At 44.2% G+C, this 68,400-nt stretch overlaps 1 long non-coding RNA gene across 1 annotated transcript; it reads left to right on the top strand.

The window, feature by feature from the left end:
* The first annotated feature begins 21,650 nt into the window (after window positions 1-21,650).
* Window positions 21,651-50,802, top strand: LOC141265590 (uncharacterized). Its single transcript, XR_012320123.1, has 2 exons — window positions 21,651-24,018; window positions 47,350-50,802. It is a non-coding gene; the product is annotated as an uncharacterized lncRNA (long non-coding RNA).
* The last annotated feature ends 17,598 nt before the right edge of the window (window positions 50,803-68,400 follow it).

Genomic DNA, 68,400 nt, shown 5'->3' with positions numbered 1-68,400 from the left:
TCTTGCCACCAAAAGGGTAAGAGGAAAGACCTTTTTTCTAGTAGATTGGAAGGGGTTTGGTCCTGAGGCGAGAACGTGGGAGCCCCGGGAGAACATCCATGCCCCTCTTATCCTTGCTAAATTTCTGTCTGGCCTAAAAAAGGGGGGGCCTAAAGGGGGGGGTACTGTAGCGCCGGCGTCCCTGCCCTCTGCTAGGCAGGGACGCTGTTCCCCTCACCTCTCTGCTCCGAGCCCGGCGTCCTCCTCCCGCTCTGCTGGCAGCGCGCGCTCCTTCCCGGCCACTGTGCTTAGGGCGCGCGCGCTCCCTCCCTCTTAAAGGGGCCGCGCGCGCCGTCCTAAGGAGTCCCCGGCCAATGGCCGGAGGACTTCACCATATATAAGGCACCTCCTCCAAAATGGAGGTGCCTGATCAATGTTGTTGCACTGTTCACTACTCTGCTTCAGCCCTCAGGTCCCGTTGCCAGTTACCTGCCAGATTCCTGCCAGCTTGCTGTCTTATTCCTGCCTGATATTCTGCTACCTGCCTGCTAGCCTGAGGTCCGACGGTCTGCCTTCCAACTCCTGTCAGTCTGTCTAAGGACCAGCTTGCCCGCTCACCTGGGAGCGCACATCTGCTACCTGCCTGCTTGCCTGAGGTCCGACGGTCTGCCTTCCAACTCCTGTCAGTCTGTCTATGGACCAGCTTGCCCGCTCACCTGGGAGCGCACATCTGCTACCTGCCTGCTAGCCTACCTGGAGGCTCCGCCGTCACGTGCTGTGACCACCCGCCTGTCCAGAGACTCCTGCCCGCTCACCTGGGAGCGCTCATCTGCTGCCTGTCTTTTGGTCTTCCTGGAGGCTCCGCCGTCACATGCTGTGACCACCCGTTTATCCAGAGACTCTCGCCTGCTCACCTGGGAGCTCACGTCTACCATCAGCCGCCACAGGTCGTACCAACCCTTTACCCAGAGACTGCCCCGGTCACTTGCCGTGACCTCCTGCCCGTTCATCCAGAGACTGTCCCAGTCACCTGCTGTGACTGCCTGCCTGGTCGCCACCCGCTCCCTTACAAGGACCGCCCCCTTGTATAGTAGCTCAGAGGTTCCGCTTCCCAGACCCGTTACAGAAGAGACATGGAGGTCACAGTGGAATAAAAAGACAATATCAATGTCCCTTGGAAGAGTGGTGGAGGTTGCAGTAGCTTAACAAGACGGTTTTAATGCCCCTTGGAAGAGTGATGGAGGTCGCAGTAGCTTAACAAGACGGTTTTAATGTCCCTTGGAAGAGACGTGGAGGTCACAGTGGAATAAAAAGACAATATCAATGCCCCTTGGAAGAGTGGTGGAGGTCACAGTAGCTTAACAAGACGGTTTTAATGCCCATTGGAAGAGTGGTGGAGGTCGCAGTAGCTTAACAAGACGGTTTTAATGCCCCTTGGAAGAGTGGTGGAGGTCGCAGTAGCTTAACAAGGCGGTTTTAATGCCCCTTGGAAGAGTGGTGGAGGTCGCAGTAGCTTAACAAGACATTTTTAATGCCCCTTGGAAGAGTGGTGGAGGTCGCAGTAGCTTATCAAGACTGTTTTAATGCCCCTTGGAAGAGACGTGGAGGTCACAGTGGAATAAAAAGACAATATCAATGCCCCTTGGAAGAGTGGTGGAGGTCGCAGTAGCTTAACAAGACGGTTTTAATGCCCCTTGGAAGAGACGTGGAGGTCACAGTGGAATAAAAAGACAATATCAATGCCCCTTGGAAGAGTGGTGGAGGTCGCAGTAGCTTAACAAGACTATTTTAATGCCCCTTACAAGAGCCATTCAGTACAGCATATTCAAAACATTATTCCCATTATTGGGGAGTGCATCTCCCATAGTCTTTGCCTATGCCTTCCAAGCAAAAGATGCCAAAAATTAGGATGGAGGAACTTGCAATGCTGGCAAACAAGAGCCATGCAGTACAGCATATTCAAAACATTATTCCCTTTATTGGGGAGTGGGTCTCCCATAGTCTTTGCCTATGCCTTCCATCAAAACCTGCCAAAAATTAGGACGGAGGAACTTGCAATGCTGGCAAACAAGAGCCATGCAGTACAGCATATTCAAAACATTATTCCCATTATTGGGGAGTGGGTCTCCCATAGTCTTTGCCTATGCCTTCCAAGCAAAAGCTGCCAAAAATTGGGACGGAGGAACTTGCATTGCTGGCAAACAAGAGCCATGCAGTACAGCATATTTAAAACATTATTCCCATTATTGGGGAGTGGGTCTCCCATAGTCTTTGCCTATGCCTTCCAAGCAAAAGCTGCCAAAAATTAGGATGGAGTAACTTGCAAGGCTGGCAACACTTACAATGGTCACCCTGGTGGTATAGTGGTGGTGGAGGCTGAGGATAAGGAGAAGAGCAAAATACAGCCGAAATGAGGAAGCGTATACCCATGTGTGGGTGTGAAGCGGTGCATGGGAATACACCTCCCGAAATAACACATTGGATTTGACTTTATGTTACTCTGCTGTCATTTGGTGGTGATGAGAAGTCTGGCCCAATCCAGCCCTTGTTCATTTTGATAAGGGTCAGCTTGTCAGCATTGTCAGTTGACAGGCGAGTGCGCTTATCAGTTATAATTCCCCCAGCGGCACTAAAAACACGCTCCGATAACACGCTAGCGGCAGGGCAGGCCAGGACCTCCAAGGCGTACAGAGCGACTTAATTCCAAGTGTCCAGCTTGGATACCCAATAATTAAAAGGCACAGAGGAATCACGGAGGATGTTGGTACGGTCGGCAAGGTACTCCCTCACCATCTTTTGAAACTTTCCACTCCTTGTGAGAGTACCCCATGCCTCAGGGCCTGTAAGCTGGGCGGGTCTCAGAAAACTGTCCCCGAATGTTGACAGTGTTCCCCTGCCTCTGCTGGATTGGAGTTGCGTCTCTCTCGCCTGTACGCCTTGGTTGGTCAATGAACTGTGACCTCTGCCGCTAGCGTGTTCAGATGGGAATTTTTTTAACAGTTCTGCAGCAAGGGCCTTCTGGTACTGCCACATTTTTGTAGACCTCTCCACCTCAGGAATAAGAGAGTGAAAGTTCTCCTTGTAGCGGGGGTCTAAAAGTGTCACCAACCAGTAATGACTGTCACCCCATATTTTGACAATGCGAGGGTTACGGTTAAGGCAGCGTAACATAAAGTCAGCCATGTGTGCCAGACTGGTAACGGGCAAGACTTCTGTGTCCTCACCAAGATGACGACTGACCATGCTCTCCTCCTCCTCCCCCCTGTCCTCAGGCCACCCACGCTGAATCGACGGTATGACAGTTGTACAGGTACTACCATCTACAGCGCATGATACCAGCTCCTGTTCTTCCTCATCCTCCTCCTCCCCCTCTCCCTCATTGTCCCCCAATGCACGTTGGGATGAGATGAGGCTGGGCTGTGTGTAATCGCCCGCTACGGCTTCTTGATCCATCTCATCATACTCTGGCTGCAATGCCTCCTCTTTAATTCTCTGCAGAGAGCGTTGCAAAAGACAGACAAGTGGGATGCTGACGCTAGTGATGGCGTCATCGCCACTCACCATCTTGGTGGACTCCTCAAAGTTTGTCAGGATGGTACATATGTCAGACATCCAGGTCCACTCCTGAGGTCTTATGTGTGGAGTCTGACCTGAATATCGACGGCCTTGTTGCAGCTGGTACTCCACAACTGCTCTCTTCTGCTCACAAATCTTTTGCAACATGTGGAGGGTAGAGTTCCAACGTGTGGGGACATCACACACCAGTCACTTTGCCGGAAGCTGCAAACGCTGCTGCAACACAGCAAGGGCGGCGGAAGCTGTAGCCGACTTGCAAAAATGAGCTGACAGGCGGCGTACTTTGACGAGCAGATCTGGCAACTCGGGGTACGATTTAAAAAACCGCTGAACCACGAGGTTAAGCACATGAGCCAGGCATGGTACGTGTGTGATCTCGCTTCAGAGCTGCCACCAGGTTACGGCCATTGTCACACACGACCATGCCTGGATGTAGGATCAGCGGTCTCAGCCACATATCTGCCTGCTCTTTCACAGCTGTCCACAACTCACAAGCAGTGTGAGGTTTATCACCTAAGCTTATGAGTTTCAGCACAGCCTGCTGCTGCTTGGCTGAGGCAGTACTGCAGTGCTTCCAGCTTGTAACTGATGTGGTGATATCAGAGATAGAGGCTGAACATGAGGAGGAGGATGATGCGCAGGAGCTGTACACTGTTGGGGCAACTCTGACTGACATAGGGCCCGCAATCCTCGGTGTGGGGAGGATGTGTTCCATCCCAAGGTCCGACTGGGTCCCGACTTCCACTATGTTTACCCAGTGTGCCGTCAGGGAGATGTACCGTCCCTGGCCACAAGCACTTGTCCACGTGTCCGTTGTCAGGTGGACTCTCCCAGTAACTGCATTGTAGAGGGCACGGCAGATGTTTTGGGACACGTGCTTGTGTAGTGTGGGGATGGCACACCGGGCAAAATAGTGTTGGCTGGGGACCGATTACCGAGGGATGGCCACTGCCATAAGGTTGCGGAAGGATTCCGTCTCCACCAGCCTAAAAGGCAGCATTTCCAACGCAAGCAGTCGTGAAATGTGCGAATTTAGGACTGTGGCCTGTGGGGCGTTGGCTGCGAATTTGCGCTTTCGTTCAAAGGTCTGGGGTATGGACAATTGAATGCTGCGGTGGGACGTGGACGTGGACGTTGATGCTGTTTCTTGAGAAACTGCCATAACAAGTGAAAAGCATGCAGTATGGGCAGGGGATTGCCTTGCACGCACAACAGGGGGTTCTCTTACATGCACAACAACGGAAGAAGCAGTGGTGATACCCGCTGACACTGTCGGGTGCTTTGCTGCCATTTACCTGATTATGCTGGTGTTGGTCAGGCTTGTAGTTTTGTCACCCCTGCCGATGCTGGCGTGGCAGGTGGTACAAATGGCCTTTTTGGGGTTATCAGCAGAGTCTTTAAAAAAATTCCAGACTCTGGAAGACCTACCAGTTGTACTGGCAACGTCCCTCGTGTTGGTGTTACGGGGAACTGTTGCCCGCCTTCTGTGTGCGGCAACCACACTGCTTCTTCCTGCCTGTTGGGGTACTCTGCCTTCCTCCCCCTGTGTGCTGCTGGCCTCGCTCTGCGTGTCCTCCTGCCACGTTGGGTCAGTTACTAGATCATCCACCACTTCCTCCTCTTCCACTTGTGCACCACGATCCTCCTCCTCACTTCGTGGCAATTGTGTCTCGTCATCGTCCACCTTTTGTGACAAATTGCCAGCGGCGCCTTCCTGTGGCCGAGGCTGTTCAAATATTTGGGCATCGCTACATGGGATCTCCTCTTCCACCACTTCAAGCGGAGCAGGCGAGGGGCACAAATATGGAAATGGACCAGTGAAAAGCTCTTTAGAGTGTCCAACTGTGGGATCAGTTGCTGTCTGACGACACTCGGCATGGTGGGAGGAAGGAACATCATGGTGAGGAGGAGTATGCGGTTGAGACTCATGGCTACTAAATCTTGACCGTGTGGAAGACAGACCGGAGGTGGTGGTGCCCAGGTAACTGGAAATATTATCTGCTATCCAATTAATAACCTGTTCACACTGATCAGTTCGCAATACTGGTGTTGTAGTGTGCTTACCTAGTAATTCGGTCAAGAAGTGGGAGCGAGAAGACGTGGCTGTTGGTTGTGGCACATTTTCACCTTGGCCACAGCCCCGTCATCTACACGCACCATCACCAGAACGTCCAGTTCCACGTCCCTTGCTACGCGCCTTGCCCATTGTAAATGAAGTAAAATAGCTTACACTCGCACTATCAATGGAAAAAGGGTAATAAAAAGGAGATTAGAACCGTGGAAGAGGAAAACCACAGTTCTATTTCTCTGGCCTACACCAGAATCTTTTAAACAGATATATTTGTGTCTGAACAGTCAGGGAGACACTATTACTGTTTATTTTATGCAGAAAAGGCCAAAAGCTGGATAATACAGAGATTTGAACCGTGGAACTGCAAAACCAAACTTCTAGCTATCTGGCCTACACCAGAATATTTTAAACAGATATATTTGTGTCTGAACAGTCAGGGAGACACTATTACTGTTTTTTCATGTAAAAAAGGCCAAAATCTGGATAATTCTGAGATTTGAACTGTGGAACTGCAAAACCAAACTTCTAGTTATCTGGCCTACACTAGAATATTTTAAACAGATATATTTGTGTCTGAACAGTCAGGGAGACACCATTACTGTTTTTTTTATGTAAAAAAGGCCAAAAGCTGGATAATACTGAGATTTGAACCGTGGAACTGCAAAACCAAACTTCTAGTTATCTGGCCTACACCAGAATATTTTAAACAGATGTATTTGTGTCTGAACAGTCAGGAAGACACTATTACTGTTTTTTTATGTAAAAAGGCCAAAAGCTGGATAATACAGAGATTTGAACCGTGGAACTGCAAAACCAAACTTCTAGTTATCTGGCCTACACCAGAATATTTTAAACAGATATATTTGTGTCTGAACAGTCAGGGAGACACTATTTCTATTTTCTTTTATGTAAAAAAGGCCAAAAGCTGGATAATACTGAAATTTGAACCGTGGAACTGCAAAACCAAACTTCTAGTTATCTGGCCTACACCAGAACATTTTAAATAGATATATTTGTGTCTGAACAGTCAGGGAGACACTATTAGTGTTTTTTTTATGTAAAAAAAGGCCAAAAGCTGGATAATACAGAGGTTTGAACTGTGGAACTGCAAAACCAAACTTCTAGTTATCTGGCCTACACCAGAATATTTTACACAGATATATTTGTGTCTGAACAGTCAGGGAGACACTATTACTGTGTTTTTTGATGTAAAAAAGGCCAAAAGCTGGATAATACAGAGATTTGAACCATGGAACTGCAAAACCAAACTTCTAGTTATCTGGCCTATACCAGAATATTTTAAACAGATATATTTGTGTCTGAACAGTCAGGTGTTATGATCTGCTACAAGCACTAAGGAAAGAAAGGAGATCTGTCCCTACAATAGAACTAAGCTAAATCCCTACGATGTAACGGGGAACCTGATCCTGCGATCAGACCCGCTAAAGTCCTCGGCTAGTCTGTACAAAGACCTATAGATGCAAGGGAGGGATCCCTACAAGAACTAGGGACTGGGATAAAGTTGGACACCTCCTAGCAGAAATTGTAGCAGAAAAAGACAAACACAAAACATAGAACATAAAGGTCCGAAGACCTAGCTAAACTGACAGAGAAAGGTAACTAAGCACCAGGCTAGCTAAAGAGTAGAAATTACAATGAAGTCCAGCAAGGCCAGGAGGGCGGAGCAGGATTAAATAGGCAAAAAAGGTCATGTGACCAGCAAGATAGAAAAAACCTAACAGGAGAGTTCTAACATCAGGGAGACACTATTACTGATTTTTTTATGTAAAAAAGGCCAAAAGCTGGATAATACAGAGATTTGAACCGTGAAATAGCAAAACCAAACTTCTAGTTATCTGGCCTACACCAGAATATTTTAAACAGATATATTTGTGTCTGAACAGTCAGGGAGACACTATTACTGTTTTTTTTTATGTAAAAAAGGCCAAAAGCTGGATAATACAGAGATTTGAACCGTGGAACTGCAAAACCAAACTTCTAGTTATCTGGCCTACACTAGAATATTTTAAACAGATATATTTGTGTCTGAACAGTCAGCGAGACACTATTACTGTTTTTTTTTACGGAAAAAAGGCCAAAAGCTGGATAATACTGAGATTTGAACAGTGGGACTGCAAAACCACAGTTATAGTTATGTGGCCTACACCAGAATATTTAAAACAGATATATTGGTGTCTGAACAGTCACAGACACACTCAATTTATTTTTTTTTCTTGGGGGGGGGGGGATACCAAAAGGTTAATAAGACGCGAATTTGTACAGTCTGACTGAGGAAAAAAAAATACAGATTTAGATGAAAAAAAAATGGATTTTTCCTGGCCCCTGAGACCGGGGGATACGTCTAACAATTTGACCAGCAGGAGCACACAGGACTGTAATGCACTGTTTGTTGGTATAACCACTGCGTCTCCTATACAGCCTGCCTACCTGCCTGATATCTGAGATGGATATTAGTCCTGAGAAGGACTGTTTGTTTGATTTGGCAGCCTTTAGAGACCCTACACTAATTATTTTGCACTATATATCTCTCCTTAACTCAGCAGCACTCTCCCTACACTGTCTGATCCCGGGCGACTGTGTCCAAGATGGCGGTGCCCGGTTTTAAATACTCGAGGTGACGCTGTGCGGCCAGCCAATCACTGTAATGCCCACAAACAACATGGCTGCTGCATTACAGTGACTGGCTGGCAATCCCTGCATGTTCATTGGTTCTGTAAAGAGCGGCAAACGTGCAAGGCAGAGTCCCGAGCTCCCGCCTTAGTAACCCGGAAATGCTCGGTGCTCGCCGAACATCCCGAGTAGCGAGATGCTCTGGTGAGTACCGAGCAGTGTCAAGCATGCTCGCTCAACACTAATAGTAAATTAGAGAGGGAAAATAACATGGTATGATTTTTAAATAAATTGCCTTTTATTGCATGAAATAAGTACTTGATCACTTACCAACAAGCAAGAATTCTGTCTCTCACAGACCTGTTAGTTTTTCTTTAAGAAGCCCTCCTACTCTGCACTCATTACCTGTATTAATTGCACCTGTTTGAACTCGTTACCTGTATAAAAAGACACCTGTCCAGACAATCAATCACACTCCAACCTCTCCATCATGGCCAAGACCAAAGAGCTGTCTAAGGACACCAGGAACAAATTTTGTAGACCTGCAAAGCTGGGATGGGCAACAGAACAATAGGCAAGCAGCTTGTTGAGAAGGCAACAACTGTTGGCACAATTATTAGAAAATGGAAGAAACACAAGATGACCGTCAATCTTCCTCGGTCTGGTACTCCATGCAAGATCTCGCCTCATGTGGTAAGCATGATTCTGAGAAAGGTCAGGAATCGACCCAGTACTACATGGGAGGACCTGGTCAATGACTTAACAGAGCTGGTCCCACAATGTCAAACATTACAGTTAGTAACATACTACACCGTTAGTAACACACTACGCCATCATGGATTAAAATGGTCCCCCAGCTCATACCAGCACTTGTCCAGGCCCATTTGAAGTTCGGCAGTGACCATCTGGATGATCCAGAGGAGGCATGGGAAAAGGTCATGTCGTCAGATGAGACCAAAATAGAACTTTTTGGTATCAGCTCCACTCACCATGTTTGGAGGAAGAAGGAAGAGTATAACCCCAAGAACACCATCCCAACTGTGAAGCATGGTGGGGAAAACATCATACTTTGGGGATGCTTTTCTGCAGTGGGGAAAGAACGACTGCACCGTATTGAAGGGAGGATGGATGAGGTCAAATATCACAATATTTTTGCCAACAACGTCCTTCCCTCAGTAAGAGCATTGAAAAGGATCTTCTAGCATGACAATGACCCAGAAACACACAGCCAGGTCAACTAAAGAGTGGATATGTAAGAAGCATTTCAAGGTATTGGAGTGAACTAGCCAGTCTCCAGACCTGAACTCAATGGAAAATCTTTGGAGGGAGCTGAAACTCAATGTTGATCCAGCGACAGCCCTGAAATCTGAAAGATCTGGAGATCTTTTGGAGGAGTGGGCCAAAAGCCCTGCTGCAGTGTGTGCAAACTTGTTCAAAAACTACAGGAAACGTCTGATGTCCGTTATTGCAAACAAAGGTTTATGTACCAAATATTAAGTTCTGCATTTCTATTGTATCAAATACTTATTTCATGCAATAAAATGCTAATTAATTATGTAAAAATCATACAATGTGATTTTCTGGATTTTTTTTCTAGATTCTGTCTCTCACAGTTGAAGTGTACCTATGATAAAAATTACAGACCCCTCTATTCCCAAATATTTGATCAGCCACGGTCATACGAAGGCGACTGTGGGAAAGTGTCACAAGAGGTGGACGATGATGAGACACAATTGCCAGAAAGTCAGGAGGAGGTCCAGGGTGCGGAAGTGGAAGACGATGTGGTGGATGATATAGTAACTAACCCAACCTGGCAGGAGGACATGCAGAGGGGGAGGACAGCAGTACACAGGGGGAGGGAAGCAGAGTACTCCAAAAGGCAGGAGGAAGCAGTGTGGTGGCCGCAGACAGAAAGCGGGCAACTGTTCCCCGTAACAACAACACTACGGAAGTTGCCAGTACAAATGTTAGGTCTTCCCGAGTCTAGTTGTTTTTTAAAGACTCTGCCGATAACCCCAAAAAGACCATTTGCACCACCTACCAGGCCAGCATCAGCAGGGGTAGCAAAACTACCAGCCCGACCACCACCAGCATGATGAGGCACATGGCAGCAAAGCACCCGAATTTGTGGGCTGAACCCCAGGGTCCAGGAACAGTGTCTACAGGTGACACCACTGCTTCTTCTGCTGTTGTGCGTGCAAGTCAATCCCCTGTTCATAGTGCATGTAAAGATGCCTCCTGTCCTGCACCTGTCGTTGCACACTCTCAACTAGCACCATCACCAAGCATGTACTTGTCCCAGTGCAGCGTTCAGTTGTCCATACCCCAGTCCTTGGAACGCAAACGCAAATATGCAGCCAACACCCCACAGGCCACATTATTAAATTCCCACATTTCGCGACTGCTTGCGCTCGAAATGTTGCTTTTTAGGCTCGTGGAGACGGAAGCTTTCCACAACTTGATGGCGGCAGCCGTTCCTTGGTACTCGGTCCCCAGCTGCCACTATTTCTCCCAGTGGGCTGTCCCTGCACTACACAAGCACGTGTCCCACAACATTAGCCGTGCCCTCAACAATGCAGTTACTGGGAAAGTCCACCTAACCACAGACACATGAACAAGTGCTTGTGAGCAGGGACGGTACATCTCGCTGATGGCACACTGGGTTAACATAGTGGAAGCCGGGACCCAGTCGGACCTTGGGACAGAACATATCCTCCTGACACCGAGGATTGCGGGCCCTAGGTCAATCAGGGTTGCCCCCACGGTCTACAGCTCCTGCACCTCATCTTCCTCAGCCTCCTCCTCCTCTTCAGCCTCCATCTTCGAAATGACCACATCAGTCACAAGCTTGAAGCACTGCAGCACTGCCTCAGCCAAGTGGCAAGAGGTTGTGCTGAAGCTAATATGCTTAGGCGACAAACCGCACAATACTGAAGAGTTGTGGACAGCTCTGAAAGAGCAGGCAGATCTGTGGCTGACACCGCTGAACCTACAGCCAGGCACGGTCGTGTGTGACAATGGCCGGAACCTGGTGGCAGCTCTGAGGCAAGGTGAGCTCAGACATGTACCATGTCTGGCCCATGTGCTTAACCTCGTGGTTCAGTGGTTTCTCAAAACCTACCTGGAGCTGCCGGATCTGCTTGTCAAAATACGCTGCCTGTGTGCCCATTTTAGAAAGTCAGCTACAGCTTGCACCACCCTTGCCGTGCTTCAGCAGAGTTTGCAGCTTCTGGCTCACCGACTGGTGTGTGATGTCCCCACGCATTGGAACTCTACACTGCAGATGTTGGGAAGGGTTTGTGAGCAGAAGAGGGCAGTTGTTGACTACCAGCATAAACAAGGCCGTTGGTATTCAGTTCAGACTCCACACATAAGACCTCAGGAGTGGACATGGATGTCAGACATCTGTACCATCCTCCAAAACTTTGAGGACTCCACCAAGATGGTGAGTGACGTTGACGCTATAATTAGCATCACCATCTCGCTTCTCTGTCTTTTGAAACGCTCTCTGCTCACAATCAAAGAGGATGCATTGCAGTTGGAGCACGATGAGATGGAGCAAGGAACAATACAGGCTGATTCCACACAGCCCAGCCTCATCTCATCCTAATGTGGATTGGGTGACAATGAGGAAGAACAGGAGCTAGTTTCATGCGCTATAGATGATACTGCCTGCACAACTGTCATGCCGTCTGTTCAGCGTGGATGGTCTGAGGACAGGGAGGAGGAGGAGAGCATGGTCAGTCGTCCTCTTGGTGAGGACACGGAAGTCTTGCCTGTTAGCAGTCTGGCACGCATGGCTGAGTTTATGTTATGCTGCCTTTCCCGTGACTCTCACGTTCTCAAAATTTTGGATGACAGTCATTACTGGTTGGTGACACTTCTAGACCAATGCTACAAGGATAACTTTCTATCTCTTATTCCTGAGGCGGACAGGTCTACATAAATGGGGCAGTAGCCTATAGTGTGACACATAAGCAGAAGGTATAAAAAATCTAATTTTTATTGTATTAATATTTTAAAACAGTATAGAATACATAAAATGAGGGGAAGGGAACGACAAAGAAAAGGTCACCTGGGTAGACAGCTATAGTACATAATAAAGTCTCCACCAAAAATTGAATCATATGATACACAGGTGTAGGGGAACTATACCACAATTAATCATCTAAATATAACTTAAAGTGCAAAGTGCTAATATGTAAACAAGATAAGAGAATGATTACAAAATGGTGAAATCTATGGATATAGTATCACAAAAGTACAGAGTAGATATAGTATCACAAGAATACAGGGTGGATAGAGGATAATGAAGCTGTACTAACCCAAGAGACCTGAATCCAACGCGCGTTTCGCCTGGGCTTTGACGAGGTTATATATATATATATATATGTCACACTATAGGTTGCTATTAATTATGCAGACACATGGGCATACTTTTCTGCTATGTGATTTAGGTTTTTGATTTGTATAAATGGGGCAGTACCAGAAGGCCCTTGTTGCCAAACTATTAAAAAAATTCCCATCTGAAAACGCTGGAGGGAGTCCGCCTCCATATGCCTAAAAGGCCCAATTTCAAGTGCAAGCAAGCAGTATGGTATTGCAGCCTGGGGGTGGGTGGGTGGCAGGCTGCATACTTGCGCTTGCATTGCAAGAAATGGGGAGGTACAATTGAACACTGCCCTGGGACAAGGACTTGCACTGGGATAGTTGCAAGTCTGCATCTTCTGATGCGGCAAGGATCACTTCTGATGGGCACACTTTTAGGCAGTGACCTGGGTGTCAGAGATGCTTCCAGGGGTCTTCCCCATGCTGTTCCCATGTCTTTTCAGCACTGTATGCATGTGTCACACAGCACATGGCCAGATAAGGTTGTAAAATGTTAAATTGACATTTCCCGGTGAATGCATATGTCAGACATCCAGGTCCACTCCTGAGGTCTTATGTGTGGAGTCTGACAGCCTTATTGCAGCTGATACTCCACAACTGCTCTCTTCTGCTCACAAATCCTTTGCAACATGTGGAGGGTAGAGTTCCAACGTGTGGGGACATCACACACTAGTCAGTGTGCTGGAAGCTGCAAACGCTGCTGCAAAACAGCAAGGACGGCGGAAGCTGTAGCCGACTTGCGAAAATGAGCTGAAAGGCGGCGTGCTTTGACGAGCAGATCTGGCAACTCGGGGAACGATTTTAGAAACCGCTGAACCACGAGGTTAAGCACATGAGCCAGGCATGGTACGTGTGTGATCTCGCCTCGCCTCAGAGCCGCCACCAGGTTACGGCCATTGTCACACACGACCATGCCTGGATGTAGGTTTAGCGGTCTCAGCCACAGATCTGCCTGCTCTTTCACAGCTGTCCACAACTCACAAGCAGTGTGAGGTTTATCACCTAAGCTTATGAGTTTCAGCACAGCCTGTTGCTGATTGGCTGAGGCAGTACTGCAGTGCTTCCAGCTTGTAACTGATGTGGTGATATCTGAAATGGAGGCCGAACATGAGGAGGAGGAGGATGATGCACAGGAGCTGTACACTGTTGGGGCAACTCTGACTGACATAGGGCCCGCAATCCTCGGTGTGGGGAGGATGTGTTCCATCCCAAGGGCCGACTGGGTCCCGGCTTCCACTATGTTTACCCAGTGTGCCGTCAGGGAGATGTACCGTCCCTGGCCACAAGCACTTGTCCACGTGTCCGTTGTCAGGTGGACTCTCCCAGTAACTGTATTGTTGAGGGCATGGCAGATGTTTTGGGACACGTGCTTGTGTAGTGTGGGGATGGCACACCGGGCAAAATAGTGTCGGCTGTGGACCGAGTACCGAGGGACGGCCACCGCCATAAGGTTGCGGAAGGATTCCGTCTCCATCAGCCTAAAAGGCAGCATTTCCAATGCAAGCAGTCGTGAAATGTGCGAATTTAGGACTGTGGCCTGTGGGGCGTTGGCTGCGAATTTGCGCTTTCGTTCAAAGGTGTGGGATATGGACAATTGAACGCTGGGACGTGGACGTTGATGCTGTTTCTTGAGAAACTGCCATAACAAGTGAAGACTGAGAGGAGGGGGCATCTTTGCATGCAGTATGGACAGAAGATTGCCTTGCACACACAAGAGGGGGTTCTCTTACACACACAACAGCGGAAGAAGCAGTGGTGACACCCGCTGACACTGGTCATGGACCCTGGGGTTCGCCCCACAAAGTCGGGTGCTTTGCTGACATATGCCTGATCATGCTGGTGGTGGTCAGGCTGGTAGTTTTGTCACCCCTGCTGATGCTTGCCTGGCAAGTGGTACAAATGGCCTTTTTCGGGTTATCAGCAGAGTCTTTAAAAGAATTACAGACTCTGGAAGACCTACCGGTTGTACTGGCAACGTCCCTCTTGTTGGTGTTACGGGGAACGGTTGCCCCCCTTCTGTCTGCGGCCACCACACTGCTTCTTCCTGCCTGTTGGGGTACTCTGCCTCCCTCCCCCTGTGTGCTGCTGGCCTCACTCTGCGTGTCCTCTTGCCATGTTGGGTCAGTTACTAGATCATCCACCACCTCCTCCTCTTCCACTTCCGCACCACGATCCTCTTCCTCACTTCGTGGCAATTGTGTCTCGTTATCGTCCACCTCTCGTGACAAATTGCCAGCGTCGCCTTCCTGTGGCCGTGGCTGTTCAAATATTTGGCCATCGCTACATGGGATCTCCTCTTCCACCACTTCAAGCAGAGCAGGCGAGGGGCCCAAATATGGAAATGGAGTGAACAGCTCTTCAGAGTGTCCAACTGTGGGATCAGTTGCTGTCTGACGACACTCGGCATAGTGGGAGGAAGAAGCATCAGGGTGAGGAGGAGTATGCAGTCGAGACTCAAGGCTACTAACACTTGACCGTGTGGAAGACAGACCAGAGGTGGTGGTGCCCAGGTGAGTGGAAGTATTATCTGCTATCCAATTAATAACCTGTTCACACTGATCAGTTCGCAATAGTGGTGCTGTTGTGTGCTTCCCTAGTAATTAGGTCAAGAACTGGGAGCGAGAAGATGTGGCTGTTGGTTGTGGCACATTTTCACCTTGGCCACGGCCCTGTCCTCTGAACGCACCATCACCAGAACGTCCAGTTCCACGTCCCTTGCCACGCGCCTTGCCCATTGTAAATGAAGTAAAATAGTTTACACTCGCACTATCAATGGCTAAAGGGTAATAAAAAGGAGATTTGAACCGTTGAAGAGGAAAACCACAGTTCTATTTCTCTGGCTTACACCAGAATCTTTTAAACAGATATATTTGTGTCTGAACAGTCAGCGAGACACTGATACTGTTTTTTTTATGCAAAAAGGTGGATTACACCCAGATTTGAACCGTGGAAGAGGAAAACCACAGTTCTTGTTCTCTGGCCTACACCAGATTCTTTTAAACAGATATATTTGTGTCTGAACAGTCAGCGAGACACTGGAACTGTTTTTTTATGCAAAAAGGTGGATTACACCCAGATTTGAATCGTGGAAGAGGAAAACCACAGTTCTAGTTCTCTGGCCTACACCAGAATCTTTTAAACAGATATATTTGTGTCTGAACAGTCAGCGCGAGACACTGAAACTGTTTTTTTTTATGTAAAAAAGGCAAAAAGGTGGATTACACCCAGATTTGAACCGTGGAAGAGGAAAACCACAGTTCTCTTTCTCTGGCCTACACCAGAATCTTTTAAACAGATATATTTGTTTCTGAACAGTCAGCGAGACACTTAACCTGTTTTTCTTTATGTAAAAAAGGCAAAAAGGTGGATTACACTCAGATTTGAACCGTGGAAGAGGAAAACCACAGTTTTAGTTCTCTGGCCTACACCAGAATCTTTTAAACAGATATATTTGTATCTGAACAGTCAGCGAGACACTGGAACTGTTTTTTTTATGCAAAAAGGTGGATTACACTCAGATTTGAACCGTGGAAGAGGAAAACCACAGTTCTAGTTCTCTGGCCTACACCAGAATCTTTTAAACAGATATATTTGTGTCTGAACAGTCAGCGAGAAACTGAAACTGTTTTTATTTATGTAAAAAAGGCAAAAAGGTGGATTACACCCAGATTTGAACTGTGCGAGAGGAATACCACAGTTCTAGTTCTCTGGCCTACACCAGAATCTTTTAAACAGATATATTTGTATCTGAACAGTCAGCGAGACACTGGAACTGTTTTTTTATGCAAAAAGGTGGATTACACCCAGATTTGAACCGTGGAAGAGGAAAACCACAGTTCTAGTTCTCTGGCCTACACCAGAATCTTTTAAACAGATATATTTGTGTCTGAACAGTCAGCGAGACACTCAAACTGTTTTTTTTATGTAAAAAAGGCAAAAAGGTGGATTACACCCATATTTGAACCGTGGAAGAGGAAAACCACAGTTCTATTTCTCTGGCCTACACCAGAATCTTTTAAACAGATATATTTGTTTCTGAACAGTCAGCGAGACACTTAAACTGTTTTTCTTTATGTAAAAAAGGCAAAAAGGTGGATTACACTCAGATTTGAACCGTGGAAGAGGAAAACCACAGTTTTAGTTCTCTGGCCTACACCAGAATCTTTTAAACAGATATATTTGTATCTGAACAGTCAGCGAGACACTGGAACTGTTTTTTTTATGCAAAAAGGTGGATTACACCCAGATTTGAACTGTGGAAGAGGAAAACCACAGTTCTAGTTCTCTGGCCTACACCAGAATCTTTTAAACAGATATATTTGTTTCTGAACAGTCAGCGAGACACTTAAACTGTTTTTCTTTATGTAAAAAAGGCAAAACGGTGGATTACACTCAGATTTGAACCGTGGAAGAGGAAAACCACAGTTCTAGTTCTCTGGCCTACACCAGAATCTTTTAAACAGATATATTTGTGTCTGAACAGTCAGCGAGAAACTGAAACTGTTTTTATTTATGTAAAAAAGGCAAAAAGGTGGATTACACCCAGATTTGAACTGTGGGAGAGGAATACCACAGTTCTAGTTCTCTGGCCTACACCAGAATCTTTTAAACAGATATATTTGTATCTGAACAGTCAGCGAGACACTGGAACTGTTTTTTTATGCAAAAAGGTGGATTACACCCAGATTTGAACCGTGGAAGAGGAAAACCACAGTTCTAGTTCTCTGGCCTACACCAGAATCTTTTAAACAGATATATTTGTGTCTGAACAGTCAGCGAGACACTCAAACTGTTTTTTTTATGTAAAAAAGGCAAAAAGGTTGATTACACCCATATTTGAACCGTGGAAGAGGAAAACCACAGTTCTATTTCTCTGGCCTACACCAGAATCTTTTAAACAGATATATTTGTTTCTGAACAGTCAGCAAGACACTTAAACTGTTTTTCTTTATGTAAAAAAGGCAAAAAGGTGGATTACACTCAGATTTGAACCGTGGAAGAGGAAAACCACAGTTCTAGTTCTCTGGCCTACACCAGAATCTTTTAAACAGATATATTTGTGTCTGAACAGTCAGCGAGACACTCAAACTGTTTTTTTTATGTAAAAAAGGCAAAAAGGTTGATTACACCCATATTTGAACCGTGGAAGAGGAAAACCACAGTTCTATTTCTCTGGCCTACACCAGAATCTTTTAAACAGATATATTTGTTTCTGAACAGTCAGCAAGACACTTAAACTGTTTTTCTTTATGTAAAAAAGGCAAAAAGGTGGATTACACTCAGATTTGAACCGTGGAAGAGGAAAACCACAGTTCTAGTTCTCTGGCCTACACCAGAATCTTTTAAACAGATATATTTGTGTCTGAACAGTCAGCGAGAAACTGAAACTGTTTTTATTTATGTAAAAAAGGCAAAAAGGTGGATTACACCCAGATTTGAACTGTGGGAGAGGAAAACCACAGTTCTAGTTCTCTGGCCTTCACCAGAATCTTTTAAACAGATATATTTGTGTTTGAACAGTCAACGAGACACTGAAACTGTTTTTTTTTATGCAAAAAGGTGGATTACACTCAGATTTGAACTGTGGAAGAGGAGATCCACCGTTCTATTTCTCTGGCCTACACCAGAATCTTTTAAACAGATATACAGTACAGACCAAAAGTTTGGACACACCTTCTCATTTAAAGATTTTTTTGTGTTTTCATGACTATGAAAATTGTACATTCACACTGAAGGCATCAAAGCTAAATTAACACATGTGGAATTATATACTTAACAAAAAAGTGTGAAACAACTGAAAATGTGTCTTATATTCTAGGTTCTTCAAAGTAGCCACCTTTTGCTTTGATGACTACTTTGCACACTCTTGGCATTCTCTTGATGAGCTTCAAGAGATAGTCACCGGAAATGGTTTTCACTTCACAGGTGTGCCCTGTCAGGTTTAATAAGTGGGATTTCTTGCCTTATAAATGGGGTTGGAAACGGCATGGATTTATATAGTGTGACCGAAAGAATGGTAAAAAATAAAAAATAAATATTATACTTACCTTCTGATGCCCCCCGGTGTCCTTGTCTTGGCTTGCCGGCAGCTCCCGGTAGACCCATCACATGACTAAATGGCATCACTGCAGGTCCTTGAGTCCACCGCGAGCTGCCGGCAAGCCAAGCCAAGACAAAGACACCGGGGGGCATCAGAAGGTAAGTATAATATTTATTTTTTATTTTATTCTTTTTTTTACAGGTACTATGGTACCCGGGTCCAGAGGAGAGTCTCCTCTTCTCCAAACCTGGGTACCATCCGCACATTGAAATGCATGGAATCCGCATGTACAGATGCAGTGATTCCATGCGTTCCAATGCAAGTCAATGGCGGCAAAAACGCAGCGCTTCCGCAAAATAATTAGTAGTGCTGCTGATTTTTCCGCAATGATAATCTGCAGCGGAAAATTTCCCCAGCATGTGCACAGCACATGCGGATTATCATTGGGGAACATGTCAGACCTTCTACCAAGCATTTTTTAAGCGTTTCTGCAGCGGAATTGCCGCTGCGGAAACGCTTAAAAAACGCATAGTGGGCACACAGCCTTATGGTTAGAGCACCTCTTGAAAAAGAACGCCGAAACACGCGTCAGGGCGCGTTCTCACCCGTTGCACTGCTGGGGACTCCCTGTTGAGGTCGTGGGCTCTTCCTATTTTGTCTGTTTGTGGTGAGTCAATGTATTTACGTGCTATAGGGATTACTAGCCTTCCCTATACCTCCCTTTTCTTAGTATCAGGGCACTTATACATAGATAGTGAATAATGTTAAGGTCTCCCTGTATGCCATACTTTATCAATTGTGACTCTTATTATATGTTACCTGCTCTATGTTGTATATGTCAACAATGACTCACTTAAGTCTATACTGACTATATATACAAATTGACTGCTTTATATTGCCCGCCCCCCCTCGGTACTCCCCAGCTTCAGGCACTTTGCACCTTACCCCCTTGCCATTGCAATTTTTATATGTCTTTTATAAACTTGGAATTTTGTATTCAAATAAAATTATATTCATTGTTTGCCACAGTACTCAAGTGTCCTCCTATCTTTATATGTATTCATTGGAGTAGGCAATACGGACATTGTGCCTGACACTAGTTCTTGGTACTATGGTCTGTCCAGCATTGAACATTTGGCCTTTTCTCTTCTTATATATGGTCAGAGTGTGTAGGCAGTTCATGGATGACAAAAGCATTAATTCCATTGACAGTCACGCATATACCCCAGACATGCATCCAATTGAGAACCTCTTAAGCATTATATGTCAGTGTATACTATGGTACGCCTTGAATCAGGTGTGAGCAAAGATAACCAAGGACACCATTCTCCGTCTCATTTAGAGCTTGCCTAGATGTTGCTGGAAGTGCATACAGACACACAGGGGCCGTACACATTACTGGGTCACATTATGAGTTGCTATGATGAAATTCACAGATATTCAATCCTCGATTTGTTGAGGATTTTGTTTCCTCCATTGCCCATTGATACATCATTTTGTTCTTAGCAAATTACACAATTTCTAACCATAAAGATTTTCATTGCGATCCAGTGTTTGAGTTAAGGATCCCCTTAATTTATAGAGTAGTGTATTTAGATTATTTGCTATTGCATCTATTCATTTTGTAAAATATGTGAGTATATCAATAATTTATTTTGAACTTGTATACTGCCAGTACTTCATTTTAAGAAAGATTTTGTTTTAATAGTACTAAACACCAGAATTTTAATTTACTGCTTTATCCAAAGTTGTTCATACAAGACATACAGACTGATATGGGTGCCCTGGCGAGAGAGGGCTCAGTGCAGGCTGGTATTCTGCCAATTTTAATTGATGGTGAAAACATTTACCACGATCTAGACTCTACATGTAATAAGAAAGCACAGCAGCACACTGTAAGGGCCAAGACATATGCAAACACTGCGAACATAAGAGCTAAACCGCATCATTGCTAAATAAAATGTACTTACAAAAAATGAAGGCTCTTAGCGCATAAATTGGCCAATTCATGTTTGCCCATCAACCACGGTAAGGTGGCCTCTGCATGATGGGTATCTATTCTCCTAAACATGTCTCTCTTGGGCTATAAGCCTACAATATAAATGGGCTTATATTGTATGCTATGCAGTCATTGCAGCGTGCACCTGTTCACACTATATGGAGGTGTTGGTCAGGTTTTTTGTTTTCTTGCACTAGACTCTACATGTATCACAATGTTATAAAACAAGAAAGTGAAAAAAAAAATCTAAAGGTGATGGAGGAACACTAAGATGTCTCATGTTGGTTAAAAGTGTGGTCAAGCTGCCACATAAGGAAGACCTATATTTGTATCTTTGCTAGCGGGGCCTTCATTCTTTGTGTTCAACACCAGATGTATTGGTGGCACTAAGTCTTTTTTGGTAACAACAGCACATTATAGACAAATAAAATGTGCAATGCAGAAAAAAACTTTCATTATTAACAGAACAAAGCTAAAATTTGATGTAGAAAAGGAGTTCAAATTCAGACAGTGCTTGGCGACCCCTTCAGGATCAGACCTAGATTTAAAGCACAGCATCTCGCATTAGCTCTAGTACGCCAGTTCTCAGTCATATGACTTGTATGAGACATAAGGGCTTTTGTCTAACTCTCTGTATAAATCTATTTCCAACAGATCTGTTTCATAATATAAGCAGTGTTCCTTCTCCTAATAATATTATACTGTAATTACTCTCTGAATTTGTAATAGCCTGAAAAATGAATACCGAGCAAAACATTTCATTCCTTAGATTATTGAAAAAGGGATTCAGTAACACCTTGTGTGTTTTACTTCCAGATCTGCAATAGTCACATACAGTAGTAATAATAATCTGAAGACAGCCTTATATATTCAGTTTAAAAGCCAACTTCACAGTTATCATCACACAGCAACAAAAGCTTTTTTGTTACCGAAAAAAAAAAAAAAAAAAGAAGATGCCTAATCTTACGTCAGCATGTCTGAGATTTCAGACAGTCAGCTAGCTTCATGTGGCCAGAGTTCCTGTGAGCAAAACTGCACGCGTTGCACTAGGAGTGACTTTCAGGTGTTCAGACAGACAAGTCTGGCTAGCTGTTTCAATGTTATTTGAAATTTTGGAATGCTCGTTCCTTTCCGCAGTGCTTTTTTTCTCCGAAAATTGTCCTTTTTTTTTGGATGGAGGACATTGAATGATAACACTACAAGTCAGCTGACTGCTGTGTCACAGAGCTGCTGCTTTCTACATTTCCACAACTGCACGAGCTCTTTCTACTGCAGTTTTCTGGTCGCAGTGCGGCAACACAGACGCATAGGACGGGATACGGAAATTTTTTTTTTCTTGAGGAGTTACACTTATGTCTATTTCGGATACAAGAATGATTGTTCTTTTTTGGATAGGAGCTGGAAAGTATCTTAGATATAGACGGTACATGAAACTTGCAACGTTTTTCAATTAAACAAGCACTGCTCAAAGGCTAGAATCCAAAATGCCTCCAAAGAACGAAGAAACATCTGCTTTCTCACCTGGTTTGATAGTTTTTTTGTGCCACGCTAGCCTACCTGCAAAGAAGAGGAACCTTAAGACAAAGGATCCGATGCTTGTTGATGTCTATATCTGGGCCTTTGCAACCATTGCCTAGGTGAAGCTTGCTAATACATCCTGGGTTACATGTAAACCAGGCAAAACATTACGAGACAATTCATCTTTCAGAGGAGGAACAAACTGGCTAAAAAGAGTAGCCAGACTTGCTGACCTAAATCAATCCCAATCCTTCTCTGGATACAGGGCAGCAGCCGTCTAGCAGTGACACAACCAGCTATCATGTGGAGAATTTCTAGGATTGCAATGTCTGTTGGATGGAGCATCACTGTATGAAGCACACTACTTTTGCTTCTTTTTTTTATTGCTTTTCTTTTGGATTTACCTGCAGCAGCTGCCAGCTCTCTGCCTTTTCTTCATTTGCGGCAATGAGTTGTCTGGTCTAACTGCATGTTTGTGTGGATTAGTCTGTCTGTATGCAGTCCTTATCTGCTCCTACTGGAAATCAGGGTACTAAGTCAGCCTGCTTTAACAGTTGTTTTGCGTGATGCTATGCAGCTCGGATGCCTCGCTGACAACAAAGGAGAAAGCACAAAGCATCACTTTATCTTCTGGGTTGTTACAGGAGAAGAACTCCTCTTCTGTATGATGCCTCATCCTTTTTCTTCATTTCCTTTTGTTTCTAATTCATCTAATTGAAGAACCTAGCAGAAATCGTCATGGATGTATATGGTTTTTTTTTTTGGGGGAAAAAATACAGCCTGTGAAGACTGCAGCACATTTTAGGTTATTGCCAATTTGAAATACTTGGTTTGCTGAAGCTGAGCCCTAAGGGACAAGCTCAGTAGCTGAAAAAGAGATCGTAGATAAAGAAATAAAAATGACAAGCGTAATGGAGGCTCTGGAAAAGACACTGTCAGGGAATCAGTTCATGGGTAGCAGTTTCTTCAGTATCAATCTGAATAATTCATAGATTGAAATTACCCCGCTTTCACCTTTCTATTTAAAGCGACATGATCTGAATCTCTAATAAATTTTCAGGATAAAGTAAAATGGCAATTTGAATGTGAAGTGCTTTTGAAAGCAGATGCTGAATCCTGAATCTTTCGATATCTTTCACAATTATGCGGTGAGAACTCCCCTTCATCACGAAACTGCTTTACCAAAGAAAATTACTGTGATTACAAAAGCTACAATAGAATGCCATCAAATGATGATCTCTAATTTGCCTAATTTTCGAAGACTGACAGTCATTCTTGAATGGCTATGGCAACACCAAATCTGGTAACCCTGGATCAATACTCTTTAAACAGAAATCTTTTCTTTTTTTATTTTTCTCTATGCTAAAGCAGCAATATATTTATATATATATATATATATTGGCTGTGATTACAACATAGCATAAGTCTGGCGTTATCTTCCTTTGTCTACCTTTGTTTACACTCTGCATTTTCTTAAACAGATCTGTATAATTCCATGATTGTATGTATCACTTCACACTTAGCTCTTAGTGCTGTATAGGTGAATGTCGATTCTATTATGCCGGTCCACACAATGGCCACTGTATGTTCTGTACGTATGGTTAAACTGTCTTTTCAATGTGAGCTATGAGCTTTCATTTGTCTCTTTGTGGAGTAACTTTCAGTTTGTGGCTATAGACATTCTGCATTTGAAGCACCTGCTGCTGGAAAGATACATTTGAAGCCTGTCAAGTCATTCAATGCTACAACTTCAATATATTCCTTTGACAAAAGAGCTAGACACAAAGCCTTTGGAGCATCTCATATCCTAGTTGTGTAAGTATGCAAGCATTAATAATGTTAGATTGTGCTGTAAGATGTAGGGAATATGTCTGTCTGCTCCATATTTTGGGACTTAGTAGCGTATAGGACATGCATCTTGTAATCTATGTTACATGCTCTGAATTATCTAGGATTTCGTAAATCTCTAATGAAATATTAATTAATATTCACAGTTTAAAAAGGGAGCTAATGTACAAAAATTTCATTGCATATTTTGTGCGATATTATGTTGCCTTTGTGTTAAAAGACCATACCTTGAATACATTTTAACATAAGCAGTTAGGAAATAATAGCAAATTAAATGTTCTTACCTTTGGTGTCCTTCTCATAAAGATGAGTTTTTCATTAAGGTAAGCTGGAAAGCTCCATGCTATAATAAAAGCTGGGATCATTTTATCTGAACGCTTACAATCTTAATTTCCTTTGTATTGAAATGCACCAAAGACCTGTGCTAAATTTGCTTCCCATACTGAATGTGTATCAAAATGAATGCTGATGGGAAATAGTATTGTGATAATTCAGTGCATTATAGTTGTGTGAAATAGATAACTAAGTGCTGGCAAGAATGTAATATCCCATATTTAGGCTGAACAGACAAAGGGTTAACATGAACATGTAGTCTGTTGATTCAGAAGGATAATGATGACTGAGCATGGAAACATTTTTCTATAATAATTGTCAAATTTTGACGCTCCTATGATCAAGAAAATTGCCAAAATATTCAATTACAGCCCTGGAAGTTTACACCCTTAAATCGTACAGAATATAAATGTACTGTAACTGTTGTGATACAAATAGTAACATAACGTCGGAAAAGCTATTCGTGTTGACCTAGATATGCATTGCGTTTCTTTCATCCCCCTGGAAAATGTCACACTCAGACAGTCATTCATTTTGATACAGTCAGACTGCTCTCCTTCCCAAGGGCTATATTCCTAATGTTATGTGTATTCGGGTTCACGTAGCAGAAACGGTGACTCAGCCATGTTTCTTTCATAAGATGAATCTACTCTGCTTAGATTATTTCACGTAGCTTGCCAGTAATTATGACAGTATGTTTTATATGATAGGGAATATAAATGCACTTTGTACTGCACAGGTGTATCATTTGTATAGTGTAATCGGCATTTTGAATTGTGCTTCAGTGTATGTGATCAGAATGGTACAATGTAGCTGGCTGTATTCTAGAAAGGATTATTTTTCCAGGCCACTACATAACTGTTATGTATGTTGTCAGGCAATTGTGTAACCCCCCACCCCTCCTTCCAACCTTGCTCTGACGTTCCGTCTGGCCATGAAAAATGGATTAAACTCACAGCAAAATGCACATTTCATATAGAAATCTCATGTAAGCCCCAGGTTATTCTAGGTAAGAGAACTGTTTCCTTAAGGTGAAAGGCGACTATTGTACATAAAATGAATGTAGAAGTGCCATACATGAGCAGAAGGGAAAATGGAAAAGCTGGTAAATTGCAGCTTGAATACATAGATTAAAAAGTGCAGCCACTTTGGGCACTGAGCATACCAACTGGACATTGTTACTATGTGGAAGATAAACCTTTTTAACTCACTATATGCCAAAGCTTTTGAAGTGAGGATGTGAACATTATAACTTTGTGAAACCTGGACATGACTGGTGTTAAAAATGCTTCCATGTGGCTTTTGACAATGAAACATTGAACTATATGGAATATATGTACGATACAGTTGAAGTTCGATATAGATTAGCATTTAAACCTGCAGTCTCCGTTTTACTTATTGTAGCCAGCGTTCGGGCCATGGCTACCGCTAGGTAGCGCACAATACTTCTGGACACAATCTCCTGTACTTACAGATTAAACTTAACTTAATAATAACTTTATTCATATGGCACCTGACTACATAAGAGTATTATAATATTCTTTATGCTATAGCTATGATGTTATATCACTTTATATTGCAAAGGGTTTACTTACTCTATGTTCCAAAAGAAAAATATCCTTTCTACTAAATTATATAATTTATATACAATAAAATGTCATCTTTACAGTCACCATTATCTATTCACATATGTGCACATGGAAGGCAAACAGATCATTAAAAACCTTATTTATAAGCAATCATTCAGGTATAAAGGATATATGCATAATATTTTAGTTTCTCTGGACAATTGCTATATACAGTTCTATGTATTTATGCAGCTTGATTGACAGGATCAAAAAAGATTGTATAATAATCATTTTATTATTGTCACATGCCTATATTACATGCAGAGGGTCTAAGAGACAATGAGGCTTTATAAAAGTATTAATTACCGTACATGTATACTGAAAATAATAGAAATATTGATGCTTTATTAAAAGATTTAGGATTTAAGACTGAAGTTTATAATTGGAGTTTAGGAATTTTCCCAAATTATTGTACCTGGTTAACACCTTAGAAATGGAACGAAGTTATCATCCTAATTCTTCTTTTACAAATAATTGATTTAAATAGTCATAATAGTGCCATATCTGTTGATGAATTTTGTAATGTATGTGGCTGTGGATTTTATGGAGTAACAGCAACAGCCGCAGACTTTTCCTGGAGGGACTGTGTTGAGCAGACAGCAGATGGTGCTGTGTTAATTTTCAGAGTTTGGTAATGTTTGCAGTTCCTCTAGGCTAAACCGTTATGAACTCTCAGTTTTGTTTGTGTTAGTTAATTCTTATATTCTCTGTATTGTTGATTAAGAAGATAGTGGTTGCTGTATATTTCAACAAAAATTGTTCATTTTCACACAATGTCTGAGTGCTCGTGATTCGACTGAAAGCTAAAATCTGCAACAAGTTATTGGCCCAGATACAGAGTACAAAATGAGCGCAGCATATCTTTTGTGAACAGACTGATACCAGGAATCTTTCAGAGGTTTTTTATCTTCTACATACAAGTGAGAAACTCAGAGTAAATATGACAAGGAGAAAAGGGAAATAGCCATCTGCTAAGAGCTGAAAGTCAGTGGCCAAACTGAATAATGACAATTACCGCAGTGGCGGACATATCATTGGTGCAACCTGTGCAGCCGAACAGGGACCCAAGAGGTAAGGGAGCCCGTTTTCACTTCCAAAACATGTGGAATCATGTATTATGATGAGTTATTGGACTGCACAGGGCACATATATTGTTCTTGTACAGGGGCCCTTTTTTGTCTGTGTCCGCCAGTGTACCAGATTTCGAAATTAAAGTGGATATATGACTTCTGGGAAATTATTACTAGAGAGAGACCAGAGATTACTAATCAGGAATGGGACAAGAAAAAACAGACAGACAAGAGCCATTATAATCCTATTAGTGGAGGAATATTCAATTGATCCACATAAGATATGAGAGCATTACTAAAGGCATGTATGATGCACTGCAAAAACTACATTCAAGAATCATTCTAAACAGTATGGTACTTATGCTAAGGAAGCTGTACAAAATGATACTCAGCAGAGAAAAAAATATACAAGAGCACATAAATGAAATGTTGGAAGTGATCATGCAACTGAGATCAATGGGTGAGGAGATAAAATATAGCCATGTTGCAGCCTTTGTAGTGTACAGGTCATTTGACACATTTGTACAATGATTAATGCAGTAGAGACTTGTATATGAATACCAGAGAAGAAATGAATGTGTGCAAGACTCCACAGAAGGTGACAGTAGAATTGCTCTTAAAGCGATATATATAAGGTTACCCAAGAAGGAGATCACAAAGATGCTTCAAACAAGAACACTTAAAGACTGTAAAATATGGAAGCAGGGCCACAGAGATAATTTCCAAACATGACTAAACAAAAGGTCAAATATACAATCTCTGATCTATGTGAACATAATTGGAATGGCACATTTAAAATGACAAATAAGTAGACATTACAAGATTAATGCATTTACTCCAAAGCAAGAGGTCTCAGGACAAGTGATACAAGCTTTTTCAAAAACCTGAGTTAAATGACAAAGAAACAATCTTGTTGATGGAAGCAGAATCAAATAAGAAAGAACTGGACATGAAGTCCTCACGTGTCCCAGTAAAATAAACAGAGTTTAGCCATAATAGTAAAAGACATGTTGTATGTTCCCAATCTAGAAGGAGGACTGTTATCGGTAAACTCACTGTAAAATTCTCAGGTGACAATTATTATATCCTGGATGGAAAGCAGGGGATATCTAATGCCAAAAAGGATAAGCATTTATATAATTGTAATACAGTAAAGGAAGGTGAGTCTCTGTGCACATAGGAACAGAGAGGCTCATTGCCAAAGAAAGTAAAAATAATTTAAAAATATTCTTCAGGTACATAAATAGTAGGAAGTTGAACCTAAAAAATGATATTGTATGGCCCCTGTTAAATAATCCTTGTGAAATGGTGGAAGAGGATGAGGGAAAGGCAAATCTACTAAAAGCCTTGTTCTCTATAGTATTTATGCAAGAAAATCACATGACAGATGACATGGTCAAAGAAACAATAAATTCTCAAATTTCACCTGCTTAACCCAACAGGAAGTATGGAGCCACCTGAAAAACACTAAAGTAGACACTAGTGTTGAGCGAGCGTTCTTGTTTAACCCTTTAAAGGAGCACGCTCGGGTGCTCACTGAGTAATTTCGACGTGCTCGGCATCTATGTTTGAGCCGCCGCGGCTGCATGTGTCGAGGCTGTTATACAGCTGTGACATAGGGAATGTCCATTTGTTAGCACACCAAAAGTACTCGGCGAGCACGCTCGCTCAACACTAGTAGACACATCACAAGGCCCAGATGGTATACACTCCTGAGTAATGCAGGAATTACGTACTGTGATAGACAGACTATTATTTCTAATGTTCAAGGATTACATAATAACAGGGTCTGTATCAGTGCCAGGCATCTGTGGCCAAGGCAAATAAAATCATGGGATACATTAAAAGAGGCATAGAGGCATAGATGCTTATGACAATAATATAGTTTTGCCTCTCTACAAGTCACTAGTGTGGCCACACTTAAAATGCTGTGTACAATTTTGGGCTCCAGTGTATAAGAAAGACATAGCTGAACTAGAGCGGGTGCAGAGAAGAGCGACCGAAGTTATTAAGGGAATGGATGAAGTACTATACCAAGATAGGTTATCAAATGTTGGGTTATTCAGTTTGGCAAAATGAAGGCTTAGGGGTGGTCTTATTACAATGTACAAATATATGAAGGGACTGGACAGAAATTTGTATAATAGTTTGTTTATACCTAGTCCTGCAATGGTGACAATGGGGCATCCTCTGCGACTAGAGGAAAGAAAGTTTAATCATAATCACAATTGGCAATTCTTTACTGTAAGAGCAGTGAGACTATGGAACTCTCTGCCACTTTATGTTGTAATGGTTGATTCACTAAAAAAGTTCAAGGAGGGCCTGGATACATTTCTTGAAAAATAAAATTTTACAGGTTATTATGGATACTAGATTATTGGGTGGTACGTTGATCCAGGGAACTAGCCTGATTGCCATATGTAGAATTGGGAAGGAATTTTTCTCTCAATATGGGGAACTCGATAGACTTGTGTCTACCTTCAAATTATTATGAAACTATGGACACAATATCTTTCTGTCCATGTCTAGTTTAAAGCCATCCAGAAAAGATTAAGAAAGTGCAAAAAAAAAAAAAAAGAGAACCTGACAAAGGGTTTTATAATGTCCTTTCAATTAATGTAAGATATCAATGCTGCTTTAAATCCAAGGCTACAAAGGATTCACTTCCTAAAGAGAATTATACCAGAGCTTCATGACGGCTTTACCTAATACACAGTCATGTATGCTCCTATGAAACTACCTACACCCAGAAGCAATAGGTATATAGTGACCTTTAATATATGTCTTTATTCCAGACTGTTCCAGACAGTCACATACTTAATGAAAACCAAGAGTGAAGTTTTGAATAAACTAAATGAATATGAAACAAGGATAAAAACCTGTTTCAGTGCAAACCTGTCATACTTTGAACTTAAAGGGGTATTCCCATCTACAAGATAATATCCCAATATGTAGTAGGTGTAATATTAATAATATTAGCAAATATCTTCAATTAGAAATGTAGTATAGTTTTTCTGATTTGCTATGTCTCTTATCTCATGTGCAGGCATTGCAGGACCTTAGGTATCCATTGTTACGACCACTGAGATAGTGACAGCTAGTTGCTAGTGGTCATAACCATGGATAACTAAGGTCCTGCAATGCCCTGCACATGAGAAAAGAAACATAGCAAATCAGAAAAACTAAAACTATACTACATTTCTAATTGGAGGGATTTGCTAATATTATTATTATTACACCTACTACATATTGGGAAAGGCTCTCGGAGATGGGAATACCCCTTTAATTGATATGGATTCACAGGACACCAAATAGTAGACTCTGAAAAACATTAGATAAATTATCAAAAGAAAGCCCCATACCTACCAGAGCAAAATGGAGTAGCTTATAGGAAGTACATAACCCTGACTGAAATTATCAAATATATGCTAACAGATAATAGACTACAAGAAAAATATTGAGGTGAAACCACTATGACAATAACTGATTTACAAAACAGACTCTTTTGCTGAACAGTATAGAAACCCCATTTGAATGGTGGCATGGTAATAAGCGAAGTGTAAAATATTTTTGGGTTGCAGAATATTTGTCTAGATTCTAGAATAGAAACACACCAAACTCCAAAATAGAGCAGTAGAAGGATTATTTGTCGGATACAGTGACAATTGCACAGTTTAGAGACAGAATCATGAGCCTCAAATCAGACCGAAGTAATATGAGCAACAGTGTTTCTTTCTCTGAACATCTTAAACATAATGTGATGAAACTGGAAATAAGAAAACAATTGACAGAGAGCTAATTACTTCTGAACAAATGGCTGAAGTCAATTCAAGCCCAGACACTTCAAGTGAGCAGAACCACCCACACCCAGATACGACACCAAGGCATTCAATAAGAGAAAACAAAGGTAAACCACTTATATGTTCTACACACATGGCAAGTACAATCAGTGTTAATATGATATAGACTGCAGATAAGGAAATTAACTCCACTCCTAACAACCAAGAATGTCTGGCACTTAAAAGGATGAAAGGATTTCAGCCAAGAAGTTAAGTTCCATTTTATGAGGGATCTTCAAGAACTTTTGGACTTATGGTACTTCACAACTGAGGACATGACTGCAGACATTTTTATTCTGGGTTAATGAAGATGGTGGGCTTAACACACAAAACATCTGTTAATAAGTTGTGCTGGAGTAATAGCAACAGCTTCGCTTCAGATATATGCTGGAAGGTCTGTGATGAGTAGACAGCAGAAGGTGCTATATTAATTGTCAGAATTTGCAGTTCCCTTAGACTGTAGTCTTCGACCTCTCAGTTTTGTTTTTTCAGTTCTTCCCTGTATCCTCCATGTTGATGAGGATGAAGAAAACGGTTGCTGTATGTCCCGAGTAGTGTTGAGCCACCCCCGTAGTGTTCGAGTTCGGTTCGGTTCGTCGAACACCCGTGTGTTCGCCGAACTGTTCGTCGAACTGTTCGTCGAACACCTTCGAACACCGTTAAAACCAATGGCAGGCAAACAAAAACACATAGAAACACATAGAAAACACCTTCAAAGGTGTCCAAAAGCTGACAAACTGCTCAGAAGACACAACTAACACATGGAAAAGTGACAAGTACATATAGTCATGCGAAAAGAAAAGAGGTGGAGGAGTAAAAGGAGGGGGAGACACAGATATAGGCATGTCATGCCCTTCTAAAATCCAAAAAGTGAGAAGCCGAGACGGCCAGTCCGCTCCTGCCCGTGCCACCTCCGTGTCGCCGGGTTTGTGCCAGAGCCGCGGTGAACCCTGACGGCCAGCCCCCCTCTCCCAATACTGGTGCCTGTCCGCTGGTGGGTCGAGAGAGCCCCCCTGTGGTGGAGGCAGCTCTAAGCTTTTTAATTTAAATTGTCCCTCTAATTTGAATGAATACACTTTAAATCCATTTACAAGGATCTATTGGAGGGCAAGTCTCATGCCAGCAGCCGCGTAATTCCAGCTCCAGTAGCGTCCACTAAAGCTGCTGCAGTTAAAAAGCTTTTATAAGGATCGAGCTCGGCTGTCCACCGCAAGGCATCCTAGTGCCAGTCCCAGCCCCTATGCCTTGGGGTGCCTCCTGATGCTCTTCACTAAGTATCCCGTGGTCCCGAAGCATTTCCTTTGAAAAAATTAAGTGTCCAAACTACAGGTGGTGTAGCTTGCTTAACAGCCGGGATAATCCGCTGACTAGCAGACACTGCTACTAGGCACAAAGTATTTCCTGGGCTAGATGCAGTTAAAAATTTGTAAGTAGATACTCTCGTTGGATGCTGAGAAAGCATTCCATAGAGTCTCCTGGCACGCCATATATGATTCTCTTAAAAAGCTTGGGGTAGGGGTCTAGGGGACCCTTTTATAGCCAAAATCACGGCCCTGTATCACAATACGTCACCTAGGCTGAAGATAAATGGAACTGTAGCACCGAGGGCTCGGTTGCTACAGACGTATTGCACCTCACCCAGAGGTGTGATATCTCACTCTCAGATAAGGATGGAGTGTGGATCAGGACCCGACACCTGCATGCATTACACCACATTGCCGTGGGGCAGGGCGACCAATATGCCCCTGAGATGGGCACGACAGTCCCTGTCCCTGGCTGGAGTGGGGGGAGGGAACACTGAGGAAGGGGAACCCTGCAGTGCAGGAGCAGGGAGGAAGCAGTTCCTGGGTGCATTGAGAAGGGAGTATAAAAGGTGGGCACCATCTTAGTTCAGTGCAGAGAAGTCTGAGCAGAAGTGGCAGGGAGCAGGGGCTCTGCATGAGCTCTGCTCCGGAGGCGGGCCTAGTAACAGAGGCCCAGGCCTGCAAGAGGGAGAAGGAAGGAAGAGGAGCGGAGAAGGCTCCAGGAACGAGGAATGAAGGGATCCCAGGGGTGCGGACGGGCGAGTCGCCACCGCACGCCCGAATCCACCTGCGTGGAGGGGTCAGGCCAAAGGGGGAGACCGGTCCCCGAACTAGTGGAGGCAGGAAACGACCCTCAGCTAGAAACCGGAGGCTCTGACATTTTATGTGGCGCAGCCCCTTGCTCCACCCGCTAGGAAGGCACCACATAGGGTCAGGGAAACTGGCGCCAAGTTTACCAAGAGGAGGCCCGAGGCAGCCGGACAGAAGTGTTGGTAAGAAAGGCCAGACAAAGGACACACAAAGGGGGTCCTGTGAAGCGCTCCAAAGTTATCTGGGAGTTGTCTGAGCCCCTCACCTGGTGAGCACAGTACGACGTGGGCAGCCGTTACCTGCAGACGTGGTCTGGATAATAAGAACTGTGAGTAAAGGCCCTGAACTGCATCACTGACTCCGTGTCGTTACTGCTGCTGCCCTGCACCATCACCCCCATCCTCCGCATACACTGCCCTGAGGCTATACTCCTCCCGTGGGGAGTTATGCTACGCTCTGCTGCACCCACAACACCAGCCTTAGCGGTCTGCCCTGTAGCGGCGGTTCACTCTGACCGCAATCCACGGGTGGCGTAGTCAGACATTTAAACATCAAAACCACATAAATAGTTCCGCCACTGGTTTGACCGCCCTGAGCCACGGAACCGGATCGCCGCCACGAAGACTACAACCACCAGCATCCACCAAAATGGTCCGGCTCCGGGTGTCCCAAGGCCCAGGGGGCGCGTCAAAACATTTTCATCACCTTTCACAATCACCAATGGGACAAGTCAGGGATGTCCTCTGTCCCCTCTCTTATACATCCTAGTGACGGAGCACCTGCTCTCATCAATTCGCCATAACCCCAATATTAGGTGGATTGAGGTGGGAGGCACCGAGTACAAGTGCTCTCTATTTGCTGATGATGTCCTAGTATATATCACTCAATCACATATATCCATCCCTGCTGTTATGGCTGAAATAGATCACTTTGTTACATGGTAAAATTTTAAAATCAATGCAGCGAAGTTTGAGGCCCTCGATGTCTCCCTCCCTAAATCCATATAGGATTCCATCCAGTCCAACTTTCCCTTTGCCTGGCCCTCACAGGGTATCAAATACTTAGGAATTCCTATTCATAGAGACCTCTCCCATCTATGTTATCTTAATTTTAGGCCCTTTATTGAACAATTCCATACAGACCACGGTTGGCAAGTTGGAACTGTGAGATTCACTACGTGCACCACTGGTATTTTGTGGAAAAGCACATGTAAGATTCTGCAACAGTCTCTGCTGATACTCCTGCATGCGTGCATCCCTTTCTATGGCAGGAATAATTTCTGCAAATTTACTTTTGTACCGGGGATCTAACAGTGTGGCAACCCAGTAGTCAGGATTATTTCTAATTCTCACAATTCGAGGGTCATGTTGCAGGTAGTGCAGCAAGAAGGCACTCATGTGTGTTGCGCATCCAGGAGCACCAAGTCCCTGTTGTGTTGGTGGCGAGGTAACAATCATGCTTCCTTCCTCTGTCCTCTCCCCCCAACCTCGCACAACAGAAATGTGATCAAGGTCTCCCTCATCTGATGAGTCTTCCATCAGTTCGTCCTCCACTTCTTCCTGGGCTCCTGCACCTTCCTCACTAGTTTGGCTGCTACCATGCGCCCTGGTAAAATCATCTCCCCCACCCTCACATGCCTGCCGCCCTGGTGCTGCCGACCGTCTGGACCTTGCAGATGTTAGCCCTTCCGCATACAACTCCTCCTCCTCTACTTCCTCCACCTCCTCTTGTGCCACCACCTGACTCCGAATTCTGTTTAACATGTGCTCCAGCATGTAAATCACCGGAATAGTCATGCTGATAATGGCATCGTCAGCACTAAACATCTTCGTCGCCATTTCAAAACTGTGCAGAAGGGTGCATAGGTCCCTGATCTGAGACCACTCCTCCAGCGTGATTTGCCCCACCTCTGAATCTCGTTGGCCCAGGCTATACGTCAGAACGTATTGCACCAGGGCTTGTCGGTGCTGCCACAGTCGCTGCAACATGTGCAGAGTTGAATTCCACCGGGTAGGCACATCGCATTTTAGCCGGTGAAGTGGCAGGCCCAACGACTTCTGTAGAGATGTAAGTCGCTGAGCTGCGGGATGCGAACGGCGGAAGTGAGCACACAGCGACCATGCCCTCTGCAGAAGGCCATCTAGTCTGGGATAGTGGGCTAAAAATTGCTGGACAACCAGGTTCAACACGTGAGCCATACAAGGCACGTGTGTGACATTGCCCCGGCGAAGGGCCGCACCCAGGTTTGCAGCATTGTCGCACACGGCCTTCCCTGGTTTCAGGTCCAGTGGAGACAACCATTCATGAAATTGGTTCTCCAGAGCTGACCACAACTCCTCAGCTGTGTGACTCACATTTCCCAGACATTTCAATGTAAAAACCGCCTGATGACGTTGAGCCCTACTGCCAGCATAGTAAGGAGGTGTGCAGGATCCCTTCTGCGCAGTTAGAAAGCTTGTGGCATGACCAGACAGGCTTTGGGTGCAGGTGGAAGACCGAGAGGAGGTTGAGGAGGCAGAAGCAGTGGAGGAAAAATGACATAAAGAGGATTGACGCACAACTCGTGGGGACGGCAAGACTTGGACAGCAGCCCCTTGTCCTGCTGTCACCATAGTTACCCAGTGCCCAGTCAGCGACATGTAACGCCCCTGTCCATGCCTACTCGTCCAAGTGTCTGTGGTGAAATGCACCCTGTCACACACAGAGTTTCTCAAAGAAGCGGTGATGTTGTGTGCGACATGCTGGTGGAGCGCAGGCACACCTTTCTTTGAGAAGTAGTGCCGACTGGGCATCTGGTACTGGGGCACTGCGATGGACATAAGGTCTCGAAAATCCTCTGTGTCCACCAGGCGGAAAGGCAGCATTTCTGTAGCCAAGAGCTTGCAGATGGTGAAATTCAACCTCTTAGCTTTCTCATGGCTAGGAGGAAATGGTCTTTTACTTGTCCACATCTGAGGGACCGAGGGCTGGCTATTGTGCTTAGACGGGGTTGATAAGGGTGTCCCCGGCAAACTGCCGGTCTGTGAGGAAGATGCAGGCGGACATGTTAGGTTGCCTTGATCCAAAGGTGGTGCTATCGATGTCGGACAGCGCTCAAGACCAGCTGGTGTTACCACCTCCAAAGAAAATGATGACCTGCCAATCACGCTGGCTGTTGCGGGTAAAGAGGTGGCAGGTCTGCGCCCCAAAACAGGTGTGACTGCTGTCCCCCCAGTCACAGAGGATGAAGAGGCCGCGGATGCACAAGATATGGCAGACGGTGGTTGACCCGGCCGGCTAGACCGCATTGTAGCACACTGAGCTTCCCACTGCAACTTATGCTTCATGTCCATGTGCCGGTTCATGCATGAAGTACTCAAACTATGTATTTTTTGGCCTCTACTTAGCTTTTGCTGACAAATGTTACAGATAACACGAGTTGGGTCATCTTTATCGATCTGAAAAAATGCCCAGGCTATGCAAGGCTTAGCACCCATGCGACCTGAAGAGCCACCACGACTTGTGGTGAGAGGCAGACTTGTGTTTGAGGATGCAGTTGTTGACGTGCTTCCAGTACTACGTCTCTGTCCAGGAAGGCGCAACCTGACCTCGTCGTCACTAGCATCTTCCTCCACCTCCTCTGCTGACCTCATCTCTTGGCTGACTGTGGGTTGACAGTAAGTGGGATCTCCGACCTCATCATCATCACCCTGTGCGTTATCACACCCGTCGTCCTCAGAGCCAACCTGTTCCTGCCCTGACAAAAAACTAAAGTTGTCGCTCCAATCAGGTATTTGAGTCTTATCATCGTCTTCCTCATTGTCTCCACCAACAGGAGTTACAGTTTGGGAATGAGGGTCTACATTATGGTCAGAACCTTCTGCGTCTGGTCCTGGATCCGACTCATAAAGATTCTGGGCATCAGTGCAGATCATTTCCTCGTCTGGATTCACAGAAGCGCTGGAGTCGACCTCTGATTCCCAGGCTATAGTATGAGTAAACAGCTCTGCAGACTCAACCATCTGTTCTACCTCATACTCAGACGGGCAGCTGGAGATTTGGGAGCTGTGAGGAAGCAAGTGCGATTTGGGTGACACCTTTGAGGACTGGAGTATTTGTGATGTTGAAGTTGATGTGGAGGAGAGCCCACTTAAAGGAGCACTTGATATCCGTTGAAGCACCTGCTGTTTTTGTGCCTCATCTGGAATTTGTAGCGATTGGCGTGGCCGTAAGAAAGGGATCTTATCACATTGTCCGCTAAAAGAAGTAGACATTTTAGTTTGGCTGGAAGATGGTCTTTCTTCTGCACCTACCCCACGGACACAACCTTTTTTCCCCTTCCCAACACGCCTATTCCCCTTTCCACCAGCAGCAGGCCTTTTTCCACTCATTTTGGTGGTTAACTAATTCACAACTCTGGAGTTGTTTGCACAAAAAAACAATGGATGGTAACCGAGCAGAGCTGAGTGGCCAAACTGTGGTATTAGGCCAAAACTATTGGCTGGGTTAGATGCAGAAAAAAATTATTTTTAATTTGCAACCTGATGGAGGTCAGTATAGATGGACTAATAGACCAAGTCCCACACACCGCTAGAAGCCCAAATATTTTTTCAGAGCTAGATGCAGAAAAAAATTATATTCAATTTGCAACCTGCTGGAGGTCAGTATAGATGGACTAATAGACCAAGTCCCACACACTGCTAGAAGCCCAAATATTTTTTCAGAGCTAGATGCAGAAAAAAATTATTTTTAATTTGCAACCTGATGGAGGTCAGTATAGATGGACTAATAGACCAAGTCCCACACACTGCTAGAAGCCCAAATATTTTTTCAGAGCTAGATGCAGAAAAAAATTATTTTTAATTTGCAACCTGATGGAGGTCAGTATAGATGGACTAATAGACCAAGTCCCACACACCGCTAGAAGCCCAAATATTTTTTCAGAGCTAGATGCAGAAAAAAATTATATTCAATTTGCAACCTGCTGGAGGTCAGTATAGATGGACTAATAGACCAAGTCCCACACACTGCTAGAAGCCCAAATATTTTTTCAGAGCTAGATGCAGAAAAAAATTATTTTTAATTTGCAACCTGATGGAGGTCAGTATAGATGGACTAATAGACCAAGTCCCACACACTGCTAGAAGCCCAAATATTTTTTCAGAGCTAGATGCAGAAAAAAATTATTTTTAATTTGCAACCTGATGGAGGTCAGTATAGATGGACTAATAGACCAAGTCCCACACACCGCTAGAAGCCCAAATATTTTTTCAGAGCTAGATGCAGAAAAAAATTATATTCAATTTGCAACCTGCTGGAGGTCAGTATAGATGGACTAATAGACCAAGTCCCACACACTGCTAGAAGCCCAAATATTTTTTCAGAGCTAGATGCAGAAAAAAATTATTTTTAATTTGCAACCTGATGGCGGTCAGTATAGATGGACTAATAGACCAAGTCCCACACACTGCTAGAAGCCCAAATATTTTTTCAGAGCTAGATGCAGAAAAAAATTATTTTTAATTTGCAACCTGATGGAGGTCAGTATAGATGGACTAATAGACCAAGTCCCACACACCGCTAGAAGCCCAAATATTTTTTCAGAGCTAGATGCAGAAAAAAATTATATTCAATTTGCAACCTGCTGGAGGTCAGTATAGAAGGACTAATAGAACAAGTCCCACACACTGCTAGAAGCCCAAATATTTTTTCAGAGCTAAATGAAGAAAAAAATTATTTTTAATTTGCAACCTGATGGAGGTCAGTATAGATGGACTAATAGACCAAGTCCCACACACTGCTAGAAGCCCAAATATTTTTTCAGAGCTAGATGCAGAAAAAAATTATATTCAGTTTGCAACCTGATGGAGGTCAGTATAGATGGACTAATAGAATGATGCTATGCCCAAAAGATTTTACTTCACTAGGTGCAGTAAAAAAATTGGTATTCTATACACAGGTGGTATATCTTGCAACACAGATAGGCTACTCCACTGACTAACACACTCTGCAATAGGCCAAAAAGGATTAGCTTTGCTAGATTCAGCCAAATGCTGTGAAAAAAACTTGCACAGCACTGGCACAGACCTGCCTGGCAAAAACTGATAGGAACTGATGTAACCTAGTCCTGAAAAGGACTCCAATTACAATTAGTCTTTACTCCCACAATCTATCTATTTAAGAGCACAGACCTGCCTGATAAAAGTCGTAGGAAATGCTGTAACCTAGTCCTTAAAAGGACTGCAATCACAACTATTCCCTACTCCCAAGCTATCTGTATATTTGTGCGAAAATTGGCTTGAAATTAACAAGGTATAGCGCACACAGCAACAGCGGTGCCGTCTAACACGCAGCTGCAGCAGTGAGAAAATGGTGGCGACGGGGAAAATGGCTTGGTCTTATAGGGCAAGGACATGTGACATACACTGCCAATCACACATGCCCTTGCTTGTGTGAAAAAAAGCACTTCGCTCCGTGTGTGCGCTGCTGATAGGCTGACAGATTGCACCTCCCCACTGCAAATGCGGGAAAGAGAAAAAAAAATGGAGATCTTCATTGTTCCTGCAGAGATCCATCCCCTGCCCCTCCCCCCGCCCCGCTGTACACTCAAACTGCGTATTAACATTAATTTTCATCATTACTGAGAAAAAATCCAGTTATGATTTTGGTGCACGAACAGTTATCGAACATAACCTCGAACAGCCGAATTTTTCTCAAATTGTTCGTGTTCGCCGACCGGCTCGAACACCGCCCAAAACAGCTCGAATTTGAGATTGGCGAACAGTTCGAGTAGAACAACGCTCATCTCTAGTCCCGAGTAAACATACCTGCTTCTACTGAAATCTGAAACAGATTTTACTTACTGCCGTGCTTAAAGGGAAATCCACAACTGTGCATGCACCAAATGCAGATTTGGCTGCAGATTTACAGAGTCATTTTCTAATGTGTGGACATTAGCCTTACACAGTGTATCTTTAGATTACGGCCACACATAGAAACCACAGCATAGTCTAATCCGCACCAACATGCCTAGTGAATATTACATGTAGCTTTACCATTGAAAACCACCTAGCCTCAAGTGATTCAGATGTTCAGTTTAAGATTGGGATAATAAAATACAATAAAAATCTGCCGCACACCAAGTACCATGTTATTTCCTTTTTAGCCTACACTGCTAGCCCTTATGTGCACAATAATATACATATATATTGTTGTTCCAAGCACTTCAGTGTATGTACAGTGTTTACAGTTGGGTGGATTGATTCACGGGATTCCGATCCATCTGTCAGGTCCGTAGTCTCTGGCCGCTGAACAGGAGACTCACAAATCTCTTATTTTGCAGTATCTCTGGCGCTGCTTTTGATTAGCTGGGCTGGTGTGATGTCATCTGCAGTGGTGTAACTAGAGTCCAGTGAGCCCCGATGCAAAATTTGCACCTGTACCCCCACCTGCATGTTGGTCACATATATAGGCCTTTGTAGCGTTCTAGGTCCTATAAAGACATATGTGTTCGCCCCAATATAATAATGTCCCCTGTCCTGGCTCCTTCTTGTAATAATCTCCCCCATTCTAGGCCCCTTCCAGTAATAATGTTCCAATCCTGGCCCCTTCCAGTAATAATGCCGCCCACCCTGGGCTCCATGCTATAACATTTTCTCCCATCCTGGGCCCCTTCCTTGTATAATGTCCCCCATTCTGGTATAATGTCCCCCATCCTGGTATAATGTCCCCATTCTTGTATAATGTCCCCATTCTGGTATAATATCCACATTCTGGTATAATATGCCTCATTCTGGTATATTGTCCCACATTCTGGGTCCTTCTGTTCTTCTTCAGCACATTTTAAAAAGAAACAAACGATTTTTCTTACCTTCCTACCCTCCCACACCGCGCGGCTTCCACTTCTGGAGCCGGTGCAGGAGCCGACAGCTGACTTCGGCGTCACTGACAAGCCGATGTCAGCTATCAGCCTCTGACTGGCCGGCAGCGTGTACCGCCGCACATGGAGCCAGCGGGTCTCTGCACCGCAATACATTTCACCTGAATGTGCGTCTGAGGCCGGGGATCCCAAAAGGTAAGAGATTAGCAGGACTGGAATTCTGTGAATCGATCCGTCCAACTCTTAACAGAGGTGCTTGAAAGTTTGTGAACCTCTCAGAATTTTCCATATTCCAGCATACATTTGACCTAAAACTACATCAGAGTTTTACACAAATCCTACAATTAGATAAAACGAACCAAATCAAACAAATTAATCAAAAATATTAGACTTTTTTTTTCTTTTTGGGGAAAATGATCCAATATCACATGTTTATATGTGGCAACAGTGTGTGAACTTTTAAAGTTAGCAAATAATTTGAAAGTGAAATTAGAGTCGAGTGTTTTCAACCAGTGGGATGACAATTAGGTGTGAGTTGGATAACCTGTTTTATTTAAAGAATAGGGATCTTTCAAAGTCTGATCTTCACAACACGTTTGTGAAAGTGTACCACGAAACAGACAAAAGATTTCTGAGGACCTCAGAAGAAGAGTTGTTGATGCTTGTAAAGCTGGAAAAGGTTACAAAACCATCTTTAAAGAGTTTTGTTATGTCAAGGTCCTCCTCAATAAAAAAAAACAATGACAAAGTCTAATATTTTTTACTAATTTGTTTGACTTGGTTCTGCTGTTCTATTTTTAGGACTTGTGTGAAAAATTGGTGTAACTTTTAGGTCAATTTTATACAGAAATATGGTGAATTCATCTTTGTATATAGTACATGCTAAACATTGGATACTGTTTAGTATCCATTAGCCCTGCAGCAGTTCCTTTCTAAAAATCTATCGAAGAGTAAATTGATATGGTATTGCACTGCAGAAGGATAAGTCAATTAAGATAAGTCAATTGCCCAGAGACTCAAGTTCAAAACCCTAACCTTGGCATACAAAGCCATCCACAGCCTGTTTCCTCCATACATCTGTGATCTAGTCTCCCAGTACCTATCTGCACGCAACCTCCGATCCTCACAAGATCTCCTGATCTACTCCCCTCTTATTTCCTCTTCCCACAATCGCATACAAGATTTCTCCTGTGCATCCTCCCTACTCTGAAACTTTCTACCCCAACATATCAGACTCGCCTACCGTGGAAACCTTCAAAAGAAACCTGAAGACCCACCTTTTCCGAAAAGCCTACAACCTGCAGTAACCAACACTCCAACACATTGCTGCATGGCCATCTCTACCCTCACCTACTGTATCCTTACCCATCCCTTGTAGATTGTGAGCCCTCGCGGGTAGGATCCTCTCTCCTCCTGTACCGGTCGCTGACTCGTTTTAAGATTATTGTAAGTGTTTTTGCTATGTATACCCCCTTGTTTACATGTAAAGCGCCATGGAATAAATGGCGCTATAATAATAATAATTAGCAGATCTTGCGTACAGTCCACTTTTAATACGTAAGGCTTTATTCACACGACATATGCTGTGTCAGTTTCCTCTACATGCCAGTGAAGCTCCCAGCACACATGTGAGGCATTCCCAAATTTAGGCCTATTCACTTAGTCCATCTTCAAAAGATTTCCTCTTGGTTTCCTCTGGAACTGACATACATCTGTTTGGAATCACTCAGTACACTGTACTAAAGGTATACCAACATAAATAGTATAACATTGACCGCCGAACTCTGCCTAAATCAGACTTCCCTTGATAATTTTTAGGGAAAAAATGCTAGAAAAGATATTGCACAAGTAAAACAAACTTTATTGCATGAGCTGTATCATGCCCCCCTTTAATAATAATAATCAGATTTTTACCGTGCTCATAATTATACAATGACTATTACTTTCATTGCTCTATAAAAACAAACCTGATTGATCATTAAAACTTTTAGTCCAGAATTATTTTGATAGAAGGTATGTAAATTCTCCTAGGCATGCAGACGTAAGTTGTGCAGTCCAGTGTTCACTCTAGGCCAGGAATCTTGGCCTCAAGGAGGCCCTGTAGCATACTCCGTGAACTCCAGAGTCTACTCGCGGCCAGAAGCACAGGCCTAGAGTGAACACCCTGCCAGAAGGGCAGAGGACCAGACAGCGGGCAAGGAGCACTGGGGACAGCCAGTAAGGTATGGCCTTTTTATTTCTTTTTAACCTTTTGCTGACCCTTTACTGTTCCGCATGATGGCGGGTGCACCTCGCTACCATTTTACTGAACTCACACAGAGCGAAATTAAAATAATTATAATTCTCAAGAATGCAGATTTTTGTAAAATTCGTGTAAAATTCCATTCAAAGAAATTTGCCTTTCTCTGGTAGGTCTAACTTACTGTGAACAGGACCAAAGTTATGTAGAAACTTACAAAGTGATGCATGATTTCTGCTCCTCATGAATCAGTGTGAACAATGAGTATCTGCATTGGCAGGAGTTTCCTGCATTACTTTTAAATTGCAGAAGTCAGCTTGTACTATAGGTGCTTAATACTGGACCAGGACTTCTTGCTTGAAGAGTCAGTTATTGACAGTTTAGACATAAAACCATTGATGAAACCAAACTCTAAGATACTGGTGAAAAGAAAAAAACAAACTTACATCCGTGCATGTAGTTCCAAGATGGAACTTTGTTTACTGTCATTCAACAAATATAACATTGCGGAGATTTTTGTGTTTACTTTCTTAAAAGGATGAATGGGTCTTTTTTTTCATTTAACTCTTTTTTTATGAAGAATAAGATAATGTCTAATTTTAGGACTTAAAGATATGTTAGAGAACTTCTGTGTAGGGGGTATCAGACTCTGTGTTTATGGCAATATTCTCCCCTAGAAGAAAATATTCATACAAGATAATAAATTTCTGTCGGAATTGTATGGAATGTGCCATCTGAAATCAGTGGCTTACAGAAGTACAGTAGAAGACTCATGCATTTTTATGGAAATCCTATTACGTTTCTGTAAAAATGGGGTTACAATACATCTATGTGTCATAATGTGCCCTAAAGGCTCACTCATATGAGCTTATAACTTGGACGAATGCTATCCGATGTTTTATCAGTTAGCACTCGAACCAATGTTGTAGAACGGATGACATGCGCCCATTCAAGTCTATGGCTGCATGTAAAACATTGGACTGCACTGAGATGTCATCCGATTGCAGTCCGATATCTGCGGACACAGACAATGGAGAAGATGGAGAAATGAAGTTCTCCATCTTCTCATCACCTGTTCTACAAATTTCTCATTTGAGAGAATAAGATCACAGTAAGCTGACATTCTGATCCAAATCAGATCAGAGTTTGATCTGAGTGTCATTAGCATAATTGACCCGATTCTCTTGCATGAGAGAATCAACACTCGTGTGACCCTGGCCTTAATGTGAGGCTTACTCAAGAACCTAACAGTCAATGGATAATTAGGCATATTGAAAAATATAAATTATAATCCTATTACCTATTTACATTAGTTGGAATATGAGATACATTTTAAATGACTATGCTACATTGTGACCTTAAAATAACTGAATTTGTTTCTAAAATTGAGGGATCCCAACACGTATACCAAACTAACCTCTTGTCCCCTGACCCACTTCTCCGCCAAACTACAGGATATTCTGACTCAGGCCCTTGATTGTGCAATTATATCTAAAAAGGTATATGAGGGATTGACGGTGGCCTTCCCCAGGACCCCGACCTTTTACCTGTTACCCAAAATTCACAAGGACCCCGTTGACCCTCCTGGACGTCCGATTGTGTCCGGAATTGGGGGCCTATGTGAACCTATATGTAGATTCATTGATTACTACTTAAAACCTTTGGTGAGCAACTTACCATCATATATTAAGGACACAACGGACGTCCTTACGAGGGTCGACGGTGTCATTGTGGATGAAGGGACTCTCTTGGTCACTGCCGACGTTGAGAACCTCTACACCAGTATTGACCACATTGATGGTCTCAATGCGGTGCGTCTCTTCCTGGGGGCCTCTGACCTGGACGGCCCCATGTGTGAGCTCATCCTAGAGCTGCTGGAATTTGCCCTGACCCACAATTTTTTTGTTTTTAAGGATCAATTTTATCTCCAAAGGCGTTGCACAGCCATGGGGGCGGCCTGTGCCCCCTCTTATGCAAATCTCTTCCTAGGGCAGTGGGAAAGAGAGATCTTCGATGGGGAACGTGTGCCGGCCGCCCGCCCGCCATGTGCTGTGCAGGCTGAGATATATTGATGATATTTTATTTTTGTGGCGGGGCTCTGTCCAGCTACTCGGAGAGTTCATGGACTGTCTCAACATGAATCAATACAATATTAAACTGACCTACACCTTTGACAGTAGAAGAGTGGACTTCCTGGATATCTCCTTGTGTGTTGATGCCAATGGGGGCGTCCAGACGGATGTATTCAGGAAGCCCACTTCAGTTAATTCTCTGATTCACGCCGAGTCTGCCCATAGTCCTGCTACAATTGGGGCTGTCCCGGTCGGACAGTTCCTCAGGATGAGACGCATCTGTTCTACTGAACAGGGCTTTCAGCGTCAGGCACAAGACCTTAAACAACGATTCACACAATGTGGCTACAGTCGGAGATGCATCAGGAGGGGATACGAGAGGGCAGTCCAGACCCCTCGCATCTCTCTTCTCCATCCCAAAATACCATCAATAGGGAGGGATGAGACTATACGATTCATCTCCACCTATAACCATGAGTGGGACAGTATGAGAGCAATCCTCCAAAAACATTGGGACATTTTGATGGTGGAGCCTGCCCTGAGGGGACACCTCGGGAATGGCCCGTCTATGACACCTAGGAGATGCCGTAATCTTGGTGACATTTTAATGAATAGTCACTATGTAGCACCGATACCATGTTTATTTGGCTCTGGGGGCCCATTAACTGGTAATTTTAAATGTGGGCACTGTGTGGCATGTCCAAATGTTCTGCGGTGCACTAGTTTTTGTTCGGCTGATGGCCATAAGACATTCGACATTAGACACCACATTACTTGTGGTACGTCTAATGTCATTTATTATGCCACCTGCAGCTGCCCACTGATTTATGTTGGGTTGACGTCGAGGGAGCTGCTTTTAATCTGATGTTTTTATTGACTATTCTCTTTTTTCCTCTTGTACCATTCTTTTTTACCAGTCCATCACTGTGGCAGTCCCTTAAAATCCATCCCTATTTGGAGAGCAGTGAGAACTGAGACGACTATTGGGACTTTTCTCTGATGGGAGTGACGATCCATCTGGACCTATGATCATGATCGACTATATTGTTGAGGCTATTTTATATGTGTATATATATAATTGTGTTATCATACGATCATTTGTTCCTTTTGATAAACACAATTGTTGCTCCTGTCCTATATATATTTATTTATTTATTTTCTCTGTCTCATCAGCTCCCCACCTGGCCCTTTAAATTTCAGCGGTGCTGGTGACTCACGTGGTGTGCGCGTGCTGGTGCGGGGGGGATCACGTCGCCGTCTATATGTTGCCCTGCGTTTGCACGGGACCCTCGGGGTCCGCGCATGCGCGGTGGCCGCTTGACGGCTGGGGCGCGCGCGGCGCGCTCTCTGACCCGCGCGCATGCGCCGTTATGGCACTGGCCCCACGTCATGTGACTGGTAGGGCACGCCGACGGCATAGCTGGCCACTTCCGGGTGCGCGCCCCGCTCTGCAGCTGCTGACATTTGGGGCCAATTTACGGCATATATGATGCATATATAACATGCAACACTGGGCATTGCAATGACATCACCTGCCCTTGAGAAAGCGGTTTGAATACACCGCGAAACGCGCGTTGGGCTCTTCTGACCATCCTCTTCCCCCCTCCTTTTGGGCTGTGCTTTCCTGCCAGGTAATTAGTTCATGGAATGACACTGTTTTAGCACTCAGACCCTGACACAGATTCTCCTGACATAGCACTGGTGCTTCTTTCGCTTCTGCTTAGCCAGCATCTAGTGGGATTATATGTATTTGGGTTGGTTCTGTGTCTTTGTCCATAGTTATTTACTATATTGAATATTTATAATCTTTATTATCACTACTTTGGGCAAATGTGCAATTTTATTTACCCATGGGTCTATTATGACCTTACTGCTATTAATGTGCCTGCCTTGAAAGCTACCATCTAGTCACCTCATGGTTTCTTCTCTTTTTACCTACATCTTTAATTTTTGTATTTCACCAATAAATGAAATTTTTGCAATATATGCTGAGTTGTTCTCCTCCTTTATACTTGTTTCTAAAATATGTAGTTTTTTCAATTTAGTAGAGTTAGTAAATAATGATGTCCTGGGAGATTTAACATACCGACAATAAAAGAGTTTACTTACTGTGCTATAATACAGTTCCATTGTGTTTTTTTCCAGGCTCAGCTCTCAGAAGATTTCAGAAAAAATAACTGCAAGAATGAGCAGAAAACTTACTCCTAAACAAAGTAGAAGAATGGAAAGGAACTTAAACAAACTCATCGATCTCTGGATAATCTCATCTTACTTAGTCTAGCTGCATTCCCTTGCCCCTAGGCTTTTGTTGGGTTATTTATGATTTTCAGTAAGCTTGGAAATATTGAAGCTTGCAGAGTTTCTGTAACTGGAAAATGTAGCATTAAAAACAAAACCCAAATTACCCAAAACAGGGCGATGCTGCACTCCAAAGAGCCAAAATCGATCTTATGCTGAGTCTATGTTCCCATCACAAGGAAGCAGCCAACAGGCAAGCATCTGTGATGTTTAGCACCTAACATCTACTGTGCACCAGATCTCCACCGGGGTCTTTGCCTTCATGGAATACAACACTCTCAGGCTAACCATTGTATGCCCCAAAGATAGGATGGAGCACAGTTGCATGGCAATGGCTTTTCAATGGAATTTGTAAAAGTAATATACTTTGGTTCTGCAAGAAAAAATAAATATTTACTTATAAATATTTACATGGCACTAAATAATATCATGATAATATCATGAATGATAATTACAATGGTTTAATTCCAGGGACATTTAGCCTAGGAGGAAGTAAAGGAAGCAAAGTGACATGTTGCAAAAGCACCCACTATGGTATCCCACTGCATTTGTTACATTTCTTAAGCTCTGAGTTTTTTCATGCTTCCCTAACTTTTCATACTAGATAGCCTTAGTGGCCTTTTCCTTACCGTGTAATGTGTCAAAAAATCTTCCCCTGCTGCTGTGGTAGTAGATTGTAATTTCTTCGGTATACTTCATAAACACTTTTTATTGTTTTTTTATGTATATGGTCTCAGAAAATGTAATTGAGATTTTGAGAATTGAGAGTTAGATTGGTAGTTGGGTGGAACTTTTTAAAGTTTTATGAAAACAGAGCAAATATATTTTTTAGCAAATCATCAACGCAATTAAGCCTCTAGCATATTTCCGTTACATTGATGATTTGCTAATAATCTGAGCAGGCTCAAAAAAATGATCTACTGACTGACCACAAAAATTTGAACAAGTTCCATCCAAATATCAAGCTCACCCTTAACTCCTCAAAATCTCAGATACATTTCTGAACACAACCCCATACTGTGCCTTAAAGTATGCATACCCCGTGAACTTTTACTCACTTTTTCATATCACAGCCACAGACTTAAACGTTATTTCATGGGCTTCTATGGGTAATACCAACACAAAAGTAGCCAGTATTTGTGAAGTGTAAAGAAAATGATACAAGGTTTTCTAAATATTTGAAAAATATAAATCTGAAAATGGTGGTGGTAATTAGTGTTTTCAGGGTGATGTGCAGTGTCAGTTTTCCACCACACATAGTGTTTTACATTTAACCCAAAAAGTTCTATTTTGGTCTCATCTGACCAGAGCACCTTCTTCCACATGCTAGTTGTGTCCCCTACATGGCTTTTTGCTAACTAAAATTGGGACTTCTTATGGCTTGCTTTCAAAAATGCTTTCTTCTTGACACTCTTCCATGAAGGCCAGATTTGTGAAGTATACCACTAATAGTTGTCCTGTGGACAGATTCTCCCACCTGAGCTGTGGATCTCTTCAGCATCTCCAGAGTGACCATGGGCCTCTTGGCTGCTTCTCTAACCAGGGCTCTCCTTCTTGGGAAGTCTGTTTAGGTGAACGGCCATATCTTCGTAGGTGTGCAATTGTGTTATACTACTTCCATTTTGGATAATGGATTGAACAGTGCTCTGTGAGATGTTCAGTGCTTGGGGAATTTTTTTTATAACCTAACTCTGCTTTACTCATCTCCATAACTTTATCCCTGATCTGTCTAGTGTGTACCTTGGTTTTCATGATGCTGTTTGATCCGTAATGTTCTCAAACATGCCTCTGAGGCCTCCACATAACAGCTGTAGTTATACTGAGAATAAATTGCACTCAGTTTGACTCAATTAACTAATTATGTAAATTATATAAAGCTTCTCCTATACTTTGCAATGTTAAACATGTACAGCATACGGATGCCATCTGTGTTGTGTACGTGTTTTTCATGAACCCATGGACCTATATTGGCCCTTGTCATCCGTGCTGCCAGAAAAAATGGAAATGTCTCTGTGTGGTTCACATGGACATACAGTCCATGTGAAAACAGGGACATGTGAAGATCACCATAGGTTATAATGGGTACGTGTGGCATCCATGAGTAAAACATATGGGACACATACACACAAAGGGGGCCTAAGACACAGATGTCGGCTATGTAATATACAGTATATATGTATATATACGTACACATGCAATTGTTATCTCTGTAATCATACTGACATGAAGAATTTTGTTGTTAGGTCATTTTTACTGTCAGTAAAATGAAACCCAAAAACCAATGGCAGGATTGCTTATTTCAGGACATTGTATGTACAACTACAACTTGTGCAACAAAAAACAAGCCCACATCTGGCTATGTTGATGGAGAAATAAAAAGATTATGGCTCTTGGTAAATAAGTAAGAAAAAAATAAAAGCACAAAAAAAGAAAAAAATAATCACCTGTTTATAAAGGTGTCAAAATGCTGTAGCACATGCCACCCACTGCATTATCCACATCTATGTGTAACTTTGATCATAGAAACTTATGATGTTTCTCCAAGCATTACTCCATCCCACCAGTTTAAGAAACTATCATATACATGTCTACTGTATGGTCTTTCACACTGGCGGACACAAACAGAAGAGGGCCCCTGTTCAAGGACAGTATATGGCCCCTTTGCAGTTCAATTGCCCCTCATAATGCACCTGTTTTGGAGGTGGAAATGGGGCCCTTTACTCTTGGGCCCCTGTATAGCTGCACAGGCTGCACCAATGATATGTCCGCCATTATTCACAGATTGCTCCTTTTCTTCTTTCTGCCACCTGTAGCTTTAGTGTCTATATCTCATTTATAATGTAAGAAACTAGATTCCCCATGCCCAGCCTGTGCAGAGTTCAATTTAATCGAAAGGAACAATATAGAGGATGATGGTGAGGTCCAGCTGCAATGCCAAGGTATATTCAGGCCTAGTGTTAGGTTTGCGCTTTACTGTGGCGCTCTTCCTACAAAATCAATATTTAGCAATAGTTGTAGCATTAAAATTCAACATGAACTAAACGGAATGTATCTCATTCCCGTTCCAGTATTGTATGGTGCTGATTTTTTTTTTCCTGCATTTGGTTTGTAGATTGCAAATATTTTTACTATTTTTTTGCATAAAATGTTTAGTTGAAATTTTAACATGCTTTTTTTTATTGAGACTTATTCATTGTGGGACTACCTCCTTGAGTGATTTTACATGTAGAACGTCATTCATGCAATATTTATATCACGCAAATCCATCAATTTCAATAAACTAGCGTGTTTTACTAGTTATATTTACATCCACATGAAATGTTCTTTTTATGCACAGTGAACGAATGAATGAAGTGAAAGGTCTCATAAAGGAAAACCCTTTAAAAAGCTTAGCATGTGATTTTAGTCATAATCACAATTCTCTAAGATCAGAGCAATTTTCTACAGATTAAGAGTCATGTACAAAAGTACCTCTGTTTCTTAACTTCATAAGTCAAAGCATATTTCTGAAATACAGTTATATCCTCTTCTTTGAAACCATCATCCCCTCTAGAGTACAATGCTGCAGCCCCTCAGGCCCTCGCATGTCAGCACAGTGCAGTCACTAAGCTGACTGTAAATGCTTTTAGTGTTTTAGCCTGGTAATGGACTGATTGTCAGTAAATAGATTTATATAATTGTACACTGTGCCTCTGCTTACAACATAAAGCACTTAAGGTTTCATCTCGGACATTATTGATATGAAACAAAAGGCCTTGATACAATTACAAGTCATTGTGACTCAATTATTCATTGCTGATTACCTAAATTACCCTTTTTTTATTTTATTTGTGGTATCTGCATACAGTATTTCAAAAAAATAATTAACCTGTTAAGGATGCAGCCAGTTTTGACTTTGAAGATGCAGTGTGGGTTTTTTAATGTTTACATCATTGCATTCTAAGAGCCATAACTTTGTGTCGTGGTGTACATGCAATATGATGCATAATAATTGTTTTTTTTTCATGGTATTCACCATGTGGAATACATATCTAATGTTTAATGGCTTCAGCTTGTCATGAAAAGTTTAGACACACCTGTTCATGCAGTGGATTTCCTTATTCTTATTAGAATGTGCACATTATAGATTCAGGCTGAAGGCAGCAAAACCACAGGGGAACACACATGGAAACAAGGAGCAAAGAAACATGTGTGAAGCAAACCAGAATATGTATTATAACTTAAATTCCTCAAAGTAACTATCTTTTACTCCGAAGAGAGCTTTGCTCACCCTTTCTTCATTCTCTCAAACAGCTTCATCAGGTAGTCACCTGGAATGAATTCCCATATGTGCCTCATTCAGCGTTTATTTGTGCAATCACCTGCCTTCAGAAAATGTTTGCAGCCAACAAGTGTGTTATGCAGAGGCAGTGTTGGTGCACAGTTACATACAGTGCTGAGCCCTTTTCTACAACTGGTCTAAGCCAGAATATGGCAAGAACTACTCCACTAAGTAAAGAGTAACAAAAGTGCATAATTACTTTTAAGACATGAAAGTTAGTCATTCCAGAAAATTTCTAGAACCTTGAAGGTATCCTCAACTGCAGTCATGAAAATCAGCAATAGCTATTATGAAACTGGCTCTCAGACATCAAGTAGCAGACACATCTCAACATCAACTGTCTAGTGGTGCTGCAAAGCACCCACTACTGAGGAAAAGACTTGTTTTGGCAAAGCTACACAAGAAATGGACATTAGGTCATTGGAGTGTACTGTAGTCTGAAAAGTCAAGATTTGAGATTTTTATTAACAATTGCCTTATTATAGAGAGGAGGTGTGATGATGTGGGGGTGGTGTGCTGTTGACACTGTTGGTGATTTATTCCAAATTCAAGGCACACTTACCCAGTATGGATGGATACCACATCATTCAGCAAATGACATGCGATCCCATCTGGTTTGCACTTGGTGGGTCCATCATTTGTGTTGCAACAGAAGAATGATCCAAAATACACCTCCAGGGGATGTAAGGGCTATGCGACCAAAAAGAAGAGGGATAGAGTGCCGTGTCAGATGACATGGCCTCCACAATAATCTGACCTCAACCCAGTTGAGATGGTTTGGGATTAGTTGGATCAAAGAGTGATGACAAATCAGCCAACAAGTGATCAGCGCCTCTGGGAACTTCTTTAAGACTGTTGGAAAGCCATTCCAGGTGACTGATTTGTTTCACATGTGTTTCTTTACTCTTTGTTTCCATATCTGTTCCCTCATGCTTTTGCTGCCTTCAGTCTGAATATATAAGAACAAGGAAAATCACAGCATGATTAGCTGTAGCCAAGCTTTTGGCAGGTACTGTATGTTACTACTAACACCCCCTGCTCATAACACAGTCTCAGTCTTGAGTCTGCACCATGGATATACATTGCAATTCTTTGCAATTGTAAGTTTCAGGTTGTGTTTCCGGTAAGGACAAGAAAACATCTGAAAAATCAGTGTGCGAGTTTACAGGTGTGCTTTGTCCTAAGGCCACGGCCCCACTATCAGTATTTGGTCAGTATTCGGTCAGCATTTTTTCTCAGGAATGGGAGCCAAAACCAGGAGTGGGTGATAAATGTAGAATTGGTGACTTGTTTCTATTATACCTTTTCTCTGATTGTTCCTCACCTGGTTTTGGCTCCAACTCCTGAGAAAAAATATTGACCGAATACTGACCAAATACTGATAGTGGGGCCGTGGCCTAAGTGTGAGACTATAGATTCAGTGAATTTGGATTAAGGGAGTTTTGAATGGAGCAACTTGTATTTATTCACTGATTGTATTTGTTAGTATAAATTCCTAATTTTTGTCTGTGACATTCTCATTACTAAAATAATCTTCATAACTGACAATGCCTTTGAATGTATCAGGGCCAGGACAAGGCATTTTGGTGCCCTAGAAAGATGAAGCCGATGGTGCCCCCCAATGAACCCTCAGCCTCCAAGTAAAGGAATATGTCAGAGACTAGGGTTACAGGTCTGCAAAGGCCCCCCTCTTCCCGCACTGACGACTACTTCCACTAGAATTGTTACCTTTTTCTGCCAAAAATACCAGAAAAAGAAATAAAGTGGTGAATTTTAGTTGTGAGGCTCATCAGAGGGTGTGTTTTCAAACTTGGAGATAAAATCATTGTTTGCAGACCATTTACACAATACGAGAGACAAATAGCGATATTCATCTCTGACATCCTATATTTTAAATGTCAGACCCAAAGAAAGTCATGGAAACTAATATAGCTTAACTATAATGGGGGCCGTTTGGTTTCAATTAAGGTGTCCATCATTTGGCAGATATCCTAATGGAAACTAAACATACCCCATTATGGATAAAGGGATATGTCTGATGGTTTTTACATCCGTCATGCGACAAATACAGTTTGCAACAAACATGATGGTGGTTCTGGTGCAATATTCCTGTACAGATAGTGGTTCTGGTGACGTATTCATGTAATAATGGTGGTTCTTTTGACGTATTCATGTAAAGATGGTTGTTCTGGTAATGTACTCATCACCAGAACCATCATCAGTATAGGAATATAAAATCATCATCAGTACATAAATAGAATACATCACCAAAATCAATATCAGTACATTAATCCATCACCAGAACCTCCATCAGTACATGAATGCATCACCAGAAACATAATCAGTACATAAATACATCACGAAAACCACCATCAGTAAATAAAACACCAGTACCTTCATCAGTACATGTATATGTCACCAGAACCACCATCAGTACATGAATACATCACCAGAACCACCATCAGTACATGAATACATCACCAGAACCACTAACAGTACATGAATACATCACCAGAACCACCATCAGTACATGAATGCATTACCAGAACCACCATAAGTACATGATTACATCACCAAGCTTAGTACAACAATCCATTGTAATGTCAAGTCAGGCCCATATACATTTGTATCTCATGAACCTACAACTCTCAGTATGTCTTTAACAATGGTAAGGAGATGCTGGGAGGAGTTGTCATTAGTCATCAGACTGGAAAACCACAGTACCGATAAGACGTAGTCAGTATCAACAAGTAAAAATTTACATCCAGGTGCCTTATACAGTAGGCGACATCTCTGATTGAGTTGTTTATTTCTTTTCCTCTCCATCTTGTCCAGGTGCCATGATGACTTTTCAAATCTACTGCTCTTCTCTGCAGACTTCCCTCTTCTCCACTCTTCTGCAGCAAATCCCAACACGGTGCCCTTCAAAATAAAAGTGTTATTAAAATGCCCTCTGCAAAAATTATCTGTCCATTCTATGCCTTAAATAAGTGTCCTATGGTATATGGCTTCCACAGGTTCTGCCTTAATGAGCTACACCCACCACACTGTTTGCCCTTACAAGCTATAACCACCACATTCAGCCATTATCAACTATAACTGTCACATCATCTTCTCTTCTGAACTACGGCCTATACCATGGCTGTCCCTTCTCCACTGTCTTCCCTTACACTCTCTATATCTCCACAGTGTCCCCCCACCAGGCTAACCTCTCTCCATACTGTGCCCACATTTCATGCTGTCTCCTCTCCATATCCATTCTGTGCCCCTCTTCACATTACACCTTCATACTGCCCAGCACAGTGTCCTCTCCAAACTGTACCCTCATCCTCACACTGTCCCCCTACACAGTATGATGGACACCACAGCCGCCCATACGTTATATCCACAATAGCCCCCCAATATACACTATGATGTCCACCACAGCCCCCTATGTAGTATGAAGTCCACCACAGCACCCCATTATACAGTATGGTCACCACCATAACCCATCATATATAGTATGTCAACCACAGCCCTCTATATACAGTATAATGTCCCCCACAGTCTCCTTTATAATATGAAGTCCCCCACAGCCCTTCTTGTAATGTCCCTAAAGCCAGCCTCTCATAATGTCCCCCCCAACAGTCAGCACCTCATAATGTTCCCCACAGTCAGCCCCTCGTAATGTCCCCACAGGCAGCACCTTGTAATGTCCCCACAGCCAGACCCTCGTAATGTCTCCACAGTCAGTTCCTCGTAATGAATACACATCCAGCCCCTCATAATGTTCACACAGCCAGCCCCTCATAGTAAACCCACAGTCAGCCCCATAATGTTCCCCAGCCAGCTCCTCATAATGTCCCAACATCCAACCCCTCAATGTCCCCACATCCAGCCACTCATAATGTGTCCACATCCAGCCCCTCAATATCCCCACAACCAGCCCCTCAATGTCCACAGTGAGAGCTCCCCGTATTGTCCCCATATCCAGCCCCTCTTAATGTCCCCACAGCCAGCGCCTCATAATGTCCACACAGCTAACTCCACATAATGTCCCCATTTTTCTGCCCCAGCATGTCCCTCATAATGTTCCCACAGCCAGCCCCACAATGTAATATGGTTAGCCCCTCATAATATCCTCACCGCCATCCCCTTATAATGTCCCCACAGCCAGTCCCTCAATGTCCACACAGCCAACCCCACATAATGTCCCCACATCCAGCCCTTCAATGTCCCCATAGCCAGCTCCTCAATGTCTACACCGCTAGCACCTCATAATGTCTCCACAACCAGCCCCTCATAATTTCCCCACATCCAGCTCCTTAATGTCCCCACATTCAGCCCCTTATATTGTCCCCACATTCAGCCCCTCATATTGTCCCCCACATCCAGTCCCTCATATTGTCCCCACATCCAGCCCCTTATAATGTCCCCACATCCAGCCCCTCAGAATGTCCACACAGCCAGCCCCTATTGTTATAGCGCCCATTTATTGGCAAAAGTAAAATAATAAGAAAAAAAAGGTTATACCTAATCGAGGCTCCCCGTCCTCTGCCCGCTCTTCATCTCCTCTTCTATGAAGTACAGAAGTGGGCACTGGAATGCACGATGACATCATTGCATCACGCCATCTGACATCACCTGCGTGTGCCGTATCCAATAGGACGCAGGCCGGAAGTGGCCTGCATTCTGATGGAATTCCCAACAGAGCAGGGAGCTTATTACAGCTCTTCTGCTTCTCTCCCAGGCGGCGCTCACAGCAATTGTATTTGCGTCATACAGCTCCCGAGACCTGCCTCTCAACTGACAAGAGCTGTATCACACATACCTTAGTCGGCGGCCAGGAGCACAGCTCTCATATGTGAAGAAATATATCTCTTCCTCACTAAGCACGAAGGCAGTTAGCTCCAGCTTCATCCTTCTCAATTTTTATTTGTTTTCCAGTTGGGCATGCTCAGCCTCTGTGAACTGCTATAAAGCTGTCAGACTGATGGTGAGGATGAAGCTTAAGATCTCCTCACCGAGCACAACATAGGTTAAAGCATATTTCTTCACTTAACGTGCTCCTGGCCATTGACAGGGTATGTGTGATACAGCTCTTGTCAGTTGAGACACAGGTCTCGGAAGTTTTCTGTCTTTAGTCGGCAATCTGTTCTCACATATGACTTAGACACACTGCAATTTGAATTATATCAGGGATGCCATGTTATCTCATTCTTGGAGAACCCCTTGAAGTCAAGAACCTCAAATGGTCAAATGTAGCCTTTTCTGAAATTCAACCTGTACTACATGCCTCATCTGAAATGCAGTTGGAGATTAGGGAGATAAATAAGTGGTTCAGGAATTAATGCAGGAAGGAGGGTTTCGGTTTCCTGAAAAAAGGGGCCGACTTCTCTGTTAAGTACAGGTTATATGGTAGGAATATGGTCAGATGCATAGCTAGGGGTTCAGCTCAGTGGGGCGAAACATCTGAGTGGGCCCCTAACAAGGTAACTGTGGGTACAACTACGGTGGCACACCCTGATTGTGGGTAAAGAGGAACCTCAGCAGATGACCGCGCTGTTGCTGAAAATAAATCTCTACATAAAGACCAACACTAATATTACCACCATATGGTGACCATATAGTGGTAGATGCCAGACCTGCAGACCATGCAAGTAATTACAGTACAGGTATATATAGTAACTTACAGCTGACGTTCTCTCTGGTGGAGTAGTTCATTTTCCCATCTTTTCCATCTGGCCCAGACCGACATAACAACTTCTTCCAGTCACAACTCGTCTGCAGAAATTACAACGGAAACACATTTTACTTCTCACACATCCAGCACTGTCCCCATCTATTCCCAACCTGCACAAACGCATCATCCTGCTGATACCCCAATACTGAGCCGCTGCTACCGTATGTGTCCTTATTACTGCACCTGCTGTGTGGTACAATAACAAAGCTCCTGTCACTGCTCCGGATAATAATGCCCACCACTGTGCCCTTTACAAAGTAATAATGCCTCCTTTGTGCCCTCTAGATGGTAAAATTGCTCCCTTGAAAAGATTAATGCCCTGTGCAAATGCCCTAGAAAAGTGTCCACATTTTGCCCCTGTTATGGTTACACTACTCTGAGGACCTCTATAACAATAATGCTTCTTAAGTGCCCACTTAACATTTAATAATGTCCACTGGGTCCTCATATATACAGCTCCTCTATATACAGTATAGTGGACCCATAGCTCCCTTATACAGAGTATGATGTCCCCACAGCTCCCCTATATACAGTATGATGGGCCCATAGTTCCCCTATACACAATATAATACCCCACAGCTATATAATACACAGTAGGGTGGGCCCACAGCTCCCATAAACACACAACCACCGTCAATACATGAATTTGGCACCAGAACCACAATTGGTAAATGAATGCAGTGCCAGAACCACCGTCAGTAGCTGAATACAGCACTAAATCCACACTTCTTCTCCTCTGCATACTGCCCACAAGATACTGTGCCTTCACATTAACATCCCTCATATACAATAACAGTCCCTATAGCCCTCGGCTCTTTAAGGTGCTTACCTTTCCCACTTTGGCAGCAGGGTGATGGCGGCAGCAGGGTAACAGCCGTAGTAGGGAATCAGTGACAGAAAGGTGACCGGCTCAGCCGGGTGATGACCTCTGATTAGTTATGGATTGGTACATTTGAACACGATCAGAACCACGGTCAGATCCACTATCAGTATGTGAATCCAACTTCTTTATACTGTGCCCCCACCTCTCCATATTGTCCTCAAAGCTCTCACCTCTCCAAACTGTTCCCCCACGCTTCTATCTTTACATGCTGTGCCCCCACTTCTCCATACTGTCTCCCCATGCGCCCATCTCTAGATACTGTGCCTCCACATCTCCGTATTGTCCCCAAAGCTCTCACCTCTCCATACTGTCCTGCCATGCTCCCATCTTTACATACTGTTCCCCCACTTCTCCATACTGTGCCCTCACTTCTATATATTATCCACCACGCTCCCATCTCTACATACTGTTCCCTTTTCTCCATACAATCCCCTCACAATCCCACTTTTCCATATGGTCCCCACTAGCTCCAAATTCTCCATCCTGTTCCCCCATTTCTCCACATTGTCCCCTACACTCCCACTTCTCCATAATGTCCCCCCACTTCATGTTGTACACCCACTTCTCCATACTGTCCAATCATGGTCCCATTTTCTTAAACGGTCCCCCCACCTTTCCATAATGTCCCCCACTTCTCCATATGGTCCCCAATTCCTCCATAGTGTCCCACATTTTGCCATACAATCACCCCACAGTTCTACTTCTCTATATGGTCCTCAGACGCTCCCAATTGTCCATCCTGTTCCCCTGTATTGTCCCCTATGCTCCCACCTCTCCATACTGTCCCCCCCACTTATTCATATTGAATACCCATTTCTCCATATTGTATTCCAACGCTCCCATTTCTCCATACAGCCCCCACCTCTCTATAATGTCTCCCACTTCTCCAAATGGTCCCTCCTCTCCATACTGTCCCAACACTTCTCGATCTGGTGCACTCACCCCCACGCTGCTCCATCTCACAATATTCAGCACTTCTCCAAATGCAGGCAAGAGGCTTTCTTTGCCGCTCTGCGGCTCAGTGATCTGACAGCAGCAGAGTGATCAGGTCAGCAGTGTGTGACTCTGACCTCTTCACTCCACTGCTGCATGTTGGGCCGGGGAGATGACGAGCACTCCCCTCCTCTCAGCGCTGCACTGTTGCTGCTCAGATGTATTCATTTAGCCATACCAGGGCTTGCTTTTTGCGGGACAAGTTGTTTACAATGCCATCATTAATTTTACCATACATTGTATTTAAAAATAGGAAGTCAATTCCAAGTGGTATGAAATGATGAAAAAAAAGTGCGATTCTCCCATAGTTTTGGGGCTTTTTTCATTACGGTGTTCATTGCGCGGTAAAAATGACCTGGAAACTTGATTCTCAGGTCATTACATCTACGAATATATCAAACTTGCACAGATTTCTTTATTATTTAAGTGGTCAAAAAAATAATTTTGTTTCTGACGTCATATTCCGAGACCTGTGATGCTTTTATTTTCCATCCATAGAGCTGTTTGAGGGCTTATTTTTTTGCATGGCGGACTGAGAGCTTTATTGATACAATTTTAGGGTTAATATGTTTTGATCGCTTACTGTTTTTTTTAAAGAATTTTTTTAAGGAATTGTGGTGCTTGAAAAACTGCAATTCTGGCTATTTAATTTTTTTTTCTTTATGGCATTTACTGGTCAGGTTACTTAATTTTATAATTTAATAGATGAGACTTGTATGCATGTAGCAATACCAAATATGTTTTTTTTATTTTCTTAATTTTTTTATTTTAATGGGGGGAAATGGATTCAAATGTTTATATTTTTTTAATTTTTATATTTTCAACTTTTTTTCTTACTCTTAATCTGCTTCCTTCAATAGGTGGCAAAAGAGTTCCTGTTCTCTTCCTTTCTGAAGAAGCTATTTGCACATTTAAATTCCAAAGGAGCATTGCATGGCTTATAAGTTTCCTTACCTGACTTGCCACAATTAGAAATGTTACCCCTCAGACTTCCTGTCAGAGCCTCTCACGTAGCTTTTTATCCTAAGGGTATGTGCACACGGTCAGGAATGGCTGCGGATTATGTTAGAGCATAGTGCATGAGATTTCAAGAAATCCCATGCCCACTATGCGTCTCCGTGCTCCTGCAGATCACCCGCAGAAACGGACATGCGGCGCGTCTTCACAGACTGCAGCATGTCAATTTCTCTGGTGGAGACGCAAGTCTCCGCAAGAGAAGTTCTATCAGTGCAATGTATAGGATGCGGTGAATCCACATGTGTTCAATGAACACACGCGGATTCACCTGTGTGCAGCGCTTAGGACGCAACATAAAGTATGCTGCTTTCAAAGCGCTGCCAGAAAGGATCGTGTGCACAGACCCTAAGCCATGTGGCAAGGTCCTTTATAGGTTCAATATTGACTTTTAAGATTGCTAACTCCATCAGGTAACACTAGAGTTCTTATCGTCTTCATCTCTGAAGAATATATTTACCTACATAATGATGAAATGATTATTCATTAGCTAAACACAATTTATGACTATTAAAATCTAATGAACAAGCTCCCTTTAGTGTATCTCCCTTTGCTACTGCTAACATCTTCAACTGCTCAGTATAAATTGCAGCCTGTCTGTCAGACTGGGTGAGTAGAGATTATCTAGACCAGGCCTGCACAACATACGGCTAGTGGAGCTATCCCTCCGAAAGATGTTATGCAGCTTGCGGAGTTGTCCGGGAGACGCCATTCTACTTATATTCAAATGCATTCTCATCTTCTCAGACTCAAATATATTTAAACACTGTGGCCCAGAGACTGGGGCAGAGGAGCGCCTGTCAGCTCTTCCCCCCCAACGTGCATCTGCGTGATGAGGTCAGCCCACTGCTGAGGTCATCACTCTGCTGCCAGCAGCGCAGCGCTGCAGAAGAGCGGAGACAGCGCGGGCATCAAGAAGATTAAATGTTTTATCATTGTGGGGCAGGGGATTAATGTTACTGTGAGGGCTCATAATGGGTTGGACAATTATGAAAAGGCACAGTTTTGTGAAATGCAATGTGCAAGGGGGTACTTTATTCAGAGGGGCAGTGTGGATGATATTTTGCAGAGGGGTAGTGTGTGTTGGGGGGATATTTTGAAGAGGGTCAGTTGGGTATTTTTCAAAGGGTCAGTGTGCAGGGGATATTTTGCAGAGGGGCAGTTTGCAAGGGATATTTTAGAGAGGGGCAGTGTGAGGGGGATATTTTGCAGAGAGGCAGTGTGTGTGTGTGGGGGAGATGATATTTTGGAGACAGTCAGTGGGGTGGTATTTTGTAAAGGGGCAGTGTGGGGGGGGGTGTTTTGGAGAGGGGCAGTGTGGGGGGGATATTTTGCATAGGGGTAGTGTGCGGGGATATTTTTCAGAGGGGCAGTGTGCAGGAGATATTTGACAGAGGGGCAGTTTGCAGGGGATATTTTGGAGAGGGGCAGTGAGGGCGATCTTTTGTAAAGGGGCAGTGCGGGGAGGATATTACATAGAGGCAGTGTGCAAGGAATATTTTGCAGAGGGGCAGTGTGCGGGGAATATTTTGCAAAGGGGCAATGTGAGGGGGATATTTTGCAGAGGGGCAGTGTATGTGTGTGTGTGAGGGGGGTGATATTTTGGTGAGGATCAGTGAGGTGGTATTTTGCAAAGGTTCACTGTGGGCGGGATATTTTGGAAAGGGGCAGTGTGAGTGTTTTTTTGCGCAGGGGGAGTGTATGGGGATATTTTCCAGGGGGCAGTGTGCAGGAGATATTTTGCAGAAGGGCAGTTTGCAGGGGATATTTTGGAGAGGGGCAGTATGGGGGGATCTTTTGTAAAGGGGCAGTGTGAAGCGGATACTTTACATAGGGGCAGTGTGCGAGGAATATTTTGCAGAGGGGCAGTATGTGGGGGATATTTTGGAGAGGGGCAGTGTGCGGGGGATATTTTGCAAAGGGACAGTGTGAGGGGGATATCTTGCAGAGGGGTGGTGTGCATGGGATATTTTTCAGAGGGACAGAATGGGGGATATTTTGAAGAAGGGTGGTATTGTTGGATATTTAGTGCAGAAAGCACAGTGAGGGGCAATTATTTATTCAGTGGCACAGCATGTGAGATATTTTTTATTTATGGGGCAGTTTAATTATACTTTTATTTTTAAGGGCACCATGTCAGGAAGTGCTGCAGAAGACCGGAGCAGAGACAAGGTCTGGGCAAAAAATCTCATCATGGCCTCTGAGCTACATGGAGACAAAAGTGATGGGAGTCAAATATGGACCACAAATTACATGTCAAAGACACATATGGCATGGGAAAGAAATGCTCTAGACTGAGTAAGCCAGAAAGCTAGCATCACAGACAGACACAGGATAAATACCACTGCAGTGGTATGATACCACAGGTGTGTGTAGAGCACACCACACTGAGGGGAAAACAAGTTCTGTATTTGTGTAAACATGTATTTATGTAAACAACAGGGGGATCAATGATGGTACATCATATATAGCCATAAATAAAGTAAATTGTGTACAATAATTGTTGGTAGGAATACACAACAAAGTGGATAAGTAGAGAAACTATATACACTTGCCCCAGAAGCAAATATCCAGTAGGGTCCCAATGTACATCTCTAATCCTGGATAGAAATCTAAATACTGTTGGTATAGTCACTTGTACTGATGTAGCTAGTAAGTATGTCCAGTACTGGCTAATCCCATTGTGCTGGCAATTAATCATATGTGTCAAAGAAAGTATATAATGGCAAATAGCATAAACAAAATATATGCTCAATATATCCCTGGGGGATCCACGTGAAGGAGTGCTAAGCACGCCCCGATGCACGTTTCGGACTGCAGGTAGTTCATCCAGGATTAGAGATGTACATGAGGACCCTACTGGATATTTGCTTTTGGGGCAAGTGTATATAGTAAATAAATAAGCAAATAAAGTGCACATATTTGGTATCGCCGTGTCCATAATGATCCGACCTATAAAACTGTCACACTAGCTAACCTCTTCAGCGACCACTGTGAAAAAAACAAAAAAGTGACAAGAAGATGTATTTTCATCACACCACTGAACAAAAAGTGGAATAAAACGCGATTAAAAAGTCAAATGTAAATAAAATTGGTAAAAATATCATCTTTTTCCGCAAAAAATAAGCCACCATATTGCTACATCAACGGAAAAAAGAGCTATAGCTCTCAAAATATAACAAAAACAATTATTTTTTTATTAAAAAAAAAAATTATTCAGTAAAAGTGTCAAAACATAAACATATAAATGTGGTATCTCTATAATCGTATGGACCTGAAAAATAAAGTTGTCATAAATTTTAACACAAGAGGAACTGCATAAAAAAAGTTCCTCAACTCGTCCCACAAACAACAAGTTCTCACATATAGTTGAAACCAGAAGTTTATATACACTTTATAAAAAGTGTAGTGCCGGCGTCCCTGCCCTCTGCTAGGCAGGGACGCTGCTCCTCTCACCGCTCTGCTCCGTGCCCGGCTTCCTCCCCCCGCTCTGCTGTCAGCGCGCGCTCCGTCCCGGCGTCCTCCTCCTGCTCTGCTCTCAGCGCGCGCTCCTTCCCGGCCCCTGTGCTTAGGGCGCGCGCGCGCGCGCTCCCCTCCTCTTAAAGGGGCCGCGCGCGCCGCCCTAAAGAGTCCCCGGCCAATGGCCGGAGGACTTCATCATATATAAGGCACCTCCTCCAAAATGGAGGTGCCCGAGCAATGTTGTTTGCACCTGTGTCTCACCTGTGCTTCAGCCCTCAGGTCCCGTTGCCAGTTTCCTGCCAGTTTCCTGCCAGTTTCCTGCCAGTTTCCTGCTAGTTACCTGCCAGTACCTGCCAGTTACCTGCCTGATTCCTGCCTGAATACTTGTTACCTGTCTGCCAGTCTGAGGTCCGACGGTCTGCCTTACTACTCCTGTCAGTCTGTCTAAAGGACCAGCCTGCCCGCTCACCTGGGAGCGCATATCAGCTACCTGCCTGCTTGCCTGAGGTCCGACGGTCTGCCTTACTACTCCGGTCAGTCTGTCTATGGACCAGCTTGCCCGCTCACCTGGGAGCGCTTCTCCGTTATCTGCCTGCTTGCCAGCCCGGAGGCTCCGTTGTCACGTGCTGTGACCACCAGCTACTCCAGACTCTTGCCCGCTCACCTGGGAGCGCATCTCCGTTACCTGCCTGCTTGCCAGCCCGGAGGTTCCGTTGTCACGTGCGGTGACCATCAGCTATTCCAGAGACTCTTGCCCGCTCACCTGGGAGCGCTTCTCCGTTACCTACCTGCCTGCCAGCCCGGAGGTTCCGCCGTCTCGTGCCGTGACCACCTGCTATTCCAGAGACTCTCGCTTGCTCACCTGGGAGCACACATCTACCACCTGCCTGCTAGCCTACCCGGAGGCTCTGCCATCACAGGTCGTACCTACCCCTTACCCAGAGACTGCCCTGATCACTTGCCGTAACTCCCTGTCCGTTCACCCAGAGACTGCCACCCGCTCCCTTACAAGGGCCGCCCCCTTGTATAGTAGCTCAGAGGTTCCGCCTCCCGGACCCGTTACAGTCCGCCTCCCGGACCCGTTACAGTTTGCTCGGGCCATGGAACCCGGTGGCACCCAAGCTCCCTCGCTCTCGGACCTCGCTCTTGAACTGTCCCGTCAGAGGTCCCAACAGGAGGCCATCCTGGGTCACCTGCGGAATGTTAATACTCGCCTGAACACTCTGTCTGATCCACCAACAACCTCCGCCAGTGCCATATCTTGCAATCCGGCGGCTCCGCTGCTCACTAATACTATGGTATCCTACCCCGGACCCCGGCTTTCTGCACCTCCTCGCTTCGGAGGCGACCCCGTCCAGGCTCGGGGCTTCTTGAATCAGTGCACCCTGCATTTTGAACTTTTGTCCTACCAGTTTAACTCCGACCGGGCCAAAATTGCCTTCATCATGTCCCATCTCACCGGGGAGGCCCTGGCCTGGCTGAATCCTCTATGGGAGAGAGGAGACCCCCTGGTGTCCAACTTGCCTGCTTTTCTCACGGCTTTCCGGAAAGTCTTCGACGAACCCGGACGGAAGACCTCATCTGCATCATCGTTGCTACGCCTCCGTCAGGGGAGTCTCACCGTGGGCCAATATGCCATACGGTTCCGTACCCTTGCCTCGGAGCTGGCCTGGGATAACGACGCTCTGGTTTCCGTCTTCTGGGAGGGTCTGTCCGGCCGTATTAAAGATGAACTTGCCGGTCGGGACATTCCTACCACTCTCGATGACTTAATAACTCTTGCCACCCGAATTGACCTACGGTTTCAGGAGCGTGCCAAAGAGGTCACCCGTGAGAGAAGGATTCCACGTTTAGCTCCTACTTTCCAGAAACCCGTCATTCCCTCCATCTCTCCCCAGGTACACTCTCCTGAGCCTATGCAGGTCGACCAGACCAAGATGGTCAAAACCCGTCAGGACTCACGCCGTGCCGAGGGGAGCTGCTTCTACTGTGGCAGTAAGGAGCACCGGATCCGTGCCTGCCCGGAGAGGTCGGGAAACGCCTGTGTCTAGGTTCGCTCAGAGAGGTCCACCTAGACAAGAATAAATCCTCTCCATCCCTGCTGTTGTCAGTTTCGATCATCTACGGGGAGAACCGTTATTTCGAACTAGCCCAACTTGACTCTGGAGCAGCCGGGAACCTTATTTCACAGTCCCTGGTTGAGAAATACCGCATCCCCACCAAACCTCTGGCTGTACCCTTGTCTGTCGCTGCCGTGGATGGGGGCCTCTTACCTCGCCCCATTCAACTCATCACCGAATCCATTACCCTGCAGGTGGGAATGCTGCATTCTGAAAGTATCTCCTTTCATGTTCTGCCTGGACTCTCTCACGCCCTCTTGCTAGGTCTGCCCTGGCTCCAGAGACATGCACCCGTGCTAGACTGGCAAACCGGAGAGGTCCTTCGCTGGGGACAAGACTGTCATAAAACCTGCCTGGTTCCCGTCCATCCCGTCCGTCCCTCTCCTACCCCAGCTAATCTACCTGGACTTCCGATTCCTTATTGGTCTTATGCAGATGTCTTTAATAAAAAGGAGGCAGAGACATTACCACCACATAGACCATACGACTGTCCCATCGATCTGCTACCCGGTACTACTCCTCCCCGTGGGCGTATCTATCCTTTATCCGCTGCTGAGACCCGGTCAATGTCCGAATATATTGAGGAGAATCTGGCCAGAGGATTCATCCGGAAACCTACCTCCCCGGCGGGAGCAGGCTTCTTTTTCGTCCCTGTATAGACTATAGAGGCCTAAACCTGATCACGGTGAAGAATAAGTACCCCCTTCCGCTCATTCCAGAATTATTTGATCGTCTGAGGGGGGCTAGGATCTTCACCAAACTGGACCTTCGTGGGGCGTACAACCTGGTTCGTATTCGTCAGGGGGATGAATGGAAGACGGCATTCAACACCCGGGACGGCCACTATGAATACCTGGTAATGCCCTTTGGTCTCTGTAACGCTCCTGCCGTCTTTCAAGAGTTGGTCAATGACATCTTCCGGGACCTTCTCTACTCCTGCGTAGTGGTGTACCTGGACGACATCTTGGTCTTCTCTCCGGATCTCCAGACTCACCGGAGGGACGTTCGTCAGGTCCTGCTCAGGCTAAGGCAGAACCATCTCTACGCTAAATTTGAGAAGTGCCTCTTTGAGCAGACCTCGCTTCCGTTTCTGGGCTACATTATCTCTCAGACCGGCCTTCAAATGGATCCTGAGAAACTGTCTGCCATCGAGAAATGGCCCCGACCGGAGGGGTTGAAGGCCATTCAGCGTTTCCTGGGCTTCACCAACTACTACCGCCTCTTCATACCACACTTCTCTTCCCGGACGGCCCCAATTTCTGCGCTCACCCGTAAAGGTACTAATCCCAAAGAGTGGCCACCCGAAGCAGAGGAGGCCTTTCTTTCCCTTAAACAGGCCTTCTCTTCCGCCCCGGTGCTGCATCGCCCAGATGGCAACAAGCAGTTCTTCCTGGAAGTTGACGCCTCCTCCTCTGGAGCCGGAGCGGTACTTACTCAAAAATCATCTTCCGGGAGGATGGTAACTTGTGGCTTCTTCTCTAAACTCTTCTCCTCCTCTGAGCGCAACTATTCCATAGGAGACCGAAAGTTATTGGCCATCAAACTGGCATTGGAGGAGTGGCGTTACCTGCTCGAGGGGGCTCTTCACCCGGTAATAATTTACACTGACCACAAGAACTTGGCTTACCTCCAGCATGCCCAGAGACTTAACCCGCGCCAAGCCCGGTGGTCCTTGTTTTTTGCTCGTTTTGATTTTGTCCTTCATTTTCGCCCGGCTGACAAAAACGTCAAGGCGGATGCCTTGTCTCGATCCTTTCTGGTGTCTGATCTCGAGGAGGATCCGAAACATATCATCGATCCCGCCAGAGTAATGCAGGTGGCTCCCGTGAGTCTAAATCGTCTTCCTCCTGGTAAGACGTTCGTACCAGTACCTGATCGGGAGAAGATTCTACACTGGGGTCATTCGTCTAAACTAGCTGGCCACGCCGGTCAGAAAAAGACCCTCCAGCTTATTACCCGGCACTACTGGTGGCCTAACCTGCACAAGGATGTAATAGACTTTGTTTCTGCCTGTGTGTCCTGCGCCCGCAACAAAGTTCCGAGACACCTGCCGGCCGGCCGCCTCCTACCTCTGCCAGTACCTGCTGCCCCCTGGCAGCGTATAGCGATGGACTTCATTACTGATCTGCCCGTCTCTGCCGGTTGTACGGTCATTTGGGTGGTCGCTGACCGCTTCTCCAAGATGGCTCACTTCATTCCACTGCCAGGTCTTCCGTCTGCACCCGAGCTGGCTAAAGACTTTATCCGCCACATCTTCCGTCTTCATGGCCTGCCCCGTCACATCGTGTCGGATCGTGGGGTACAGTTCACTTCCCGTTTCTGGAGAGCCACTTGTAAATTGCTGGACGTCACCCTGGACTTCTCCTCCGCTTACCACCCACAG

This window comes from Phyllobates terribilis, unplaced genomic scaffold, assembly GCF_046119375.1.
Source record: "Phyllobates terribilis strain yellow unplaced genomic scaffold, ASM4611937v1 Scaffold_4__5_contigs__length_816908805, whole genome shotgun sequence".
In the NCBI taxonomy this organism is placed as follows: Eukaryota; Metazoa; Chordata; class Amphibia; order Anura; family Dendrobatidae; genus Phyllobates; species Phyllobates terribilis.
Note: the sequence above shows the minus strand (reverse complement) of the source record. Positions and strands in the feature narration are given on the sequence as shown.